Source organism: Magnolia sinica, chromosome 16 (genome assembly GCF_029962835.1).
Source record: "Magnolia sinica isolate HGM2019 chromosome 16, MsV1, whole genome shotgun sequence".
NCBI classification, from domain to species: domain Eukaryota; kingdom Viridiplantae; phylum Streptophyta; class Magnoliopsida; order Magnoliales; family Magnoliaceae; genus Magnolia; species Magnolia sinica.
This window is the reverse complement of record NC_080588.1, coordinates 17,516,417-17,588,505: the sequence shown is the minus strand read 5'-3', so window position 1 is coordinate 17,588,505 and position 72,089 is coordinate 17,516,417. Positions and strand designations below refer to the sequence as shown.

Below are 72,089 nucleotides of genomic sequence, written 5' to 3'. Positions count from 1 at the left end.
TGGTGCGGCTCACCTGCACTTAGCATGGTGTGGCCCACCTATTTTGATTTCAAGGTGCGAGCCAATTGAGGTTATCGTGGGGCCCACTGTCATATATGGTGGGGCCCACCAGAAGTTGCAATGGCCCAATAGGCCCGTTCTCAGTCTGGCTGAGAGCTGCGTCTGTGCAGCTTGCCTGATCGTGGCTAGCAACGGCATCCTGAGCTTCTGCACCTACTAGCAACAGTGACCCAGGCTTCTACTCGCACCAGTCCTGCCTGAGGTCCGATCCTGACCCTTGATCATGGCCCACCAGAGTTGGTTTCGGTCCATATCTTGGACCGACTCCCTGCTCACGAGCTGTCCCGGTTTGAGACCGAATCTGGCCCGATTTCAGCTCAAAACAGAGCTTCGGTTCTACCTGGTTTTGGCCTGACGCACGACCATTGTTTGGCTGGGTCCTAGCCTAAAATGGGTGCTGCAGTTGGGTCGGACTTCAACCCTAAGACACTGTTATCACATGGTCTGTCTTCAGCCCAAAACAGAGCCACTGATCGGCTCAGTTTTAGATTGAAACAGAGACCCAACTTACTGTTTCCTCAGTCCGTCTCACAGCCATTGATTGGCTGGGTCTCGGACTAAGACTGGGTTGTTTTCCAGCCTTGCTTTCAGTCTGATTTCAGCCATCACTTACCCGATCTCCGACCCGAACTACAACCACTATTTGGGTTCGTCTCAGAGTGATAGGTTGACCTTACTGTTGGACCGAGTCACAACCATTATCTGGGCTGGCTTTGGTCCAAGCAAGGGTCGCTTCATCCCATCTGAAAGGCTATAGGGAGATGAAAAGAAAAGAAAAATGGTCACCTGCTATTTCTCTCTCTCTCTCTCTCTCTCTCTCTCTCTCTCTCTCTCTCTCTCTCTCTCTCTCTCTCTCTCTTCTCGAGCTACAACGGGAGGAACCCGCCACTCTTCTCCCTCAATCGCGTTGTTACAACAGAGTGCCAAACCTCCCTGTTTCTGTCTCTCTCTTTTCACTCTCTTCCTTCTCCTTCTTGGTCTGAATCCTAAGACCTACAGGCTCTATATATAGCAAGGGAGGGGAGGCTTCAACGGTCGGGTTTTCATGTAGCCAATGGATGGCCGCGATCGCGCCAGCCCCTCCCTTTCCTAGAGGGGAAGGTCTTCTCTCCCACTCTCCATCCGCAGACCCTTGCCTGGCCATTTTTGGTAAAAGGAAGAGCACGCCTCCAATGGGAAAATGGACGGATGGGATTGTACGATTGGACCGATCGTGAGCCATCCAACAGATTTCATCATGGTCCCGCCCCTCGGATGCCTTCCACACGTAATGCCTTGGACGGCTATAACCCATCTCTGTCATCCATTTACCAGAGGTCGAATGGCTATAGGGTTTTGTTAAGTCGGGCCCCACAGAGAATTTGAAAAAGTGGCCATGGTGGGCCACTTTGAGGTTCAAAGATCCTCCGTTCAAATTAAAAAATGGCGGGAGAGAACCATTCCTCTCTTTTTTCGAATAAGGCTCGGTCAAAGGTCATTTGACCGAGCCAGTGGTTCCAGTGCACTTCGTGCACAAGCACTCTCCGTGCACGCGTGTTGTGTAGGGGCCCACTGCGATGATATTATTATAATCCACTCCGTCCATTTGCATTGGGGACACTACACAGGGATCCTGCCCATTTTGGGTCGATGGTGAGCCTTAGGTGGACCGTTACACACTTCTTTGGGCCATTATTGGCCCATATGATGTGATCCGTTGATCGGGCCAGCCTGATACTTATTTTCAACGATTAATATAAGGTACTGGTTATGATGAAGTCTTGATTTGTTACTAACCAATTCTCAAACGTTGGTGACAAGTGTGTTGTAGCAGTATCCATTGACATAAGGGTTTTAATTTAAAGTGTTCGGATAACCTCACCTTCTTGACTGTTGTAGGGCGTGTTCTGGCTCCTGGAGATCCCGTTGGATGGCCTTAATGTCGACCGGGGTTCCCATCCCGTATATGTTGAGTTCACGCTATTTGGTTAATCCAATCTGATTTAGGTTGATGTAGGTTTAAAATGTAACACTCGTGTACTAGAGGTACGGGGTGTTACAGGCATATATCTCAAAAGAAATTTATATCATAAAATTCATGAATGCATGATGAATGCATGCTGGAAATACCATCCTAGTGTAGTACTACTTACTAAAAAGTTCTACTTTACTTGAGCTTCCTAGGTACAATCCTCTTTGATTAGTCAACTGATTCTCAGTCTCCGTTTGTCTTGGGTTATCTTTTTAAGTATTATGCCAATGGGGTTATTTTCATACTTAATATCATGATTTAACCAGTTATTATTTGTTAACATATAAATTTGACCATTGATTTGATAATTAGATCATCAATCCATTGATCCATGCCTTTAGTTTAGCCATATCGCTGATTTGGTTCATGATTTACTAATTTTAACCGTTCATTTTGGGTTTACCCTCATAAAGGCCTAAGATCTTGTTGGTCTGACCATTAAACTTTGATTAGAACTGTTGATTTAGGGTATGGTCAATTAGATCTAGATTTCTATATACGTAATCTTCCATTTTGAACCTAATACGATCTCACTTTGATCTTGACAATAAGATCATGAACTAGTACGATCTAAACCTTAGAAAATGTGTAGAAACATATAATGAAATGATATAAACTCTTGGATTAACTATCCAATAAATCATAACCATCCGTCATGCACCAATTTGATTGAAATGGGAAATTAAGTATATAGAAACCTAGATCTAATCAACCATACCCAAAATCAATGGTTCTAATCAAGGTTTAATAGTCGGATAAGGAGTATCTTAGGCGCCTATATGAGGGTAAAATTAAAATGAATGGTTAAGATTACTAAATAATGAACCAAACGTGTGATATGGCTAAACCGAAGGTATAAATTGATGGATTGATGATTTAATTGTCAAATCAATGGTTAGATTTATATGTTAACAAATAATGGTTGATTAATTCATGAGATTAAGTATGAAAATAACCCTATTGGCATAATACTTAAAAGGGAAGCCAACACAAATGAAAATTGAGAATCGGTCGACTAATCAAAGAAGACGGTACCCAGGAAGCTCAAGCAGAATAGAACTTTTTGGTAAGTAACACTATACCAGGATAGTATTTTCATCATGCATTTAAGAATTTTATGATATAATCTACTTTTGAGATATATGCCATTATCGTAAATAGTATGTTGATGATGAATATCAGACAATTTAGGGATAAACGTCCGTTAAATTCTTAAGCAAAGTTCCCAACTAGAACTTGAGTTGGTACCAATAGGGCCTCCTCCCAAGGCCATGGCCCAGGGTTGGGGAAGGAGTCTAGTCAGTTTCAGATTGGACTACTCTTTACAAGATTCCATGTTCAACACTAAAGGCAAGAGAAACCAATCAAGTAGGAGCGGTATTCTTCTCCACATGTGAAACCTAGGAGAATCTAGGCTAAATGGGTGTTGGCAGGCCAGAAGATGTGCACAACCATGGCCCTGGTGATTCCTGAGTTTTTTTTTTTTTTTTTTTAAATAATAGTTGGCATATTTACTGATATTCTGATGAAGATGATATGTATTGAATCATGCGATTTTTTATTTACTTGCTAGGCTTTTAGCTCATGGTGTTGTTTATAGAAAACCATCCAAGGAAAGATATAGTGGAGGCGTATCCTTGAAGATGGCTTAGACAAACATCTGGCTGGAGAGCTAAAAGAGGACAAGATCATTTAGTCCTTCGTTATTAGTAGAGCTGGGTAGAATCCGAACCGATCTGACGGATCCGACCCGATCTAAACCGAACCGAAGGCTAGGATTGGGTCGGATCGAGTAGGCCCATTCAGATATAATCATACATCGGATCGAGTTCGGATCAGTGGTCAATCTGGACCAATCTGATCCGAGATCCGATTCGATTGGATCCGATCCAGACCGATCTGATCCAATCTAAATGGGTACCTATATATACTCATTTTTCATTTTCACTTTTACCCTTTTACTATCCTCACCCGAACCCGAACAAAACCCTAATCCCTCTCTTTCTCTTCCTGAATGAGCAGCGTCGCATGGATATATAGAGAGAGAGGAAGAAGGAGAACATACAGCCAGGAAACGGGTATCGAGCTTCTTCCTCATGGCGTCAGATACTGACCATCGAAAAATCTCAATCCTTTTCTCTCTTCTATCAATTGAAGGAAACCCAGTTCGAATCAAGTGCCGATTGCAATAGAAAATAACGGATTTTTCTTTTTGAGATTTTTGCTTACTCGCGACTTTCAACTAGTAAATTTGGGCCTCTTCACCTCAAATGGGACTTTCTAATCCTCGGCCTGAGGACATGTACAACATCCTATCCTCAAGGTCTGACTTCCTTGTTCTTATATGTGGATCAATCTTTGGGTGATCAAGACTGTTCGTTTGATGATCCCCTCGATGGATGGATAATTGATGAGGTTAGAAGATCCTTAACCAATTTCTATTTTTAATGCATAGAATCTTCCAACCTGGTGAATTCTAAGGGTCATGGATATGTTGTGGGCCCATAAACTTATGGTCTACATCACACTTAAGAATGCTATGCGATCATCATCGTTCATCTCGATTAGGTAGGTACCTAGAATTTTTTTTTTTAAATTTTTCAAAAAGAAAAGGACCGATCCGAACCATACCTAATTCGATCCGACTCGGTTTCCCTGACCAAGTCAGACTCGGATCGGATCAGGACAACAGTGTAGCAGATCAGATCAAGTCAAATGACCCAGAGTCAGTCCAGGATCAGATCAGGCCAGCAGTGTACCTGATTAGATTGAGTCAGATGACCCAGACTTGGTCCTGGATCGGATCGAGTTCGAGTCAATCTATGGAAATTTCAGACCGAGTTGAGTTGAGCCCAATCCGGTCCAACTCGACTCGATGCCCAGCTCTAGTTATTAGTTTATTTTATGCATGGAGATTGTGTGAATGAACTTAGGCCTTAGGGCCATTTGCTATTTATGAACAATTTTAATTCTATTTATCTGCTATGAATTTTTCATGAATGAAGGTAATGCGTTTTGATTCATGACCTAAAATAATAGTTAATACCTTAGACCTAATTCCTAAATTGATAAAATTCGAATATCCGAGGTTGGGGTGTTACAAGTGAGGAGTAGGGTGCAATTTCAGTGGATCCTTGACATGTGGCCTACCATGATGTATGTGCCTTACATCCATGCCCTTCATCCATTTTGATAGCTCATTTAAGGGCATGATATAAAAATGAGGCAAAACCAATTCTTAGGTGTACCACACTATAGGAAACAATGATGATTAACCATTAAAACCTTCTTATGGGCCACAAAAGTTTTGGATCATGTTGATATTTATGTGGTCTCTTTATCCAGATCTTTATGACCTTATTAACAAGTTGGATTGTAATGATTCGGAGTGTAGTGTGCATTCAGTACACGCATACATGTACATTTGCATCCATTCAAGCATACATGCATAGATCCATCCATCCACCCATGACTTCATGTATACATGCATCTATCAATCTTTGATTGTTGATATGTGTGATAGATTTGTTTAATATTTACCATTGATTTATATACTTAATAATTATATGATTTTGAGTGTGTGTGTGTGTGTGTGTGTGTGTGTGTGTGTGTGTGTGTTTAATATTTACCATTGATTTATAGGCTTAATAATTATATGATTTTGAGTGTGTATGTATGCACCTAAGTGTTATAGGTTATAGGTTCATGGAATTTATTTTTGTGTGTGTGTGTGTGTGTGTGTATCTATATCTATATATATATATATATGTATGTATGTATGTATGTATATGATCACTTTCACCACTCATATACTTAAAGTCACCCATTCATCCACCAAGTAGTTCAAATCTAATTGTTGAACATACACCAAACTTACATGATCATAGCCCTTGACCCGTATATCAAAATCACTCAATTATGACCTTTTAACTATATTAAAAACTACTCAAATAAGAATCCCCACTTGTACACCCAATTATCCAATTCTAAATCATCCAACCTTGAGCTAAATTGACCCAAAACAAACTTGCAAATTTTAATATCAATCCACTTTCATTTGATTAATGATTTCAACCATAGACCGCATTACTAATGACCATTGAATCTATGATTTACATAAGCCTTTTAGGCATGTGATAATGTAACCATGCCATCCAAAACAACCTAACCAAGATAATGGCCCAACCCTTCAATTCTTACCCTTAATTGATGTGTACAAATCCTTTAACTCCGACATTGATTTTAGGCCACTCATTCATCAACCTCCATATCTACTCATATACTCACTCATTCATCAAACTGATCGTAGAGATACTCAATTAGCCTTAGATCTAACAATAAGACCATCTTATCACCATCGACATGGGTGAGTACATGTGTAAATCCTTGTGTAGGCCACTGACATGGTTGTATACATGGGAAAGTCCTTGTGTATGCCACTGACATGAGTGTGTATGTGGTAAGTCCTCACATAGGCCACCGACATGGGTGAGTATATGGGTTAGTCCTTATGTAGGCCTCTGACAGGAGTGTATGCTAGTAAAGGTTAGAGGTGAACCTGATTTAAAACCTTCGATGGTGAAATCCAGTACACTCATGGGTTGAGTGCGTTTGCCAAGAGTCGAGTAGGAAAACTGAACCACTATACATACTTATGTTTGAGATTATTTTTTGAGCACTTATTTAATTATACTTATGTAATTGATTAGTGAATTATATGTATACATGATTAGATGAATGCTAGGAATTAATAGTTAGCACATCTTACACACATGTATACTATCTGTGGGATCTTGATCCATTGTAACACCGCTCGTGCGTACACAAGTCCCAACTCACACCATTGATAAACTATACACTAGAACATAATGCACTTAGAAACTCCACCCAAGTGATCTATACTAGATGACCTTGAAACCTCCGTCATGTGAGCCACATTATTGCTGCAGTCGCAAAGGTGAAAATTGTGTGTCAATCTGACAATCTGTTAGTGAGATACGACCCATTGAAATCATGTCTGAAATTGCGTATCTTGTAACACATGTAACCTTTATTGTGCTAGGCTCATTGGCCTTGGGCTCATGTGGGCTTAAAGTCTACTTTTTATAACAAAAAAATTATCATAATATAGGATAATCACTACATGACAAATGAAGAGCTAGCACATATAAGACAATATACTATAAGACAAAAATGGGTTCTACCCCAAAATCCATTATTAGCCTTCTCCCCATGCCTTAGAAACTAATCATAGCCCATGTCCACCTCATCCTACACATGCATCCATTGCATATCATGTTTTGTGACACACTACTTCAAACAACTAATTGAAATACTCCACTTCATCATCCACAATGCATCACTTACAACTCAGAATCCTTATCCATCCACTAGCTAATGAATGCCTAGATTTCTTCCACCTTGGCCAATGCATGCTTAGCACCATGCACCTTATCCATCCACTACCCATAATATAAATCACCTTTCACCTCAATTTTAGCACCAATAAGACCCCATAAATTTGCCACATCAACCCGTATTCTCTATAAAAGAGTAGGGGCTCTCTTACACTCATAATTTTTCTACACTTAGAAATTTCTGAAAATTTGAGAGTGTGTGAGAGAGAGTGGGGCCAAAGTGTGGCCCACTATCAAACCTAGAGGGAGTGGACCATTCATCATCATCCAACCGTCCATCCATTTGAGGTGAGTTTACGCCCCCTCATCCTTCATCCTCTTCCTCTTACTTCTTCATTTTATATTTTCTTAATGTGTGTGGAGCCCATTGGTGTGGAGATCATGTGTGCATGTACGAATGGCCATGGTGGTCAGTAAGATGGCCCACGTCGATATGGTCCACCAAGATGAACATTATATCCATACTTTTCACATATAATTCCGTTTTTTTTTGGATAGAAACTTGTAAAAATTGTATAAAATCAATCATATTAAGATCTGAACTAAAACTTAGTGATAATATGTATCACACTATGAGGTAACTCTAGACAAAATATTGAGGCTGTTTGACGGTCCAATTTCCCGTAGCATCAATTTTACATGGCTGGTGTCCAACAGTGCATAGATGGTCCCAATTTGCTAAAATTGAACCCATTTTTAATGCCTTTAATGAACCCATTAGAAATATATATTCCATTGAGTTCGTAGTAAATTGAAGTAGATTTCGAATAGTGTATAATACGTCTCAATCGGAGTTCAGACGACTAAGATCTTAGCCTTATATGAAAAATATATTTTGGAGCTTGTTGTGGCTACATATTATGTGGGCTATATTCATGATTCCAACGATCAAATCTATTTTATATTTTTCCTTTACTTACTTGAGTTAGATAATAATTATATGGACGGTCCCTATGGTCAGATTCGTTGTTTATAGAATTAAAAAATTTCTGGACCGACAGATGCTTCTGTAAATTGTTGTGTATGTTTTAAATGGATCGAAGACCCTGTATGGTTGGAAACTTATATATAATCTAAATGATGTATTCTCAAATCATCCATTGGGTCAGATTTTCAATATAGAATCTGATCATAGAGATTTGATCAACATATCTCATGTACTACTTATATGTTGTATGTAAGTTGTCCACAACATTCATCATCTTATTATGGACCCACTTAGTAGTGGGACCACTTGTAATATATGTGTTTTATTAATTCACTCAATCTATACAAAAATGTGCACTGATGTGTGTGTCTTATCATGCCTTTCCAGCATGTGGGCCCCACTTGCTATTTGATATATTTCCTTTCTCTTGCACTTTTTCTGTTTGTTGAAAAAAGTACCCAACTATGTTGCATGTAGGCCTCTTTGACACCTTGTGGTGGGCCTCATGCTCTGTAGTTAAGGGTCCCACTATGAGGGATGTTTAATCCACATATCAGTGGGTTAGAATGTCCCACCTTTTTTGAGAATGATCCCCAAGTGTTTGGAAAGAAGGCCTAAAGTTGTGTCAAACCCCATTGATAAGAGTTGTCTGATTTATTATTATTTTTTATTTTTTGTGTTTTATACCAACTTTGGGCCTCAATAGTGGACCCCATGCACAAGATATAAGTGGGCCACCACTTGAAACTTTTAACCTCTACCAATTAATAGAGAAATGATATTTTATTTAGGCCAAATCAAGCCCCACAGGATCGGGGAGTGGGTCCTAAAATGGGGCCAGGCATGGTTGTGCAGAAAATTAAAATACCTATGTTTGGCCCCACACCAAATATTATGTGTGGATAATCAGTTGGTCCCATATTATATTTTTTGAAGTCCATGTATAGGACTACCAAGGGCACTTGATGGAATACTAAAAGGTGGCCCCATGTGAGATCATAGGACATACTCAAAATCAGGCCAAAACTATTTCTACACTATATTTCCTGCATAGTTTTTCCAAGTGCCCATGTTTGGGCCATGACCGTAAATTGTACACAATCAACCAATGAGGCCCGCCCTATACTTTTTAAAGCCCATACATAGAGCTATCAGATAGATCCTTCCTTTCACCATATGTGGGCCCCACATGGTCATAAATTTGAATCGAAGATGGCTAGAAACCAACCTTGCACCAAAAATTTGTTTGACGTAAAATTTATGTAGGGCCACATCAATGAGGTTTACCACCTTCCCACGGCATTTAATGCAGCATCTAAACCATGGAAAAGAACTCCCAGGTTCTTATGGGCCCAAAAACTTAGGTGGGCAATCTAGTATGGGTTGTCTTGTATAGGCCTTATCATTCATCTAAATGAGGTCCACCCGACATATTTTGTAAATGAGTGTTATATAAATTGTGAAATGTGTAGTGGATGGATCTTGTTGCCCAGTTATTGTCTTAAGATATGGGTGGCCTTGGACCCATCTAAATGAGGCAACCCTATGGCCTAAGTGAGCCCAATACTAAGAGAAATTGTTAGGGAGTGAGAAGCCCAATACGGTAACCTTCCTTGAGCCCATTGGGTAGGCTCATTGTCTAGTGGTTTGTGTGTCTTGCAGACTACCTCTAGTCACGTGGACCACACTTAGCGAGGCCGATTTTAGAATGCATAAATTGGATAATTGGACCTTTTTATTGGTTTGCTAGTGCATGAGGTTTGTAGGCCCAACATGATGTGAAATATGTATAATGTTGGCATGTGGGTCTTATGTTTGGGATTGTAATTTTATCTCCTAGTTGATGTTGGAGTTGTGGGGTCCAGTTGTGTTATGGGATCCACCTTAGAGGTATGTATTCATGTATGCTTTTCTTGGTATGGGATCATTATCCACTACCAAACCAAACTTAAACCTAAGTGGGTTGTACCATAAGAATGTTAAATCAATGAAAAGCCTATTAATCATACTTGTTGAAAAGTATGAGGTATAATCGTGTGTTGAACGTGTAACTTCAACTCACGGGGCCCACTTAGTTATGGAATTAGATCCACATCATTGAAAAGACTAGTGGTTGGATGTTTGTCCCACGTAGAATTTGTTTAGTGGTCCACCAATGGGACTTACACTTGACCTATAGGACCGCATACCTTGCACGTAGTCTAAGGTCAATGTGAGAGTCACACTACGTGGGACACACCTAGTAATAGTTGAGATGATGATTCGTGTGTGGTAAAATGCTGATGATAGGTAGATTTTAAACGATGGTGATTGTAGTATTGTTAGCTTGATGGTGGCTAAGTGGTATTGATGATGAGCACGTTGTTGTTTATGTTTAACGTAGTGTGATTGTGGATGGACTAGTTGTGGTAGCATGCATACTAATAATGATATGATAATGAATGCATGTGGTGATGGTCATGGTAGTGACATACATACGATCACCATGCTCTTCTTGATACTGGTTACCTAGTAGATGATGTGATATCCAAGTGATAATAATGCAACTATTGATTATCGTGATGATGGCTTGGATAAGATAACCATGTATTAGTACTTGATGCCTAGATGATGGTAAATAAATGATGTTGATGAACGTAAGGATAACCTCATGCATGATAGACGCCTAATGCCTAGGACATGTATGATGCTAATGTTGGATGATGGCCATAATGCATGTGAATCCATGTATGCTATGTATTCCATGCACATGCTTGTATGATACATGTTATGACGATGAATTTGATGTTGAATAATGTATATGATAACGATGACACATGCGAAAACTTGTGTACCACCATAACCTATGCACCTTATGTCACGCCCTAAACCCGAAAATCGGATTCACAGGAATCCCGATCGCCGAATCCGGTGCCAACAGCCTCCGTAGTATCCCATTCTCGGCTCCTAGTGCCCATATGCCAGGTTCCGATCCTGGGATCCTACAAGAAGGATTTTCAACATGAATTTGTCTCATGAGAAGCATAACCACAAGTTTACCCAAGTCACAAAGGCAACATCATCATCACATTTCCAATAATATGAACATTTGAATACAGTGCTGAAAGAAAAATACATGCATATAATAAAATCTTCAGAAGCTCTACTGCACGCTCCTACCCCAGCTCGACTTCGTCCTATTGTCACCTGCACGCATCTATCGTGCATAAGCTTATAGAAAGCTTAGAGGGTGGTGTAAGTGTGTGCACAAGATAAGTCTCAAGTATTCAACATAATGCCTTAATCATACAATATCGGAATTACTGGCATGAATAATACGATATCAGAGTAAGTGAAAATAGTGCAAGTCCATAAAAATATCATCAACCTCATCCAGGATATGCGATGAAAAGACATAGCAAGCCAATGTCATATAAATGCAGAAATATAGTAATCCAAAATGCTAAATGCTACGGATGCAATGCAATATGCAGTGCGAATGAAATGACCAAGCTGGAGTGAAGTCGGAATGATAGTACGTAGTATCGCAGGCTACGGGGTCCATCACAAGAGACTTATATCCAAACTAGTCCCATACCTAAATTTGGATAGATAGACTCAATGTGGTAAAGTCCTGGTCTCAGGTTAGTCGCGCGCCCAACCAAAATCCTGACCATGCGAAGGTACACAACAATTATTTGCGCACCACCAGCTCGAGTGGATAGTGAATGAAATGAATGCATGAGTATGCAACTCATACTCAATAAGTCCACATATCAGTACGGTTCCTCTTTGAGAAATCACCTGAGTCTATTACACTTCAAACCAGATTGCCGCCCCATCGCGTGCAATAAGGTGAGTGGAAGAGACCTCACTATCCGCTTGCCAATATCGGGCCTGGCTCGTCGATAGCGGACCCATTCCTCGAGCTATTCAGGCTCAGCCTAGCATTGCCCCCTCCTCTCAGGCAGGTAAGGCCGTACCCCCTTCCAACCAACCATGACACAGTGGGAGATGCGGTCTAATGATATACGGCCCTCATGTGCTCATGCATCCACTCGGTCTAGACGTTGAAGTAACCTTTGGAACCAAGAGGGTTTAGAGACTTTCACTCAGAGATATCTATAACACCCCATGTAAAATAAATTTTCGGTGTCCCACTGGACATCCACGAAATACCTGTGGAGGCTATGACCCTGATGTCGCTAGGGCGTACAGTAATCACAACACACGATACAAGATGCATGGGTCATACAATCCAGTCATGCATCAATCCTGCGCATACCATATACTCATGTGAGATAATCCCCGCCTATCAGGGAGTCTCATAACAACATGCCCAATGACATATACAATGGTCAACCATATCTCATAACAAACATACGGATGATGCGTATGGGCATGTATCGTGATGTTATGCTGTCACATACTCATAATCAGTATCAATAACCGGCACCGACAATCAACATCGACAATCAACCTCGATAATGTGGACATTTAACCAACATTGCCCCCAAGGAGTGGCCCACATAGAGCCTAACGTATAGTGGACCCATGGCCTCATACAAGGGCCTGATACACATTACGATGGGCCTCAAATATGGGCTACATATACATCACATTGAGCCTCAAACACGGGTCACATATACATCATATAAGTCTCGACAATCGGCCTTGACAATCGGAATCAGCCTCGATGCTCGGAATCGGCAATCAGCCACGATAATTAGCCTCGATTGCTAATCGGTCAATCAGCCATGACAATCAAAATCGGCAATCGGCCACGACAATTAGAATCGATCGATAATCGGCCTCGATAATCGGAATTGGCAATCGGTCATAATAATCGGCCTCGATCGCTAATCGGTCAATCAGCCACGACAATTAGAATCGGTAATCGGCCATGACAATCAGAATTGGTAATCAGCCACAACAATCGAAATCAGCAATCGGCCACGACAATCGAAATCGATCGATAATCGGAATCGGCAATCGGTTACAATAATTGGCCTCGATCGCTAATTAGTCAATCGGCCACGATAATCAGAATCAATAATCGGCCAAGACAATCAGAATTGGTAATTGGCCATGACAATCGGAATCGGTAATCGGCCACGACAATCAGAATCAATAATCAGCCTCGATAATCAGGATCGGCAATTGGCCATGATAATAGGAATCGATCGATAATCGGAATCGGCCTATACAATCAGCCTCGACAAATCAAAATCGACCTCGATACTCGGCCTCGACAATCGAGATCAGCCTATATAATTAGCCTCGATACTCGACATTGATAATCGAGATCGGCCTATACAATCGGCCTCAACAAATCGGAATCGGCCTCGATACTCGGCCTTGACAATCGGAATCGGTATATATAATTGGCCTCGATAAATCAGAATCAGCCTCAATATTCGACATATAAACAAGGCGGGGTCCATAGATGAACAACCAATCAACCATAATATATAAAGATCGGCCCTCGGTCGTGGTTATATCAAATCCGATAGCACGGAGACACCCATCTATAGTGAATGGGGCCCACTAATTGGGGTTAACCCACTAAGAAAATGATGAGAATGGGCCTAACAAGGTCTAAGGGAAGGTCACAATGAGGACATCTAACCATCATTGCCCATTAATGTGGACATCTAACCAACATTACTCCCAAGGAGTGACCCACATAAGGGATTCATACACAACGTAGTGGCTACACATCCATCACATTGGGCCTCATTCATGGGCCTCACATACATCGCATCGGGCTTCATACAAGGGCCTCAAGTGTATCACAATGTGCCATGCCCACAAGCCTCAAATACATCATCCATGAATAATAAGCCTTCACGTGCTCGGATGGGTCACTAGACCAGAGTATTGAATGACGGGAGGTATCTGAAACCTCTGTGGCATCACCTCGTCCATGATTGTAGAGGTGAAAGGAGGCTTGGTCTCTTCCATCATTACTTGAACAGCCGTGGGAACTAACGATGGCAGTTGTTTCTTTTTCAGTGTCTGAATCTTGTTGCTGAGGTCCGCGAACTGTTCTTCCCAAGGATCTTTATTTTCAGCTACTATCTCTTGGGTGTTTTCTATTTCTGGAGTCCTCCTTCCCCTCCTCCGATCCAACTTGTGACAGAGATCCGTCGGCGCCAGGGCCGAGGTGACCAAGGTGTTCGTCGGAGCTCGAGTTGTTGTGTTCCGAGTTGAAGCTCGAATTTGAGTCGGGAGAGGATTTTGGATAGAAGCCGGCGCCCGAGGGGTTGATGCGAGGGCCCCTCAATTCTTGTACTCCTCGGCACGGAAAGAGCTTCCACAACTAGATCAATCGGCTCGGGACTACGGTTTTCCTGAGTAGGATGTGGTTGTGGCTCCTATCGTTGTTGCTTCATCTGGTTGATTTCGTCGCGTAAGGCTTGTATTTCATTTTGCATCGTGCGATACTTGCTTGCCTGATTGCGCGAATGCTGGGAAAGCCCTGGGGCTGATTCGGCGTGAAGTAATGAAGAAGAACTAGTCTGCTCTAGTTCTATAGCTACCATTTTCTTCTTTCCCCTCATCATTATGCTTAAGGATAGGAACCTGACTTTCATATCGGTTTCCCACAAACAGCACCAAAAATATTGAGGACAAAATCTGGACGGCTCTCTACTTCAACTCTCAAGGTTCAACCCGCTTCAATGTCTCGAGTCTGCACACAACAAGCAAAGGAGACCCTGGCTAAGCCAGGGGACCCTCTGATGCCTAAGTCAGGTCAAGAGAATCTGGGTCTAAGTTGAGGAGCTAAGGGAGAGTATAAGATGTTGCGTACCTGTAGCAATGGGGTTTCCGTTGTATTTATATCTAATCATTGGATGGACGGGGTCCGTCAATCTTGGCACGATTTGTTCCATCAACGGGGTTTTCCGAATCATGGAAATATTGCCCACAGTCCTGGTATCGCATAGCATATCGTGCATATGTGTAAGCGAAGAAATCGGTCATATCTGCTTAAGGTAGTTTCCTATTTTAGCGCATGAGGCGCCCACATTCTACCCCGGCCTTGGCTTGGGACATCATTTGTTGGACGAAGATGAGGATAAGGACGAGGACGAGGCCCCGGCTCGGATGGATGTCTTTCTTCGATGGAAGCCCACCTTGCCATTGATTTATGAGTCTGAGACGAGCTTTTAATCCGCTCGGAGTGTGACTTAGCTTCATTTATCTGTTAAGCATTCTGGAGGTCCTCCTTTCGAGCTCTAAATTAAGCGGCGGACCTGCCCTGTCGAGTTGAGTTTTCCCGCAACTTATATTGTTCGTATCTGGTCGGTCAGTAGAGGATCGACTTGGAGTATTCGGTCTGAACGCTACACTATTTGTTCCGGTTTCAGATCAGTCTGAGCCGATCGTAACCTTGGAATAGGAGTGCCGCTGCAACTTAACATTGAATCCTTCAGCTGTGCTTATCACCTCGGATGTTCATGTGCCCGATTGGATTAGTATGATGTTGATCCTCAGGATTATAAGGGGCTTGGATCTTCCCATAACAATTGGCATTAAAGGGCTTGAAAAGAAGACCAGGAGAAGTTCCCAAATGATTTATATTGAGGTTTGAGAAGGGAAATGAAGGCTCTTTTTTTTTCTTTTTTTTTTTTCAATTTTCGAAAATAATTCCATGACATATTGTGCATATGAAGCTCCTATGCTATAGCTGCGGTAAAGCTGAGTAGATTATCGGTATATCTTACTTTGGGTGGCTCATTTATGGTGACTTAGTGCAAGTATTATTGCTCAATTAGGTCCTTAAAGTTCGCTATCCGCCTGCCCTAGCCCAGCCCTGACGTTGTGGCCCTAGTAAGGTTGGAAAGGCCTTGGCCGTGACTTAACCCTATAAAGAAAGGCTGGGGGAAAAGAGTGACATGATGAAAGGTTTGAAGTAGTCTAAAACTAGAAGCTTTTTGCAATATCCTTCCATCCATGATGAATCTCATCATATAAATGGCTTTTATAATAAAAACATGTTTGACTAACTTTGCCAGGATACTTCATGCAGATTGATTGCTGCTTCCTTAATCGTGCGTTTGATTCCACTAAAAAGAAAAAAAAAAGCAAAATCCTGTTATATGTGGTTTCTGTTTTCCATACCACACAAAATGGACACCTCATGGCTTGGTTCAGTTTTTGGAACCAATCCTGATTTAGATGTGCTTCTGCAAATTTTGGATGGAAAAGACATGAAAACTGAATCCTGAAAAATGCATCCACAACCCCCAATTTGAAAGCAGATGTCTTATGCATTCAGATCACCCTTGTTCACTTCTGTTGTCATTTCGCTTCTTTTCTTCTTGGTGTCTTGATCTTGATTTGGCTCTTGGCATTACATGTATATTTCTTAAATGCTCTTGATTGCAATTGACGAACACCATCGGGGGACTTAATGCTCTCGATTGCAATTGATGAACACCATCGGGGGACTTAAATTTCATTCATTTGCAGATCGATTTTAAGGTGAGTAACCTTTTATTATTGTGACCTCTGTTTACTGTCATTGCTGAGATTTCCTCTATACTGTTTCACCGACTCTGTTTATGGATTCTGGTCTCTTTTTTATTCTGTTGAACAAACACAATGCCGGTTATGCCTTTATCAACATGACCAATCCTATGAGGATTGTTCCTTCCTTTCAAGTTTGGTCTATTCAGTACATGCTTCAAGGTTTTGTCTATGTAAATACGGTTTAGAGTCCAACTCTCCCCATATGCCAATTTTGCAGGCGTCTGAAAGATCTGTGCCATTCATTAGGTGAATCCACATTATTATTTTTTCAGTACTGAAAAAAATCCAATATTTATTAGGGGAGGCAGTTCTCACTCCGGCGCAAGAAGTCTTGGCTGATCTTGAATGGCTAGTGTGGGGCAGCATATTCAGAAGTCTTCTGTTGCCAGCCCTAATGTTTGTGTTATGGGCCAAAAATCAGTATGTTCCAGTCACCAGGTGGTCCCCACATTGATTGTTACAACCATAGAGCAATGGTTTTTGTGATTGGTCCATGTATGAAGCAACCCATCACTTAAACAGCCAGGATTGACTTAACATTGGACAGCCTGGATTGATTTAACATGGCAAGTCATGGTCAGGAAATGGCTAAAAACGCATGTAGTAGTCCGGCTCATGTGTATTGTGGGTAGGGCTGTCAATGGGCATCTGACCCGCGGACACCCCAGCGATCCAATCCAGTTTTAAAATCCACGAGCACGATTAATGCACCCATTTTAAAGGCGAGCACGATTTATTTCCCTTGATTTGCATCCCTTTGCTATGGCACATCAGAATTTTAGATCAGGGTGAAAATGTCCTTGGGTATTCATGGGAACTTCTCATGAGGTTGAGCTGTGTGGCCCCACCGTGATGCGTGTCAAACATCAACACCATGCATTTGATGGGTCCCCTTTAAATTATGGGATATCCCAAAAATCAACTGGAACTAAGGTGGGCCATACCATTTAAAATCATGTGAAGACATACCTAAAAACATATAAAAGCACTTCGTGGGGCCGTTCTAAAATTTGAATGCATCTGAAACTTGGTCCGACCCCTCATCCAAGTGGGACAAACATAATGGATGGGCTGGATTTGAGAACCACATCTCGGTGGCCCAACAAATAATTATGAAATTTTTAATGGGAGGTTAACCCCTCTCAACTTTTATCTGTGGTGTGGCCAATACAATTTATGGATTGACTTGATTTTTAATCCTGAGGTCCACCATGGAACGATGCATCTGACTGATGGGGTAGATGTTCGACACACATCGTGGTGGGTCCACATAACTTCACCTCATGGGAAGTTTCTACAAGGTCGAGCGCATGCAACCTCAACATAAGGTCGTCGTGTCTTCCGCTTGAGCCATGATAAAAATAAAAAAAATGCGCATGTGACAGGAAGATATGATGTAAGTATTATATCCACACCGTCCATCTATTTGGCAAAATCATTTTTGGGCATCGGTACAAAAATTAAGCAATCCAAAGCTTAAGTGGACCATAACACATAAAGTAATAAGGATTAAACGCCTACCATTGAAAACTTCCTAGGGCCACAAAAGCTTTGGATCAAGATGATATTTGTTTGGTCCCTTCATCCAGTTCTGTGTGACATTACGAACAGTTTGGATGGAAAATAAACATCATGATGGGTCATGGAAAGGTTTCAATGGTTTCTGCTTTGTGGTCCACTTGAACTTCGTATCTGCCTCCGTTTTTCCCTCATGCCCTAAAATGATCTCTCAAAATGGATAGAAGGTGTGGATATAACAAATATATCATGGAGGGTCCCTATTTAAAATGGATAGACGGTGTAGATATAACAACACACTCTCAAGATTGTAAAGTGCCGATTTAGCCGGTTCTGCCTTTTTTACAGGACAGCATCTCCACGAGAAATTTAAAAAATTTGTCATCCAACTGCTCAAGCGAAGACACGACCTCATGTTAAGGTTCATGCGCTCGTAAGGGTGGATGCACTTTCCAGGCAAAAAATGAGTCAGATCGAAAACTAAAATTGGTCATACCCAAGAAAACAGTGGATATTGACGTCTACCATTGGAAGATCCTTGGGCCGCAGTGATGTTTGTTTTCCTTCGATGCAAGGGCTGTGGGACCCATCGTATACTCCCACCACTGTGCACATGTCCTACGTAGGTGGCCCACCCAATCCGGACAGTGGAGTGGACCAAGGGCCCTTGTGGGCCATCCATAAAAAATAATAAAAACCCAATCTTATCTCTGTTGGACCGTTTTGCTAGACAGTAAGTGTTGTCCAGCGTGTTCACACACCTGTGGGGCCCCTATGGGGTCCCACTTGTGTATTTATTGTATCCACAAAGCCCATCCATTTAGTAGATTATTATAGGGAGTGGGGCCTGATTTATATGGACCACACCATGCAAAACAGTGGTATTTGATCATCTGAATGCCTTCCATTAAAAAAATATTCACAGGCCTACTGTGATGTGTAGTTTGTCATCCAACCTATCGTGGGACCCGCTGGCGACCCACTATGATGTATGTGACTTAGCCAAGGTGCCATATGATAGTGGGGCCACCATAGAAAATGGTGGTAATTGTATGCCTACTGCTGAAACTTCCTAAAGCCTACAGTAATGGTTATTTATGCTATCCAACCTATAGGCAAGGCCGTCGTGGACCTCACCTTGGCGTATATGTTCTATCCGGGCTGTCCCATGTGGATAAGGCAAAATGGATCAAGGTTTATTAATCCTGGTAGATAAGGCAAAATGCTATAGTCACCATAATCATGATCTAGGTTCTACCCATTAAAAAATAGCAACCCATATATCGCACACTACAGGAAAAAGATCCACACACAAAAAAAGAGTGAAAAGAGTACTAGATAACAAATACATTAATAAGCCATGATCCATGAGATACTCATATGTTAGTTTATTACTAATTAAAAATGATACTGACCCTCCAACGGTAAAAATGGCATATTTGTACGAGAATCCATATATAGCACCAATCGTTGATCCAATTGTGTAGAACATAACCCAGAAATTACACCAAAAGATAATGGTAACTATAAAGTTTTTCCTTTCAAATTTGGACCACTTAAAATCTTTCTTCTAACAATCCGTTTGATAGCCATCAATTGGATGGTTAAGATTTCTTGATTAGGGTTATTTTCACGATATCTTCCATCAACTATTTGACCCACAAATTAGATGGTTTAGATAGTTATACATCATTGCCACATTTGAGGAGGATGAGTCGCCACCACTTTAAAATGTTGCTACACAAAGATAGGAGTCTAGCCCATGGTATGTTATTGCTGCTACTGCAAATTTGTCTTCCAATATCTCAATATACTTAGAAGAACTACTGCACCATTTATGTTAAGAAGAGCTATTTTCTTTTCTTTTTTTCCTTGAACAAGCAACAAAGAGACTTCCATCAGAAACCTGGAAATGCAAAATATAAAACTTGGGGCAGGCTGCCCCGCCACCGACAAATCACAAGCCACCGCATTCACTTCCCTCTTGCATAAGTAAACGAAGTGTTTAACCTAGATGAAATGGATCGAGTTATGTCAAAAATACTTCACCCGATGGTTCAATCCCATGCAAAGCCCATCTAATAACTTTGCTGGATTGGCCCTCCACCCAAACCTGTCCTTACTGATCACCTCACTCAAATACAAGAAGCTCATGTCTAGCTAAAAGCCAACACAAAGCTATCCTTGGTACTTGATAAAAGTTCTTTCTTCTTTTAATGGATTTGCCATGTTTAGAAGCTGATGAGTGATCCTTCATGAACCTTTAGAGAAAGAGTCCCACGAGGAGGAAGAACCCTGACATTGATGCAGGAGAAGATTTGTATTAGAACAAGCATCTATAAATATAATTTAAGTTAACGAGCAATGCTTGATGCCTAAGAATAAGTGAAAATGCTCTTAATATTTTCTAACTTTCATAGAAAAATTCTAAGGCTATTCTATCACGTGAAAGGTCTATTGGACTTGTTAATGATGTTGGGAAAGATGCTATCATGGTCATTTTAATAAAGGATATATTGCCTATGCTTATATCATTGAAATGGAGACCTACCTATTGTATGCATGGCATGGATCGTATTTATGTAGGTTATGGAGGAGAGACTATATAGAAAAAGCATTATTTGATTCAACAGTTGGAATTTTTGCCTTGAAATCGAAATGCTTTACAAATATTAATGGAGCTGGTATACTTGGACTAAAGACTTGATGACTTGGACTGACTCGTTCAATTATGAGTTGAGTCATGACATGGCTGAGTCAGAAGTTGAGTCAGCCGAGTCGAGCATACTTTGGATGCTGACTCATAGTGTCAAAGCAGATCAAACTCGACCAAGTCGATATGCAAATGGTGGGAGACTCGACCAAGTCGTATTCAGCTGCATGTGCAATGCATGGGCTATCCAATAATTTTTCACCCCCATTTTAAAAATGGAGATGATACTCCTACCATTCACATGACATAGTTTTAGAATAATCCAAACCATCCAAAATCACTAAACAATATGGATGGAGAACAACAACCTAAAAGTTGCATTGAGAAAATGTATTTACCATTTGATCTTGCCTTTGAAATTTGGACAACTAACTATTCTACTTCCAACCATCCATTTGGATGGTTAGAACTGTTTGACTGTTGTGAATTGTTGTGGGATTCTAGCTCTCTTTTTGTGAACAGAGACCTAAATATTTTTAGGACATTAATATACCTTCTACTACCCTAATAAATGGGCTGTAAGTGGATTTAAAACCCTTTGGATGTCCTTTTACAAGGGAAAAGTTTTAACAAATCCAAAGACTAATTGCAGGGAAAATTTTGCCATGGCTACTCGCATTATGTATAGAGGGAATACTAACATTTAATTTAGACAATTTATTTTTCCTTAATGGTCTAATGGAATTAGTAAATGTACATGAATTTATAATTGGGTAGTCAGATTCTACTCAAAATTGAGGATGGTTGAGTCCCAAGGAATAATGTATGAAGTCAGGAACCATAAGACCTCATTTCGATGGCTCATTATAGAAGTAATAATAGATTAAGAATAGATTTTATTATAGAGTAATATATTATGCCAAAAAATAGTTGTTTGGAACTTCGATTCTAACTGTAATTAGAATGTGCTTTAAGTTGTCATATTGATTCTAGTTATAATTAGAACTTTCATTCTAATTGTTGGTTAAAGACATTACACTGGAGGAGACTCTGCACAAGAATCCAAGGTGCAATGGAAGTAATTTTTGAGAGAGATGAACATTAAAGGTGAAATGCACATCCTGTAAGGTTCAAATCGATGATCATCTCTAGTATGGCAGTCCTTTTTCCAAGCCATTACTCAAATCGATGAGTGTCCATTTTCATAAACATTGATTGGTTGGTTAGATGGAGCAAAATTTTCAGAGGGATGGACAAGCAAAGATGGGCCCTCCTTGATGGATGGTCCATGATCATTTCAATGATCAGACGTTCCCTTTCAAAATAAATATAAAAGTATTCATTTTCCTAGCCATTGATCACTTGATGAAAGTCACTTTTGAGAGATGCACATCTGATAGTGGGAAAAATGATGGACGGTCTAAGTCAATGATTAATTATATAATATGATCAATTGAGACCAAAACATTTTTGGCAGTGAGATGGAAACTAGGTTTTCTTTTTAGTTGGTATGGTTTCTATAAGTCGGCCTCACTATTTGGTGATCGAGATCATCAATTTGGTAGGTCCTACCATGGATAGAAGACGATGACTGGAAATCTCTGTCTAATGGGCCACAACATCGTGGGACAATGTAAATAAAGATATCCTATAGAGAAGAATTTGGGCCATAGTTCATCCATCATAATCTCCTGAAGTAGAAGATTGTAACTATGGATCCTAGCAATATGTGGTGATTTCACTATAATTACTTTTATACATATTTAATAATTAAAAAAAACAAAAAACAAAAAAATGTGTTAATTCAAACGTTAATCAAGACAACCATACAAACTATAGCCCATTTATAATTGAATAACTACAGGTACATTTTAATAATGTTTTAATGGATTCTAAATGTAATAATTCAAATATTAATATTCACCGGCATAAGCAAAGGAAGGTGCTTCAATATTGAGATCAACGGATACTTAGTGTGTTTGGGAGAGTGTATTTGTTGTGGATTGGAATCAAATTCACACAAAATACCCCAAAGCCTGTTGTTTTGAACAAAAAAAAAAAAGCACCATGATTCTAATTCACATCAATTCCAATTCCAGTAGAATCCAATGCATATCAAATACACACACACACACACACACACTCTCTCTCTCTCTCTCTCTCTCTCTCTCTCTCTCTCTCTCTCTCCCAAATGCAACCATAAAATCCCATAGGATTTCTCTCAATCATGCCCATAGGATTTCTCTCAATCATGTTAGTGGTTATTTTGTAGTGGTTTCTCTGGACTACTTGAATCACTGCCAAGATCATGATAGTGTACAGAAAGTATATACACATAGAAGGTACAGTTAAGTATATCTATCTACAGCTAAACATACCGCATGCAATTAACACTAACAACCCTTTCAACACAAGGATTTGCCCCTCCAATTGATTCTCTCTTTGCTTCTTCTCATATGTTTTGTTAGGATAGATACATATATATGTTAGGATAGATACATATCTATATGGGCAGTTTACAGGGTTCTACCTGCTTAAGAGACTTCATATTTGTTAAGATATGCTCAACCACTAATATTCCTTGTATATATGGCCAGTAGTCTAGTGCAATAGAATGTACACAACTTTCCACAATATGGTATCTTTAGCATGTACAACTATGTCTAGTTAACTTATATTGCTTACGAAAGTACATCAAAGAAAGAAAACAGAAAAAAGTGATGGGTAAGGATGTGAGGCATCCTAGCCTTACAAGTATCTCAAGATTTTGTTATTAGTTCTACTTTTATCTTCAACCTTCTACAAGTGAAAACTTCAAGTTATGTGGTTGTCTAATTTTAATGATTTTGTGGACCATGTTGTCAAGTCCCATATTCTGTCAAACAGAGCTTCTGCTTTGACACTTTTTTTAAACCAAACCTTCAATGGTATCCAAACCATCTAAAGGGCCATCTTTTGTAAATTTAATATGGAATTATCCCTTGTCACCGTCATCATCAATATGATCTAAGCCTTCTCCTAAGTAATTGAGGTCAGTTCAGTAAATCTTATTTTGCCATTTGTAAGATTCATGATAAAAGTTGTGACGGAAGTTTCATGCAGGTAAGCTAATCAAATAAAGCATCCCTCCTTTATCCTAGCTTAGGAACAAAAATGATAAAACAAAACTCCCATAAGCACTATGCATAATCTATTACATATGTTGAGTAAAATCAAGAATAGAGAATTGTTCTCCATTTATGTTTTTTATTTACTGATTTTTGTTGGGTTAAGATTATCTTTCATCTACTAATTAGGGTTTAATTATTGTTCATTGATTAATTTGTGTGGCATGACTAGCATTGTTCTTCGATAATTATGAGCGAGAATCCTGGTGAGTGAATGAGATTTGTATAAGATTATGGATCTTGGATTGCCGTCTTGTTGAGTTGACCTGGACTCGGTCAACTCTGATCCATTACAGTACCATAAACATTAAAAATATGCTCGACTGATGAATCAGAGACACCAAATCTCATTCAATGTAAAGTGAAAGATGTGATGGATAATACATGTGATGGATCAACTACCTTATGCAAAGTGAAAGAGTTCGTGAGAGTTGGATTGGCTTGTCTTTCCCATGGGAGTTTCTAAATGAAGTGTTCTCATTGATTCATCGATCTAGATCATCGAGTTGATAATGACCTTGATGGAAAACTTAGATGGATGCCATGTGATTGAAGTGACTTCTACGTTTTACAAATGATGTTTGTTTTTATGATAGATTCAGTTGATTACAACAAAAAAAAAGAGGTCAATAAGGTTCTTGGTCACACCATCCAAATCAATGGATGCTAGATGGTCTGACTTAGCTAATACATGGCCCACCAAATTAACACATTGGAATTTTTTTTTTTTTTTGATAGGTGAATTTTATGGAGAGGCCATGGTTACATGGCTTAAATACTGACGGGATTGGCATTTTAGCTGGAAATATGGGGTTGAATGTAATGCAAATGGTTGTAAGTGAGCAAGTCGATATGTTGTATAATTTGGTTGATAATGATAAAAATTACATGTGGTAAGCATTAATGCAAGTTAAACCATCCAGACTATCCATGTTAGAGTTATTCCCTAGAAAACCAATGTGAATCTTATCCATAAATGACCATGAATGGTATCTAGTGATGTTGATGACCAGATATCATGATGACCAAGGGTGTCTTAGATAAGAATGTGATAGTGTTATAGTTAATATATAAGAATATTCCAAATGAAGATACAAATGGGTTAAAAGAGAGTGATTCCACACATTGTCCTTGGGAACTTGAGAGTGGACACAACAGTGGGCTATGGATCTCAATATCCTGTTATATCATGACCACCTTGTAGGTTGTAGGGAAAATTTGTGATTATTACTTTATGTGTGGTCATTTTGTATGATGGGAGTGATGATGAGTCAAGATGGAAGGTCTCCACCATTGATCATGATGACAAGTCAATGTGCCTTTTCCTTGCTCCACATAAGAATGTGAGGGTGTTATAGATATAAAATCCTAGTTTTAGACCTATTGGGTGTGTGTATTGGTGGATTAATGTTAAGTCTCTAAATTGGGAGGCCTATCATGCCTGGACTATGATCGGCCTGAAGATGTACAAAATTTGATTAAACTTTAGACTTGAGGACACGTGAGAAGTCATGGTCTTAATTATATATTCTATGTCTAGCTTTATGAGGTCATAATGTGGCCAATAAGAGTGGGTGTAGATGAGCACATCCATCAAGTTCTATTGATACTCACATAGGCTAACAAGGGATCCATTGGTTTCTTAGAAACTCACATATAGCCTAGAACTCAAAATATTTTACAAATATTTTCAACCATTAAACTATTATTTTAACTGTTAAAATGTTTTCATTGCACTGATCTTACGGTTTAAACATGGGGACCCATCACTTGATCTGTATGGTCATTGGCTCTATGGTGGATGGCCATGATAATGGAGTGATTGAATCATATAAATATATGGTTGCATATAATAAATGTAGGATCACAAACTTCTAATGGAGTAGGGTATATGGAAGATTGTAGAGTGGTAAAGTTCTGGAATTTGTGTCTCCTTGAACCCCTGATTTCTCCTTATATAAATCATAATATAAAGTGAGTTGTGACAAAGAAGAGATTGAGCCTTGGACATCCCTACTCCCTGGGCGTCACCTATAGAGTGTGCAAAGAGAGGGGAGAAGAGAAGAAGAAGAGGAGGAGGAGGAGGAGGAGAGAGAGAGAGAGAGAGAGAGAGATTCTTATCTCTACTTGTTCCATCAGATCATATGTTTCACATGTGGGTCCCTATATGGACGGTTCTATTGCCCCTACTCTAATGACTCATGTGTTGCACTCAGCCTCTCCTTTATTTGGGATAAATCATGGAGAGGCCTTCAAGTATGAAGGAACGGCATCGACAAAATCAACAATTTAATGACCACACTAATTAGGTAAATCTTAGCCATATGATTTGAGATTTTCATTCATTTTTTCTTATTGTTTAGAACTTGAGAATACCTAAACTAGGATCCATAAGGCTATAAAATAAAAAAAATGGTTCTGTTTTTAAAAATTTTATTTTTTGCTACATTTCAAAATTGTCAATAATTCAACTCCTTATGGGTATTTTATTTTATTTTATTTTCTAATAACATGATTCATGAATGATCCTAGCCCTTAGTTGCTTGACATTTATTATTTTGAATTTGGTTAATTGACTATAAAAATAAGATGAAACTATGTCAAAGCAGAGGATCATATTAGGCATCAAATTAAAACTATCAATCAAGCAAAATTAGAAAATGAACTGATACGGCTATTCAATGACTATGATCGAGAAATTCAGTAAATGAACTGACGAACTCTATTCCAATTAATTAAAGGATTTTGAAAATTATCTCAAACTATATATTTGTACACAAATAAATTGAATTGTAATATAACTATAATCAAATAAATTGAAGCTAATGACAATTGAAATTTATTTACCAAGCTAGCTTAAGTATACACAACACATATAAATAGAAAGAAGAAGAAAGACTGAGAGGAAGGCTCAACAGTCCTCTAGCCTTAATGATAGAGATTATAAATCCCCTACCATCTTTCGCTATAAGAAGAAAATTCTCAGCAATTCGTTTTAAAGAAAAAAAATATCATAAAAGGTCCTTTATATGTATGGCCATAAGAGTATATTTATAAGTCATTGAAGATTATTGTTTTTAATATACTACAATTGGACTTTCTAAAAGAAAAAAACACCTAAGAAACTTAAACAAAAGAGGAAATTGTGGAAACTACGAGACTTCTTCCACGTATGCATGAGGAGGTCCCCATCTAGTCCTCATATGCACATGCGTGGAGCGTACACGTGGGATGAGCTGTGATTGCATCAATTCTCCTATGTTTGGAAGAACTTGGCTCTGTCAACTTCAAGGACAAATTACTCTTCATAGAGCTCTAGGTTGATGCACTTGAAATCGTCCACTGAGATTTAAATGCAATCAGATCTCGGTTGATCACTCCCCTTGATGTGAAACTTCTAGTATCATTCTTGCCATGTGTAAACTATTTAGTTGTCCAAACACATCTTCAATAATTTCCTTGAACTAGCATGGTACTTCAGTTATATAGATTGCTTGCTCTTCTATATTTATGTTTTCATGATGCCCAAGACAAACTGATGTTCTCCAAGTGTTCCTAAATCCATCACATCCAATCATGACATGAAGTTCCTCAATCACTTTTGGAGAACTTTGTGGAAGTGATTTGACACCTGGCTTCAGTTCAGCAATTCGTAACACTCATAGACAAATGTGTAAACTAAAGTGGTGAACCGTACGCTTGGAAACCTCATTCGGTGCATTTTTGGAGATAAACTGAAGCATTGGGATTTGGCCTTGACTTAGGTAGAATTCGCATTCAACAACATGTTGAATCGTTCCATTGGTAAGTCTCCGTTTGAAGTTGTGTGCGGATGAGTGCCCCGCCATAGTCTTGATTTAGTTCCTTTGCCCAAGCTCTCAAGCATGAGCGTTGCTACTGTTGAGGGTCAAATATTACATATTAGACCTCAATTATTACCTGATTTTATGAACATGATACTGTTTAACTCCTTATTTTAATCATGTTTGTAATGCAGGGTGTATTTAAGAGCTTGGATTGGAAAAGGGTACTAAAAGCATGGAATTAATGCTCCAAAGTCACCAAGGTAAGGGAACAACCCTAGGGGACTGAGATCGAAGAATTTACATTCCAGAGATCCGAGAAAATCACACCACTTATGTTAAACAGGCCCGAAAATCATTCAGAATGCAAGATCACAGAGTTTCTACTATCTGTTTAGCTCGAAACTTTATGTCTGGCCTGAAGACCATACATGAACCGTACACGTCAAATTTCATCCGTTGGATCCCTGCGAAAGTGTCCCAACGGATAGATCATCCCATAAACCATTGATTTTGGACCCACCTACTATCTGGATATGCTTCAAAATTGGTCTCAATAGTTTAAATGAGATGGGAAAAAGGATGTACGGATCAGATCTCTCACAAGAAGCACAGTGGACTCCACCTTGTGTGGGATGTGCATAGTACACATGTGCACTAGCGGTGCACTGTATCGTGAATGAGAGTCAAACTCTCTTGACCGACTCAAATTCAAGAAACGGCAATTGCCATTTCCTGTTGTTGAACAGAGCCATCGGTTGGGTCTTGTGGGCCACCATCGTGCATCAAAGGTCCGATCCGGACCGTCCATGAGACTCGCATAGCCCCTCTAACTCAGGACTAGGTGGCCGTATTTCGAAATATAGCAGATAATGGATCTCAACTGTCCCAACGTAAGATGAACGGCGGAGAAAAAGATCCTGTAGGCCGCATCGAAAGAAGGCAAAAAATATACCTTCCTAATTGAAATTCTGAGAGGAATTCAATGGACTGGTCGGATCTTGCTTATAGCATCAATCATGGCCCCACCAACATCGCAGTGCGATCAGTGCGTAATCCCTGTTTTCGCGCTGGACACTGGGCGTTTCTTTTTTTGCCATTGCATGATCATGGCATTAATCAGATGGCCGATCTAAATTGTCCATCATGTAGGCCACACAGAAACGTCCCAGGGGACGTTATTTCTTTAGAAAGAAAGGAAGGAAAGTGGAGAAGATCTTCTCATTCTTTGCTGCGTAAAACAGGGGGCGCAAGCTGTTTGCTGCGAAAGGAGTGCAGCTGGCTGTCTTTTACGCACGTAGTTCCTTTCAACGAATTCATCTCTCCACGCTCCCAGCCGACCGACCTTGGTGGTCTTATAAAAGAAAGACGTGAGAGAGAGAGGAGATATCCAGTGCTTGAACGGAGAGACGTCTGAGAAGAGAGAGAGAGAGAGTTTTTGTTTTATTTATTTATTTTATTCTTTTTCTTATGAATATTTGGAGACTAGCCTAATCATGTCAGGCTAAACCTCTAAGCTAGGGCTAAGAGGTGAAGCTTGTGGCGTGATGGGAATGATTCTACGGTTTTGATTCATATTAGACTGAATTTATGTTGATTATTAGGAATACTTTCAGTTTTTAATGGTTTGTTGTGACTAAAATTACAATAGATCTGCGATAGCTTTGAGCATGTTCTTAGCATTATAGGGTTTGTGAATTTGCGAATCCTGTTGTTCACCATTCTCCTGGGCATGGTTGGATGACGGAACCATTCCTAATGTTCATAAATTTCTTAGATTGGACGTGGATTGGTTAGAATTCTGTTGTTTGCTTTGTCTCATGGGGATGGTTTTGTGATGGAATCATATCTAATTCATATACCTTTCATCTCTTTAAAAACTAGATTAAAGGAAGTTGAGATTGAGCTTTAGTGATGTATCTTCCAACTGGATGAAGATAGGAATTGAAGTCCAGTTGTGTTCGTGAATCAAGCATAGACCTCCCTAATCTCTACAAGTGGATCTTTGGCACCCTAGTTTCCCAGCTTTAATTGCATTAGTTTTACTCACTTTAATCACAATTATTTCCTCAATTATTCAAGATTTAGATTTCATCTTTTTCCAGTTCTAGTTCTAGTTACTTTCAAAATACGTACAAGGTTCAATCCCTATGGATTCGACCTCGGTCTTACTGAGATTATTACTACATCACGACCCTATACTTGGAGTGTGAACAGCTACAAAACATATGGCGAACCGAATAAAAGGCATTCACGCTAATGTTTAGGCCAAGTTGCAAGCTTGCAATGACAAATACAAGGAGCTGGTTGACAAACATCGGTGTCCGAAGGTGTTTGAGGTGGGTGACAACGTGATGGTTCATTTGGACAAATAAAGATTTTCGACTGGAATGTAAATTAAGCTAAAGAACAAGAAGATTGGACTAATACATATCCTCTGTAAGATCAATGACAATGCTTATGTTGTTGATCTTCCTGAAGACATGGCAATCTCACGCACATTCAACATATCGAATTTGTATGAATATCATAAATTGACGCTGGAGATAACTCGAAGATGAGTTCTTTTGAAGTGTAGGGGACTGATATAGAATAGGTATCAAATTCTTTCATGGCTATGATGTACCGAAGAACATAAACCAAGAAGGATAGATAACATTCAACATAGTTCAATCGGTCAACCAATTAAGTCAACGGGTCAAAATTCCACCAGAAATTCCAGAATTGTTACTGAAAATTTTTTGCCAGTTTTACAAGTCAATAGTTGTTAATAGTTTGAAATATTGTTTAACAGGTCAACAAATTGGATAGACAGGTTGAAATTCAAAGAATTTCTAGTTTTCATCTCTGGATATTTTTGGGTCATTTCAACCGATCGACTCAAACGTTTGACGACATGTCGACAAGCATGGGAATTTGTACATTTTTTCAGAATTTATTTCTTTATTATATTATGAGTCTTTGATTATATTCTAGGGTTTGTTTAGGCTTATTTAAGGATGTTAAACTCATTATTTTTTATTAATATATCAATAAAAATTTCCAAAAATTAGTTCATTTCTCTCGTGGATTCAAAAAATCTCTCTTATGGATTAAAGAGGGTCTTGTGGATTCAAGGCATTTATCGATCAAGGAAGATCACAGTGGTCGACCTCATCATGTCCTTCCCTACGTCAAGTCACCATCATTTGTAGTAGCTCGCTCTTTATCTTCCATTGTTGTTTGATCAACATATGATAACTCTTATTGTTTTATGCACAAATAATGAGGAGAATGTCTGTTACGTTGTCCTAGCATTGAGGAAACAATCAGATACTTTATTCTATCCCATAATGATCATTGATGCTGTAAGTGTCACTCTTCGGTTAGAACAGCAAGCTGTCAAAGGTAGGAATGATGATTTCTTCTTCAACACCATGTTATTCAATAGTTTGAATCACCAAGAATAGCATTTCCTCCTTTGTGATGCGATTATTAAGAAAAAGGTGAACTACCTCCCGTTGACATTCCTACAAAGCTGATGCGGTTAGCTAGAGTTAAGCTAAATGTTATCATCAATGCAATCTCTGAAGAAGAAGAGATCGATGAGTCTTTACCTATTAATGTTAACGTACAACAGGAGAATCGATCAATGGATGGGGTAGCTGTCATTTCCACAGTCTCTAAAAACAATGGTAGTCATTTCTCTATTATGATTACTCCTTATTTCAACCTCTACACCTAATGGAAACAATGTAAGACAAACTCATCAGATGTCGGTAGAGACTATTCTAGCTCCTCCAATCACCAGGAATTTTTTCAAAGCCAGGTCGACAAACTTAACTCGAAGATTTGTCCTATTTCTCCCTCAGTTGATGATGCAAAAGCTTTTCCGACACTGCTTTCCTTATGATTGGACACTTTCTCGCAAATAACTACTAAATGTTGCATATTTATTCTTAATTTTGCTTCGCTTCGCCTTATATTTAAATGGTAAATTGACCTGAGTAGATGTTTTTTTAAAATATGTAGAAGAATTTTTAAAGCCCAAGAGAATCCTAACTATTCATGAAGATTTAAAGCCCAAAAGAGAGATGAAGATGGGATATGAAGTGTTGAGAAAGTGAATATTAAAGATCATAAAGAATCAAACTTTTCAATGAAAGAAGATCGACGATTAGGAGCTGACAAGTCAAGTGAAGAGTCAAAGAAATTTTGATTAATTAACTGAGATGTTCGATCGATCGAGTGACCTTTCATTAAACTCGATCGAAAGTCGATTAATTGGAATAATTTAGGAAAATTTAAATACTTGCTGGACACTTGTTAAAACTTTCGATCAATCGAAGGTGAGAAAACTCCTGAATTTTGGATTACTTCTCTGGACAGTTTTGGACATGTTCAATTTGAAAACAAGGAAGTTTCGATTGATCAAAGGTTTAATTGACAATGTGTGTAAAATTACAGATTTTCAAAGTTGGTATAAGCAAAGTTATATAAGGAGAGCTCTTAAAAACGATTAGAGCATAATCTAGGGCTCAAAAGGGGAGAGAGAGAGAGAGAGAGAGAGAGAGAGAGAGAGAGCCTTCTTCGAAATGTTGTTTTTCTTCTTCAACCTTCAGTTGTAGTTTATTTTCTCTGTTTTTCTTTCTTTGATATTAGTTTAATCTTCATGTTTGACTAATCTCTTAGCTAAGGCTAAAGTGTGAAACTTTTAATGAATTCTTATTGTTAATTCATTTCTAATTCAAAAATTATAATTTGATTGATGACTTATAGTTGGTTTGATTGAATTCTTAGTATTGGTGAAAGTTTTGATATGTAAAAATTTCTTGATTTATTGTTAAATCTAGATATAATAGATGCTTGAAATTCTCTATAACCAATTATTTAGTTCTTCATGTGAAATCAATCAATTGAGATTCATATCATTATTTGGGAATTATTAATTATTTTAATTGTTTTATTTTCCGATTGGAAGGAATCCTTATTCGATTAGAATTGAGTTATTAATGTTGAAGTGACAAACTAGTATTAAGGATTTATTAAAAGTGGATCCCTAGCGCCTTAGTTGTTGTTTATTGATTGTTTTCTTCGCAATTTCCAATTCATCCCAATGAAAATTCTAGATTTTTATTAACTTTTTAGTAACGTTTTTACATATTCCTTGTGGATCAACCTCAGTCTTACCGAGTACTATACTACTTTGCTATTTGCACTTGGGTGTGCAATCTTAGGATCATAGTACTCGTCGGTGCAAACTTGATCGCAAATGCTCTCTAGCTGAAAACGAGCCGTGTGACTAAAGAATTTTCGTCCACATCCCACACAGGTACCCATGCTCCAACAATTGTCGAAATTTCGACCGTTGACGGAAACAAGGATTCTCCAACGTCATTTCCCTTTCAAATTTTGGGCCTGTTAATGGGCCGACTGTTGGGCTTTATGTGGGTGGGCCCCAGGCTATTAGATCTAGTATTGCTAGGCCATCTAATTAGGGGTTACACTGGTCCTCACCAACTTGTCGCTTAAAATGCTGAGACAACAATCGATGGTTCCTCCCATTATGGGTCATTGATGGTTGGATCTCTCCATTTTGGAATACAAGATGGGGTGGTGATCGTTGGACCCCTTTAAGCACAATAACTAATTACTGGACCTGCAATCCTGTTTCTGGCTCTCCACCTATAACTCAATCCAACCAAAGCAGTGCATAGGGGGCCCAGTAATTCTTAAATTGGGCCACAATTTGATCAATATGGAATTCTCCCTGGCCCATTGTTTAGACCTAAACAATAACATCTATTAGACTCCTTAGTCTTCTTGAACCCCCTATGCACGTGTATTCAACTCAAATTAATCTTCCTAATCAAGTGGTTGTTATTGCCGCTAGGATTGTGCTGACTGGTCCATCTCAATTGAGAAGCCCAATACACCCCCCTCCCCAGATATCTCGCGATTAGTCTTATGATTCAAATGTTGAATCATAACTTTTAAAATGATATTTTCCAACTTACCCCTCGGTTGCTTGGTCCTTGGATTCTTGCAAAAGATTTCGACTACATCAGTTTCATCTACGAAAAGTAAGGGAGTATTGACCCCAACCTTAAGCACATTGAAGATTTTAATAATTGAATTACTACCGTCGGTCTTAAAGACCTTATGCTATCAAGTAATATCTATTCTTAGTTTGATAGTAGTGTGGCTCAAAAAATGAAATATAGGTTGGATATGCTTCTTGCCAACCCGACCTTCACCACGTCCTTTGAATTCTATAAGACCTCTTATTTAGTTCATATGCTCTTAGATCTTAATTCCCCTTATTATCACTTGCAAATCGCCATTTCATTTCTTCAATCATTGGGTGTAAGATGGATGAGTTTTTCTAAGATGTTCACGTTGTGGGCACTCGCATGTATATTATTACAACTAAACTTAAGAAGCTAAAATTAGCCTTGAAGAGCTAGATTGCTGGTAAACCAAAATTAAGTGATTATTTCTTTAAATCTATGGATAACCTTTAGCTATCCAAACTATTATCTAAGCTGATTCTTCTCCTACCAATGTATAAATTGAGCGTATTACCAAAGAGAAGTTTAATCATCTTTAATTTATGAAACTCTCTATGTTAAGGCAAAAGGCTAGGTAAATTAAGAAGAATCTCGATGATACCAATTAAATTTTTTATGCATTTATCAGGAGAAAGTAAGCTTCGTCTAAGATTTGAAATTTTAAAGATAGAGACAAGACTTATACTAAAATCCAATATGAGATAAAGGCCATAATTGTTGACCACTTCAAATGTACCCTTAGCTCTAATTAAAGGGATTGGTTGCAAGTCAATTATGACTCATTAACAATATTTCCAAGCTGTCCCAAGATCAAGAGAATCAATTCATTAGGCCTATTCATGTTCCTAAAATTGAGGCTGTATTAAAATCAGCTAGGCCAAATAAGGTCTGCTGACTTGATGGTTTTAATGCCCATTTTTATAAAGTCTGTTGGTCAATTATTGAGAAGGATATTTGTAATGTTGTGATCAGTTTCTTTAATTCAACTAAAATGATTTTGCAACTCAATAACACCTTAATTGTGTTGATACCTAAATCTGACAGTCCTGAAACAATGACTTTCACTTAATCGCTTTGCTCAATAAGATATGCAAAATAATATCTAGAATCATGGTCAATAGAATGAAAGTGATTATGTATTCCATTGTTAGTCACACTTAATCGATTTTCATCCATGCATGCAATGTCTCTAACAATATTTTACATAGACATGATCTTATTTGTATAACTTACCTCGACGGAGATTTACCTAGGTTATATGTTAAAATTGATCTTAAGAAGGCTTTTAATTCCGTCAGTTGAGATTTCATTATTGAGGTCCTCCATGTCTGTAATTTTCCTAGTACTTGGATTAATTGGATCTATGCCGCTATTTCCAGCCCCTTTTTCTTGATTATTATTAACAGGGAGGATTACATTTTTTTCCAAAGTAATAGAGTCCTTAAGCAAGGAGACCCTCTATTTCCTTTCCTCTTTACGATTGTTATGGAGGTGTTCTCGACTTTGCTGGAAAAATGATATAAAAGTAGATTAATTGGTACTTCTTTCAGAGTTTGGTGTTTATCTATATCCTATCTCTTTTTTGCTAATGACCTGATGATTTTCTCAAGTATTGTCCTGCATTCTTCTTATAATCTAAGGAACTTCATTCACAACTTTACAAAAAACACGAGTCTTCAAGTTAATATTTAAAAGGGTGTTTTAATTATGTTTGTCCCATGCCCTTGCAAAGATTAAAAGCATCATTGGCATAGGTGAGAGAAATTTACTTATAAGATATTTGAGTCTATCTTTTCTCCACCAGGCTCTTTATTACAGATTTTCAACCATGGATTGATAGTCTTAATAGGAAACTTGGTGGATGGAAAGCACAATGCCTCGTACTTTGCAGCACTTCGGTGTTGCCATGAAAATTTGGATTTAGTACATATGTAAGTGGAAAACACACACAACATACATTATAATCATCGGTTACTAATTCATATCCGCACTTCTCAACCATCTGAATTTGGGCCAAGACAACATACATCATTTCTGTAAGGTTTGAAATCAATCCACCTTAAATTAATCCTTAATTTCTCATAGTAAGTTTGTGTCACTAATGACCTTCCAACCCACGATCTAAACTAGTTGTCGATACATGTGTACATTTTAAATCGGTTCGACTACTAACATGAATTAATCTCTCAAATTTTGCTCGGAAACGATATGAATAATTTAATAAATCATGAGATCAACTATATACCCAATCATGCATCAATTTAACCATTAAAAAAATCTTCACAAGCAATCCATCTTTTGATTCTTAAGATGGACTACTTGATTTACAAATTTAAGGCGATCTGGTCATAAAATCATAAAATAGATTGTTCAACCCTAAGATCAATCATACACGTTATTAAGAATGAAATCCAATGATTGAAACCCTCTATTAATTCATGGGCACATATTACATCATCTTTCTGGGATTTGATGTCACAATTAATCGCTCCATGTACAAATCGTCTTATGCAATTCTTCTAATCCATATGTTTTATGTCTTGAGGTGTTATATAAATCCAAGGTAGTATTAGACACGTCGACGAATCTCCGTAGTTATGGGATGTGTAGTAAGTCAGATTTTTATAAATTATATTCCACAATATAGTGGTCACTATGTTTGATGAGCCACATACACTATGTCATGAATGCATTCATGTAAATTTGAATCATATACCAACAACCCTCATAATGTTGGAATACGAGGTGTATTAGAACTTTTATATTGTTCCTATGATGAATTACTTAAATTATTATTAATCTTAAAGGACAACCATCACTATGAGTAGGGCATTTACCCTCTCCAACCATACAACGATGTAGGGGATGTACAAGTTGAAGATACGGGTGATGACCTCCCTACGGAGGATTATTCCAAGTAATGAGGGATAATGATGATAATGTTTAAATTTTAGTTTAGTTTTAATTACGTTTCATGTAAGAAATATAGACTTTTACAATAAGCTCCCACATGTGCAAGCATTTGACATTCAGTTAAAATTTTGTGTTTAAATGGAATAAGATTTAAGGTGTGGTTGATTTGATTCTTGTAAATAATTATCTTTGTGAATGTAAATGCACGTGATAAATGTAATGTATGAGGGGTTATACCTTGAGCATAATGTCTAACACCACGGAACTCGGATCCCGTGCAAGGTACACAAGAATTAATTTTCAGGGTGTTACAAAGTCTTTCACTAAGTTGAGTTAAATCGGGTTAATAATCAAGGTGAGTTGACCTCTTAACCTTCTATTAGAGTGTTAATTGAAATTGAGGTAGGACTGCTATTGTTGAAGTATGGAAATGTGTTCAACTGTCTTAGAGGAGGGTGAATAGGACTTTTCAAAAATATTTACTTGTTAAAACATACAATGCCTTAAATTAGTATATCAATCAAGTAAAGTAGGGCAAAGTAACTCTAAGACTTCCAAGTCAATAGTAGGTCCATTCACATAAACTACACATGATTTGTATGTAAAGAAACTAACCTATAGAGATAGTGTATGTATGTGTGTGGGATGTGACTCCTATCAATACTTAGACATTCATTTAATTATGCATCATAAATAATCATTTAAAAAACATAAGCATAACTAGATCAATGCACAAATAGCAATCCCAAACACAATCATATATAGTAGTTCAGCTATGTGCCTACTCCACTCCCGGCTAACGCACTTCATCCTAGATTGTGTCAGTTTCACTATCAACGGTTTTAAATTAAGTTAACCATAAACCTTTATAACATACACAAGATTAACTAAAGAGCCTAGACAAGGCAACCTTAGATGCCTACGCAAGGACACAACTAGGAGCCTACACAATGCAATGAGTCTTACATAAGGACATTACTAGGAACCTACACAACGTAACCTATGTCTACGCAATGACAACAAGTCCTACACAAGGACACACAACGTATTCTCCCATTGGAGGCCTACGAAAGGTCTTAACAAGTTTGTCAACTCAAACTTTGAATCATAATCCTATACAAGGAAAGGACTTCAGACTCAATGGACTCTATATACTTACAAATAAGTGAGTGAGCCCCGTTTAGCACATGTTGTTGAAAATCTTCCTGGTAGTGAAGAGTCTTCAGCTCCCTTGAACCACAACCGCCTGATGATGCTTTATTCAATGCCCTAAGGTTGTTGGTTTAGGGTTTGATCTGATCTTTTCTATTGAATGATATGAAATGAATACCTAGAGAAGATTCCCATCAGCCAAGCATTCAAGTATTCCAGCATAATGATATACCATTAAAGAGTATTGGTGGAAACTTAATGAATGCCAAAGTTCATGATTCAATCTAAGCAATAAAGATAGGAGTAAATGCTTGTGCAAGGATTGAATGATAGACTCTTATGAGAAAGAGAGCTAGAGGATGAGGGTATTAACTATTACAATAACTCTCTCTAGCACTCTTCAAGTCTTGCTCATTTTCAAAAGCAGCAACCAAAGAGCTTATATAAAGATGAATCTCAACGGTAAAAAAAAAGAAAAAAATCTAACATTGTCGATGCCATCGAAGGGTATTCGAACTTTTTTCGATTGCATTGACTACCTGCACTAAGATATTCAGTTGGGTGTAGGATAGATTCTGTCCGATCTCATTGAGCACTCTTCGATGTCATTGACGTGTACTTCGATGTCTTCGAGGGATGTTTCGATGCCATCGGGATTCCTTTGAAGAATATACTTTGGTTGCTGGACAGTTTTGTCCCTTTTTCGATACAATCGATCAGACCTTCGATTCCATCAAAATTTGAAATTCGATATCATCGAATTGTCTTCGATGCAATTGAAAAATATCAGATTTTCTTATAAAACTTACTGGACAAACTGGTCCTTATATCGATGTAATCGAACAGTCTTTGATGCCATTGATAACTTACTCTCGATGTTATCGAAGAAGCTTCGATTACACCAAAGAAAACTTAAGAGTATTTCAATTGTGAAGGGAATAAGCTCATGGTCGATTTAATCGAAGTTGGATCGATAACATTAAAATTTGAATTTTAATGTCATCGAACTTAATTCGATGCAATCGACAATACCCAACTTTTATTCAGTTTGTTGTTGGACTATATGGACTAGTTTTTCGATGCAATCCAATCTAGAAGAGGATCCTCATTCTAAGGTGAGGATCACCCTTCAAACTTTCCTACATTATGATTATTAGTTTAGTTAATTTATTTCTATTACTTACTCAATATAGTATTCAGTTGAATTAATAATCAATGTTAGTTCCTATTTAAATACTTATTTATCTATGATTGATGCTTAGATTTCAATTCGAATATTCTAATATGTTATGTATCTAAAACTTCTCTATTATAGTTTAAGATGAGTATTTTATAAATATATTTGTTATTGATGATGTATGTTAAATCAGTTGTGACTTGTTGTGCCACTTGGAGATTATTAGATGGTGTTATTGGATGTTCCTCGAATTAGTGGCCATTTATGAAATGAATTGAATAAAAACTGAGTTGTAGACTTATCATCTCATAGATCATTTATGTCTATGTAGCTTTTGGGTTGACCCCTTCTTGTCATGTCCTGGAATTGACTTTTTGCCTAATATGGCTTTTGATGGACAATTATTTTATAAACTTTTAATGGTAAGTTTTACGTATTGCAATATGATAGACCACTAGTTATAAAAGGTTATATAAATGGAATAATGTCAATCGATTGTATTACAATCACTATCTAGAATCATTATAGTATATTAAAATTCTACTTGCTGAAGCTTCATGAGCCAGGGATGGTGGTACGACACACTATGCTCGAGTTGTCGGTCTATACTAGATGACAACCCCCCTCCCCCATAGTGACCTTTGAGATTTCTTTAAATGGTTGTTTGTAATTGGACTATTAACGGTTGAGCTAATCATGCATTTTGTGGTATATGAGAACTATCAGGTGGCTAATCCAGATGTTGTGGTAGCATGTACCCTTTCTTGAGATATTTTCCCCGACTCACAAACCATTGTCGATCGACCCAATTTATGTGATCTAATCACTTGAATCTGTACTTATTGTATTTTCACTGATGATTAACCACTTTGAAATTACATGTGAGTTTTTCCCCACTTGGTGGGGTTTTGCCTTAATTGCTAGCTGGATGAGCATCCCTAAACTGATGTGCATGTGCATGCATTCACGCTTTTAAACGAGAGCGTCAATGTATATTATTTAAATGATGTTTGTCTGCCTTATGAAATTGTCTTATTATTATAATGGTCATTTAAATTAGTTGTTATAGACTTTTTCTGAAAAATTATTCTTAATTATTTTGATGATACGGTAAATCTTAGGGGTAGACCTCACTGGGATAGCCATTGACATTATTGAACCATATTCAGCTGGAGTAGGAGACATAAATTATATGCAGGTCGGTGCTTATCTAGAGCATGAGGAGTTAAATAACCTTGTGGCTCTAGATTCTAGATTTCATTTATATTAATTTTCTACTCATGTATTTGTATGACTTGAGTCATTGGTTTGTATAAGCCTATGGGCAGCCACTTCTATATCTTGAGTATTTAAATGTATATTCAAACTCTTCTTTTATGCTTGATTTGTTTCTCTTCCACTACAATACTCATTTAAAAAAAAAAAAATACATTATGAAATGTGAGCTATTTTTAAAGGTTAATGCTCGAAATTTTGAAAAACGAGTATTAAACTCAGGTTAAGAAATCAGGGGTATTACAAAAAACCTACATCATTTCCTTTGTTGTTAGGTTACAATTAATTAAATCCATTATTTCTAATCTTTATATTTTTTGGTCATATGCCTTCTTACTCCCTAAAGCTTGTTACAATATTATTGAAAGGCACATAATAATAGCTTCTCTACTTTCATACCATTAGGTGGGGGAAGATCTACAGGCCTTAAGATGAGGGCGACTTAGGCATTATTGCATTGCACATTATTGCCAGAGCTTGTATCCTCAAATAATTTTAGAAATTTATTTGTAAAGATGGCAACCTTTGGGTAAAATGGGTCCATGAAAAGTATATTGGCACCAATTTGGACCATTAACATGCCCTCTAATGATTCATGGGCTTGGTAAAGTATTCTCAACGTTTGATATATTACTAAATGCCACACCAAATTCCTTGTGGGTAGTAGGCAATCTATAGACTTTAGTATGATCCCTAGCTAAGAGATAGAAGCCTATTTGATCCCATGGGAATTTAGGTCATTCAAGATCTTGGCTTAGGAACTAACATCCCTGTTAGTACTCTAATCCAAGACACTGAATGGTAATTCCATTATCTTACTTCTCTTACTCTAGGTCAGCTCTTCAAGAAAATTAGAACGTGCCAAATTATTCCTGTTGATGATGAGATCGTCTAAACTCTTTTCGCGAATGGGTGCTCTTACTTTTGTCTTTGCTATGAAGGCCTGTAAAACTGCTCAACCTATCTTACCTTGGAGTGAATTCCTTTGGTTCAATTGTTTTATTCCCCAACACTCCATTACGGCCTAGATGGTATTTCTTGGAAGCCTGAAAATGAAAGACATGCTCTTTTACCTTAGTATTGTGGATGAAATTGCTCGTGTATTTTTTCAACATGTTGTTGAGTATATTAATAAGTTGTTCTTCTCTTATGGGTTCATCTGCTAGATCTAGAACAATATGTACTCTTCACTTTTTATTCCTCTTGTTCCTCAGTCAATTATTCTCTAATCAATTTCTTATATTATAGCAAATACTAATGATCAAATCTTTGTTGTCTTAGCAGGCTTTCCTTTCCTGCCCTTGCGTGGCATATTTGGAGAGAGAGAGAGAGAGAGAGAACCATATTTTTAATGCTATATATACTTTAAAGGAATCCATCTTTAGAAACATTGTTCGGATATGAGAGCTAGGATTATATTCTTATTTGGGCCCTCTATTACAGCTAAGGCTATCTATAATTTGGGACCTCCCTACTACCTATTCTATTCTACATTCTCATACTCAATAAACCACTCAGTTGCACAGAATCATCTCATATTGGACTCTTGCTTGTGCTAAGATATCTAATATTAAAGTCAGTTTCCTTCGTTTTTCCCCTTTTGCTCACCCAATTTGGGGGATAATCTCCAATTCTGACATGCAATGGACTCTAGATGAATGTCATCAAACTTTGTTTCAAGGCATATCTGAATTTAACTTTACTAATATTGTAGATGCTACAATCTTGGTGGACAATGTTACTGACAGATGTCTTAAATTTGTATACGCTGGTTCGATGACATCGAAGCAAATTCGATGAAATCAAAATTTTCCACGTTTTTTAGCCCTGGTCGCTAGACAGTTTTGGTCATTCTTCGATAATATCAAAGTAGGTTCGATGTCTTCGAAGGTTTATGCAGATTTGTTTGCGGAAACGTAGATTCTGCGAATTTTATTTTCGATTTTGCTTAGGTTTCTTTCTAAAATACAGGACTAGGAGCTATTCTAAGAGGTTCTAAGGTTTCTAAAAGGGTGTTAGGGTTTCTAAAAGGGCTCTAAGGTTTCAAGAAGTAGAGAAAGGTGAGGTTTGAGGATTGCTTAAGCCAGGTAAGTCCTCTATCTTTGTAATCTGTACTTTTATAGTGAAATTTTCTATCACTTTGTGCCGTGGTTTTTTCCTAAAAGGGTTTTCCATGTAAAATCGTTGTGTGCTCTTGTGTGTACTTGTTTCTCTTTGATTGCTTTCCTAGATCTAGATCTGTGTGATTTCATAGGCCAAAATCCCAACAAGTGGTATCAGAGCAATCGTTGGGGCACATATCTGAATCTGCAGGATTAACAATAATGAGAAGCACTAGGTATGATATTGGGAAGTACTCAAGAAAAAATAACTTTGAGTTATAAAAGATCAAGATGATCAGTTCCTTAATCAAGCAAGGTGAAGATGGTGCTGAGTGAAAGTCTACTATGACTGATGATGATTGGAATACCCTTGATAAGAAGGCCTTATCCTCGATTTGTTTATGTCTCACGGATGAGGTTCTCTATAATGTCATGAAGGAGAAAACTGCGACTAAGTTATGGGCTAAGTTAGAGGATGCCTATGCGAAAAAATCCTCTGAAAATCGCCTACACTTGAAGCGTCAGTGGTATAATTTCAAGATGACTGAGGGTAGAGATCTGGAGGCCCACATCAACAACTTTAATAAATTAGTTTGTAAATTGCTAGATATGGAGGAAGTGATGAAAAATGAGGAACAAGTGCGTATGCTGCTGAATTCTATTCCAGAATCATATAAGTCATTAAAGGACACGATATGTACCACAAATAAAACCTTAAGTGTCGACACTGTTATCTCATTCCTTCAAGGGAAGGCTATGAGAAAGCTAAATGGTGACATGGGGATACCTTCTGATGCACTATATACGAAGGGCAGGAATTCTGAACAAGGTACAGGATCTTCAAGTTCTAGATCCAAATCCAAAGGCAAGGGCAAATGTAAGTTAAAGTGTTGGAACTGTGGGATGGAAGGACACATGAAGAAGGATTGTAAAAATCACAAATCTAAGAAAGAAGAATCTGAGGCTTCTTATAGGGAGGCCAATGCTACGACATCGGATGAATGCAGTGGATGTGATGGTGATATCTTGTCTGTGTCAATGATCAGATGCCCATACGATGATCGCAAGGGTGAATGGATTCTAGACACAGAGGCATCTTTTCACATGACTCCTCATTGGAGTTGGTTCACCAGCTACAGGGAGTGTGATAGTGGATAGGTGTTTATGGACAATGACATTGCCTGTAATGTTGTGGCTGTTGGTATGGTACACATCAAGATGTTTGATGGGACAAAGCGTACCCTGACTAACGTGAGGCATGTTCCTGACATGAAGAAAAATCTAATTTTTCTTGGTGTAGTTGAGGCAATGGACTGCAAGTTCACTGATATTGATGGTGCTCTTAAAGTATCTAAGAGGGCACGGGTAATCATGAAAGTGCAGCGACTCGGTAATTTTTACAGGTTGATCGGGAGCACTTTAAAAGGTGGAACCACAGTGGCTAGAAGGATTCCACCTTTACATGTGTGTGACATGCTAGGCATGTCCACATGAGTAGGCAGGGCATGAAGGCAAAGATGCGCGAACAGAGATACGGAGTAGGTGGATTAGCCACCTGTGAGAAGAATCACACCGCATAATCGCAAGGTATCAGCAAGGTACATGGTCGACTCTAATATCGCATATGCTCTTGTTACAGATGAGAGGGATCCGTCTTCTATTCAGATGGCTCTAGGTGAGCCTGGTGCTGAGAAGTGGAAGGTATCTATGGATGATATGATGGACTCATTGTACCGGATCGACACGTGGGAGCTAGTGGAGCTTCTAGTGGGCCAGAAAGTAGTTGGATGTAGGTAGAAATTCAACAGGATACAACATAGATACAAAGCGAGGTTAGTAGCGAAGGGTTATGCTCAGAGAGAAGGGATCGACTTCTCAGCGATATTCGCGTCAACGGTACAATAGGTGTCTATGATATTCATATTGGCGCTAGTTGGCTAATGTGATCTCAAGCTGGAAAGGATTGATGTGGAGTCTGCACTTCTGCATGGAAAATCGGAATGGTAGATCTATATGAAGCAACCAAAGAGCAGTTCGAAGTTCAAAGTGGCTAAGAAAAAAGTTTGTAGGAGGTCGTGTTACGACCTGTCGCCTAGGCAAGTATAAAATTTGATTCATTTATGGTGAGTCAGGTATTGTATGTTGATGACATGTAGATCGCCAATAATGTCATGTCTGATATCAACATACTAAAGACTCGGTTAAGTGGGACATTCGAGATGAAGGATCGGGGGCTGTAAAAATAGTTCTTGGCATTGATATTCATAGAGACTGGAAGAGGAGTAAGTTTTAGTAATCACAGGTAGAATACCTTGATTAGGTATGTGATGGACTGGACAAAGCCGGTGAGCATTCACTACGCGGCTCACTTCAAGTTTTCCTCAAAACATGTCCCAAAACAGTTGAGGAAAAACAGGATATGTCTCATGGGCCCTATTCGAATGCGGTTAGCAGTGCATATCATGATCTGTATTAGACCGGTTATTTCATAAGCAATCGGTGTTGCAAACAAATACCCCGGTAAGCAACATTGGATGATGGTGAGATGATTACTTCGATACATTTGAGGTATAGAAGATTACGTCTTAATTTTGAGAAGACAAGAGCAAAGGTGGTTGGGCATGTGGATCTAGGTCTAATAGACATGCTTACTAAGATCATTCCTTCAGAGAAGTTCAAGTTCTGTGCAACGTCTTTGAGCTTGGCGATGGCGTAAAAGAAAGACGGAGTGTGCAAAAGAAACAGTAATTGAAAGTTATGATGCGAGGCAGAGTTAAGAAAATGAGTCAAAAAGCTATACGTTTGAAGATTGAAGGCATGGTGGAGATTGTTACTGACAGATGTCTTAAACTTGTATATGCTGGTTTAATGACATCTAAGCTGGTTCGATGTCATCGAAGCCAGCTTGATGAAATCGATTTTTTTCTGTGTTTTTCAGCTCCGGTCACTAGACGGTTTTGGTCCTTCTTCGATGACATCGAAGTAGGTTCGATGTCATCAAAGGTTTACGCAGATTCATTTGCGGAAATGCATATTCTGTGAATTTTGTTTTCGATTTTACTTAGGTTTCTTTCTAAACCTATAAATAGGCATGTATACGGGATTAAGAGCTATTTTAAGAGGTTCTAAGGTTTTTAAAAGGATGCTAGGGTTTCTAAAATGGCTCTAGGGTTTCAAGGATTAGAGAAAAGGTGAGGTTTGATGATTACTCAAGCTGGGTAAGTGTTCTATCTTTGTAATTTGTGCTTTCATAGTGGAATTTTTTGTCGCTTTGTGCCGTGGTTTTTTTTTTCCGAAAGGGTTTTCCATGTAAAATCGTTGTGTGCTCTTGTGTGTTCTTGTTTCTCTTGGATTGTTTTCCTAGATCTAGATCTGTGTGATTTCGCAGGCCAAAATCCCAATAGACAATTGTTAGAGTCTAGCAACCACCATGGATCCTTCCTCCTCTTAGGAGATGTGTCTTTTCGCCCAGGGAGTGCACTCTTTTATTATTTCACCCAATGGTCGTATTGATATTGTTTCAGGACACATTCGCATACGACTCTCTCTAAGCTTGCCACTACCTCCATGCCCTCATGTTACCGTTTTATCACCAAGATCAAGATTGATGGTTTGCTTTGATGCTTGGCCCAGACTGTTGGGTTCTCTTTATCCCTAGTGGTTCCCCTCCTTTAGTCTTCTTTTCTTCTTCTTCTTGTTTTTTTTTATTTTTTTCCTAAGGGTTTGTCTTGCTGCTTGTATATTTTTGGGCTTTGCTGGATAAGCAACACGAGAGTATTCCCCCTCCCCAAAAAAGACAAGGTTGAAACATAATTTGTGTAGTTGACTCCTATTAGCCCATATAAGGCTTAGATGATGATAATAATGTAGTGGTGGTCGTATTAATCTGTCAACTTGAATATTAGTACGTACCATCTCAGTATGCCTAATACACTATACATGAGGCCCACTTTGACATATCTGAACTGTTCAAATGAGTGGCATTATTATGGATGACCCACTTTAAAAAAAAAAAAAAGTGACTGGACAATACAATGTGTCGCACCATCGCTTGTAGATGGACGGTCCACGCTAAAATTGTCAACTGTTCACATTTAGTATGCAAAAATCTATTAATCTGATGGTTAGGAATCATTCGAATTCATGCAGTTTTACACAATGGAATACCCACATTGGGGCCACCGACAAAGAGCTTGGGGCACAAGGTCCATCCAGATTACGAAGACTACAATTTTGTGCAGGACCATGCGCTTCGAAGGACCTTCACCTTTGCAAAAGGTACTTTTGGTGAAGAAAAAAAAAAGCCCTTTTACCTTTGAAAAAAACAAAGACAGCTCAGAGAGGATTGAATTGGCGTACCTAGGATACCCATTATTGTGTCCCACTTTTGCTTACATGTCCCGCTCCATGCATACCCTACGATAGCCATAGGCATGCACACATCAATATTCAGGAAAAAACAAATAAGAAATGGGCGCGTTTGGCTGCACTAAATATCAAGATATATTGCACCAAGTGCTTTCATTATCATACAAGCGGGTGCAATAAAGCTCATGTACACACCACACATGTGCCGCCAAAGATCCAATTCATCTGTTAGAACGGCAGATACCCCATCTAAAGAATCACGTTGGTCCACTTGTCAGATGTGGGACAGTTTGCAAAATAAGTGTAGGGTATACGAAAAAACTTGGTTGAAATTTTCTAATTCATTCACCAGTTTCCAATGTTGTAGTTGAAATGCTGAGTAGACCATATATATATATATATACATACACGCACACACACACACACACAACCTGATGGATGGATTGGATCTTGTAACAATGTGCCAAGCTAGCGTGTAAATGAGCTTTACTACACAGGTATGGGCACTTAGCCCGTCTACTTTACCAAATTAGACTGATTAATTTTAAAATAGCACAATTTTTATTATATTTGGCGCAACCAAACACGTCCAAAAGCAATTTTTTTATTTTTATTTTTATTTTTATTTTTTTAAAGTGTAGTAAAGAAAACATTCCAGCATGTAGGCCTATGACCAAGCCCAGACCACAAATGCTGAGCCAGATCTTGTTGAATAAGATGAGCTGGGTCTGGCTCTCTTGTTGGGCCTTCAGTAGCCACACCCAAGCTCAAGCCCAGATATTAATCAACAAGAAACATGGCCTGGCCTACCCCCTCAGGCCTCTAGTAAGGTTATCAACGGCCGGGGTTGACTGTGCTGAGGTTAGGTTGATCACAGCCCAACTAAATTTTCGGCCTATATAGGCCTATGCCAGCCCACAGGCATGAGAGTTAGCCCCAATCTCAGCCGGATCTATGTGGGGCCCACCTCGATGTAAGTATTTTATCCACACCGTTCATAGCTTTTCTCAGATCATTTTAAGTATTGATCCTAAAATTGAAGCAGGTCCACAGCTACCGTGGACCACACCAAAGGAAGCTGTAGTGATAATGACACCCACCATTGAAACCAAATGGCCACCGTGATGTTGTTTTACCATCCAACCTATTCATAAGGTCATGTAGACGTGGATGAAGTGAAAACACAAATATCAGCTTGATCGGAAACTTTTCCAGCTCCCAAGAAGTTTTTAACGGTGGACGTTCAATCTTCACTTTGTGGTTCACATAAGACATAGACCTGTCTCATTTTTTGGATGACATATTAAAATGATCTTAGGAAAACGATGAACGGCGTGGATAAAACACTTACATCATAGTGGGCCCCACAGAGCCCCGCCCGGACGGATTAGTAGGACGCAATCCGCGTCCATCTCAGCCTAGGCAGATGTAAATGGACCTAGATCAGAACATGTATCGGCTCAGATGCTAACCTTGTCCATAGCAATTCGTGGTCGTGTTCACCCCATTACGGCACACGCAAACGAACGACCGATCCAAGTCCCTGAATCCACACACACCAGCGCTCGTCTCACACTCATTACATGCGTCCGTTAGATAAGACCCATTAAATTGCAACGATATCCCATAATTCCACCGTGTTGGATCTCCCTCATTCCCACCGAACCCATACAAGCACGTATACGACGAGCATTGTAGCTTCGGAAGATCCAACTGATACCCTGAGCTGACCCCACTCTGCGGCTTGTAAACACAACAAGTAGAAATAGGCCCATTAGGCACCAGCCCAATCCCCGTTACACCTCTACATGAATATATCCCTCTGCAGAGATTCGAAGACCCGGTATCGCACAGCTCCTCATCAGAGTCGAAAACCGGCGATGACGTCGAACAGCCCAACAGCACGAACACATCTTCCGACGTTAACTGGAACGGTGCGGCACGACCTAAGCCAAAGCTACCGGAATTTTGCATCGAATCGCATGTTGACATGAGGGGATCAGTGACGATGAGTGTTGAAGCCGTGTAGTCGATGGAGGATATGGTGTAGAAGCCAGTGTCCGTCGAGAATTGAAGTGTCCTATCGATGCATTTCACGTATGTGGCGAAATCGGGGTGGCCGCAACCGAAGCCGGTGCCGAACGGGTACTTAATCGGGACCGAGCCACATACGTCGCGGCATGTGGTGGTGCCGGGGAGCACGTGCGGGCCATCGGAGGGCTCGTGTGATAGTGTGAATAAAGGGAGAGATAGGAGTAGTAGTGAAAGGGTGGAAGCCATGGTTGGTGAGTGAGAACTAGTTCTTTTAGCTGTTGAAAGATTTGAACATGTACAATCATTTTTCTTCCACGTTAGCTGTTTTCACATGCACCAATGTCTGCATGTTTGCCAGATCCAAGACATCCATCAGGTGGGTTCCACCATTTGGGTGCCCACCTGTCCATTGATTGTGTTTACCACAATGTTAGAAGCAAATAAACGGCTTTAAAAAATTGGCCATGTGCGGCAATTGGTACATGTATCTGCCATCAGCTAGGTGGCTAGTGGTCAGTGCTATGTGGACCCCACCATGATGTATGTGTTTTATCCAAGCCGTCCATACATTTTGAAATATAAATTTAGGGCTTGATCTCAAAAATGTGGTAGATATATATCTCAGGTGGACCACACCATGGGAAAACAGTTGTGATTGAATGTTCACCATTAAAAACCTCCTAGGGCCACTGTAATGGTTATTTGACATCTAACCTGTTGATTAGGTCATACAGACTTGGATGAAGGGAAAAAATATATATCAGCTTGATCCAAAACTTTTGTGGCCCCTAAGAAGTTTTTAATTGTGGTCGTTCAATCAACACTTTGTGGTCCAATTGAGATTTGGATCAACCTCATTTTTGGGCCCATATCCGAAAATGATCTGTAAGAATGAGTGGACGGCATGGATTAAACAAAAACATCATGGTGGGTCCCATGGCTAGTGGCAGGGTGAGTAGCGGATCCGTTTCCACATCTAAGATATCCATCATGTGGGTCCCTTCTATCACGTGAACCACAGTGCTAGAAGGGTTTTGATAGGAAACGGTGCCACCGTACCACAGTATCATACGGCGGCAGGTTTCCACCCTCGGTTTGAATTTTTTGAAAGATCTGAACCGTTCATGTTGTCTTTACTACCACATAGAAGGTGTGAACTTAGAATCACGCTTCGTCATTGATCCTCATCTTTGAATGTTAGATCTAAATGTAAATGTCATTGAATATTCATCTTCATTGGAATCATCTGTTCAACGAATGCTTCTTATGACGGCCTGGGTAGCACAAGAGTCCAGAACATGAACGGTTCAGATCATCAGTTAAGATGCAATCCCGCAGTGCCATGTTGTGGTCAGGTGCACCACACCATATCAAAAGCCACGTCAGATGCGAATAGAGGGCTTAAACAACGGTTTTACAAATTGTGGCCCACCTGATCAGTGGACGGACATGACTTTGGGAAACGGATTGGCTGCTCCCCCTGCCATCAGCCCCGTGGCTGGTGGTCGGTGCTCTGTGGGCCCCACTATGATGTATCTGTTTCATCCATTCCATTCATCCATTTTTACAGATTATTTTAGACTTTTATACCAAAAATGGGAGGGATATAAATCTCAAGTGGACCACACCACAGGAAAACAATGGTGATTGGATATCCACCATTAAAATCCTCCTAAGGTCCACTGTACTGTTTATTTGACATCCAATCTTTTGATTAGGTTATAAAGGACCAGATGAAGGGAAATACCAAAGATAAGCTTGATCCAAAACTTTTATGGCCCCCAAAAGGTTTTTAATGGTCCACACTTATTCAACACTGTTTCCTGTAATGTGGTCCAATTGAGATTGGGATATAACTCATTTTTTGTCTTATACCATAAAATTATCTAGAAAAATAGATGGACGGCATGGATGAAACACGTACATCATGGTGGGGCCCACAGAGCACCGACCATCAGCCATTGGCTGGTGGCAGGGGGAGTAGCCAATCCGTTTCCCATGGGCCCACCTGATGTCCAATTTGAAATGGGAGCAGGGAAATGTTCTTTCGGCGCTCGTGCTTACTTGACTTTTCTCCGTCATTTTCTTCTTCCTTGAAACTCGGGCCTTGTTCATGATTTCTAGCTAGAAAGCACTTCGATATGAAAGTAAGCTATGTTTTCAATTTTCATCGATGCTTAAATGGTGGTGACTCTTCCTTGATATACGAGCCATGCGTGTGCATAAATCTAGACCGTCGAAATTATAGCCTCTGTTATTTAAGAGTATAGATGCGAAAGTTACACCGATTGGACATTATTAGAGCTACCATATTTGCCAATAAATTTGGACTATTGACTTGATACAATTCAACGGTCGATTTCATAGAGAACAGTTGGATGGTTAGATTGTCACTCTCAGGATTTTGTCATCTAAAAATTGGGCTCATGATTTGGACAGTACAGATTTACATCTATTTGTGCCATATGTGTGGTGGATGAATCACCACCGAAGTACTCGACTACAGAGATATTTCATCACCAGTTTTTATGTCGGGCGTCCCATCCACCGCATGCGGGGAGCGGATTACGTGTGGCCCCCAGTCTCAGCCTAAGCGCGCGCATTAGGTACTATCCCCGCCCGGCCTGTTCAGAGCTCGGGACAGGCGGAGGCTCCGAGGGCCACTGAGGGGGGAAACGGATTGGCTACTCCCCCTGACACCAGCCCCGTGGCTGGTGGTCGGTGCTCTGTGGGCCCCATCATGATGTATGTGTTTCATCTATTCCGTTCATCCATTTTTACAGATCATTTTATGGTTTGATCCCAAAAATGAGTAGTATATAAATCTCAGAGGCACCACACCACATGAAAACAATAGTGATTGGATATCTATCATTAAAATCCTCCCAAGGCCCACTGTATTGTTTATTTGATATCCAATATGTTGATTACGTCATACAGGCCCAGATGAAGGGAAGAAACGAAAATCAGCTTGATCCAAAACTTTTATGGCCCCAAAATTCTTTTTAATGGTCGACGCTCATTCAACACTGTTTCCTGTAGTGTGGTTCACTTAAGATTGGGATATAATTCTTTTTTGGTCTCATACCGTAAAATGATCTCTAAAAGTAGATGGACGGCATGGATGAAACATATACATCATGGTGGGGCCCACGGAGCACCGACCATCGGCCATTGGCTGGTGTCAGGGGGAGTAGCCAATCCGTTTCCACTGAGGGGTCATCAAGTGACGTATGAATTTTATCCCCACCGTCCGTACATTTTTTAATGTCATTTTAGTATTTTATTCTAAAAATATAGAATATCCAAGGCTCAAATTGACCACACGGTGGGGATTGAATTACAACCGTTGAAAACTTTCAGGGACCACAAAGGTTTTGGATCAAGATGATATTTATTTTTTCACTTCATCTGGATGTATATGACCATATCAATAGGTTGATGGAAAATAAATAACACGGTGGACCCTAAGAAGGTTTCAACGGTGAACATCCTTGGCACCGCTGCTTCCTGTGGTGTGGTCCACTTGAGGATTTATATGACTTATTTTTGGACCAGCTAAAATGATATTTAAAAATGGATGGATGGTGTGGATAAAATTAATACAACACAGTGGCACTCCCGAGCTCCGAACAGGCGGGGTTAGTACCTAATCCGCGCCCTTAGCCTGGACAGTGTAGCCGGACGCGGTTTGGCCAGTGACGCTGCCATCAGCCTAGTGTCGGTGCTATGTGGACCCCACCATGATATATATATTTTATCCACGCGGTCCATCCATTTTGAAAGATAATTTTAGGTCTTGATCAGAAAAATGAGGTAGATCTAAATCTCAGGTGGACCACATCATGGGAAAACAGTAGTGATTAAATGTCCACCATTAAAAACCTCCTAGGACCCACTGTAATGGTTATTTGACATCTAACCTATTGATTAGGTCATTAGGACTTCGATGAAGGGAAAAAATATATATCAGCTTGATCTAAAACTTTTGTGCCCCCTTGACGTTTTTAATGGTGGGCGTTCAATCAACACTGTGCGGTCCACTTGAGATTTGGATCAACCTCATTTTTGGGATCATACCATAAAATGATATGGAAGAATGGGTGGAAGGCATGGATGAAACACATATATTATGGTGGGCCCGCAGAGCAGCGACCACTAGCCATTGGATAGTGGCAGGGTCAGTAGCCAATCCGTTTCTGGTGTAGCCCTTGCCGTGGGGCCTACCTTGATGTATGTGCTGTAAATCTTCGCCGTCCATCCGTTCTTCCAAATCATTTTACGGCATGGGCGCGGAAATGAATCAGATTTAAATCTCAGGTGGAACAGTGGTGATTAACTATTAAAAGCTTTTTTCTAAGCCGCGTAAGTTTTGAATCAAGTTGATCTTTGCTTCTTTCCCTTCTCCCAGGTTTCCATGACCTTATGGACAGGTTGGATGGAAAACAAACATCACGTGAACATTACTTTAGAAGTTTGTAACGATGGGACTGTTTTCATTAATGTCTCACCTGGTATGAGTAGAAATTTGCCTCGGCGGATCTTACTTTTGACCTATTAGTCTAACTAAATCTCCAAAACTTTATTTTACATTTCTACCATACTGATTGACTTTCATAGACAAAACTACTGTTATTTTTTGGGCTATATTTGTTTCATTCAATCATACCCAAAATCATAAAAATCCATCTTTTTTTATTAATTTTCGGTTGAAATCTCCGGTTATTGTCATTTTACATTTGTAATCTTTCTTAAGGATCTACTCATTACTTCGAACCGGTTGCATTGATAAAATTGAAATCTTTCGGGTTTTGTCCATAAGAGTTTTCTACAATCTTTCTCAGGTTTCTATTTTGAAATCGTGTTTCACTTCATCGCAGTCTTCTTCTTCTTCTTGAACTCATGTTTCACTGGAATGGCGGCCGTGGGAGGTAAGAATGAAAAATGAATGTGTGTGTGTGTGTGTGTTTTTTTTTTTACAGTGAAATTGACCGGTAAAAACTCACTAAGTACATGTCTAAATTCATCGAGTACTTGGTCAAATTCACCGAGTATAAGTGATTAACCAAGTACAGGTGAATATTGACCAAGTATAGGTGAAAATTCATCTTAGTGAGGGTAACCGAGTTCATAGGATCGTAAGCCGCACATGGGAGTGCAAGGAACCGTTTAGGTGATGCGTTAAAAGCGAGAGGAAGGAAGGAGGAACAATAAACCTTTGAAAAATGTCCAAAGAAATGGAAATAAAAAATAAAAATTGAAGTTGGTGCAAAAAGGGGGGTGAGGGTCGACCCTCAGATATTTCCAGTGAGCTAAGGTCGACCCTCAAAATCGAGGGTCAACCCCTGAATACTAGACAGAAAGTCAGGATCAATCCTCGAAAACGATGCGCAAAGGTCCAGGGTTGACCCTCAAAATCGAGGGTCAAGCCCCGACTGTCCAGAGATCAAGGGTCGACCGTTGAAATTGAGGTTCAACCTTCGATGATTTTACGATGGTTGAAAATCATCTTAACACCTATACTCGGTGAATTTTCACGTACTTGGTGAATTTACAATGGTTAAAAACTGTTTCAACACCTGTACTCGATGAATTTACAACGGTTGAAAACCGTCTCAATACTTGTACTTGATGAATTTATGGCGATTGAAAACCATCTCAACACTTGTACTTGGTGAATTTACGATGGTTGATAACCTTCTCAACACTTATACTCAGTGAATTTTCATGTACCAGGTGAAATTTCACCTGTACTCGATGAATTTACGATGGTTGAAAACCGTCTCAACACTTGTACTCAATCAATTTTTCCTTGTACTTGGTCAATTTTCCCTAATACTAGGTGAATTTGACTGAGTACGGGGAAAATTTGACCAAGTACAGGTGAAAATTCTCAAAGAATGTGAAATTTACTAAGTATAGGTGAAAATTGACCTAGGTGAAAATTCACCAAGTATAGGTGAAATTTGACCGAGTGTAGATTAAAATTGGAGTATAGGTGAAAATTCACCGAGTATAGGAAATTTGACTAAGTTGGGACCGAAGAGGTCTTCGATGGGATAGAAGGCTACTGAATTTGAGCAGTTATTTTAACAACTCAACACTTCTAAATATATATCCCAATAAGATAGATTTTACTAAAATAAATATACGCAAAGGAGTAAATATATGCTATTCTCATCCACAAAAAAAAAAAAAAAAAGACGTATCCTAAGGCATGGAAATTGACCAAGTACTGGGTGAAAAATCACCGAGTATAGAGTGAAAATTCACCAAGTACTTGTGGAAATTGACTGAGAACTGGGTGAAAATTGACCGAGTACTTGTAATCATAGTTTTGGGTTTTAGGGTTTATGGTTTAGGGTTTACAAAGGGAAATTTCTCCAATTATACCTGCGGTGCATGGCTTCTTAAACGAAGGCACTATTTTCTTCCTCTTCTATCTCTCAAATCCCTCTTCAATGTAACACGTTTCAAGTAATGAAGAAAATGAAGTGGAGATTTCAAAAAGAAAAAGGAGGAGAATATTTGAGGAAGAAATACGAAGAGAGGAGATGATTTCAGGACGATTTGAAGAAGATGGGTTTTGGTATAGCAAGGATATTTTTGTCCAAAAAAAAACTCTAAAGTTTAGAAATGGAAAGTAAAGTGTTGAAGATTTAGAAATGTTGCTCAGTTAAAAGTGCAATTTACAGAGGAAAATTTCTCTTATATGAAAATGACATGTTACATTACACCAGAGGTAAGAGGTGTATGAAAATATTTTTTGATATATTTGGTGTGCTTTTTATAAAATCATAACTAGCATCGATTTAATGTTGCACGCCATCAGGTGACGAATAAAGTAATGCGAACAATGCATCTAAAAGCAGAGCACAATTGAAGAGTAAACCATGAGAGAAGAATATAGCTTGGCCGAGATAAGAGAAACAATCAAAATGAGAAACGTAATAAGAGAAGGATCTAAATGGTGACGCCTCAGTTGCCATAACTGTCGAAATAATTTTTTTTTAAAAAAAACATTTGAAGAATAACTACACAAGAAACCTATAAATAGCAGGAAAATTAGTGGAGCAAAACAACCGCACACCGATCAAACCAAATCAAATCTATCAATTTACTTTTATCTCGAGTTATCTTAGAAGTAGTGATAATCTAGTAGCAGTAATTATTAGCGATAATCCTTAGTTGTAATCCAGGTTTACACTTATATGTTGAATTTAATCCTTATCCAATATCAATAGCTTTTTTATGAGATACATTCTTGCATTCGCTCTTAGTGATCGATTGTGAGTTTTTCCTTTTGTTTGATTACAATGTCTACTAAAAAACTCATTTCTAGTGAAAGGCAAAGTGTAATTTATATTCGAAGGAAGAACCCCACCCTCCGAAAATCGCCTGATTATCATAGATATTCTTCAAGTAGATGAGTAGGCAACCAATCTTCTCATATTCGGTTTTATACTGTTAAGTTGGACGTATCTGCTTATTTTGGCACCTGGGTCAAAGTTGATCGATTTGAATCGAGCCACCATATCGATTCTAGAACACACCGTATGACAGAAAACAAACCGAGTGCCATAAATTTTTGGCATGCCCATGGGACTTTAATTATACCTACCTGTATAAAAGTTTTCTGGAATCATGAACAAAAGAGGCGATCGAAATGCTTTTTTAGCTACTAATGATGCAACTAATGAACGTCCTATCCATGTGGAAGAATTGTAGGTCTAGTAAGTACCCAAGCAAGTGAATCCATTATCCAATCTGATGTTTGCTCTACAAAATTTAGATTGAGTATCGACATCTTGTGTTGAACCCCTTGAGATTTTGTTAGCCGAAATGGTCAATATGCAAAGCGAAATTCAACACATTGCGGAATTATCACGTGTTCAAGCTGAACAGTCATGTACTCAGAATGAAACCTTTAATAGATGGATGGTTAACCACCCCGAGAGCATGAACTGATTGATGGTTATTTTTGTTAAAAGGGCACCTGTTACACCTTAACAACATATTAATATTAATTCAATTGGAAATCTGGTATCGGTACCTCTGGTATAGCCAGTACCATAGGACCCCCCTCTATGAGAAAATATATTTCTTTCCCCTGTTCCAGTTCAAGATATATAAAATTCACTACCACTTATAGATTTCAGGTAGCCTTAATTTGAGAATAGGAATTTTGTCCCTTAAGCTAGGAATCACGGGATACGTGGGAACTGCTTTTGCCCAGAAACCATCTTTATAATGAGGAGCAATACCCAACTAGTCCAGAGGCACCTCTAATGGGTGGGCAACAACATTGAGACCATAATCAAATTGTGCAACTAGTCCAAAGAGATAGCAGGCTAATTTCTTGGCCAAATTACTAGTCTAGTATATCATAGGCCTTATCCTAATTGGGTCAACCGGCAATATCCATTGCCAAGGAATTATTGACCTCATTTTACATTATTAACAGGTGATATATGTCAATTGAACATAAAACTTATCGATCAATTTACCATACAATGTGGGGAATTGGCCAATAATGATTATTATAAAATGCAATTATTCAGTCATTCACTAACTGGAGTAGCCTTTACTTTGTATTCTAATCTTTCCCCAATTCCATAGAAACATGGCAGGAAATGGAACAAAAGTTTTATTCCCAATTCTTTTATAAGGACAAAGAAATTTTTATATTTGATCTTACATATTTTCATCAATTTTCAAGAGAATTGGTCAAAAATTATATTGCTAGATTTAAAAGAATAAAAAGCCGATGTAGTCATGACTGAAGCAGAATTTGTACAATTAGCCTAAGATGCTATAGAATTTTAACTTTGAAAGAAGTTCATAGGGATAGAATTCACAAATATTTATGGTCTATCTAAAAAATTATCTCGATATGAGTCTATACTTTAAGAGTTAATACAACAAAAGGATTCTTCAATGGGAATATGAAATTACGTGGTAGGGTATAGTTTTACCACGACTACGCATGCAGAAGCTTGACAAAGCTATAGAATGAATAGCTATGTCTTAGAGGTGGTGAATAGGACCACTTAAAAATTTACCAAAAACATAATTCCCTACTTAAACTAAAATTTCAATTTAAACTAAGAAGGAAAATCCAATCCAAGCATTCATATAATTTTCTAATTAAACACAAGCATGGATAGAAAGTACGCAATTCACAATCGCAAACACAAGCATGTATAGTTGTTCGGTTTCCCTACTCCAGTCCTGGGATACGCACTCTCCTCGAGTGTACCGGTATTCACTATCAGAAGTTTTAAATTAGGTTCACTTCTAACTTTTTGATAACGTCTAAATATTGCATATTTATCCTTTTAATTACATCAATTTTTTTGAAAGTTAGGTGTTAATTCAATATAATTATATATGTTTTCGTCATGCGATGTGATTTTGGACCTAAAAGATGAGGATGTGCTTCAAGGATGAAATTAGAGCTCAAAAGAAGATAATGAAGATTTGGAGGTGATCAATGAAGAATTCATATGTCAAAGATCCAAGAAAACTAAAGAGAATGGATGGAGAAAAAGCATGCTAAATCACAAATCCGATAATAGAAATAAGAGACTGTTCGGTCCCAACTGAGGTTGCTTCAGTCCGCCCGAAAGTGTATAAAATAGTTCAGGAAAAAACGGTGATTTTCAAAGTTATTTTGGCTTGACATTTGGTGCGACCGAAGCCATGTTTGGTGCAACAAATGAGAGTTTGCTGCGACTTAATGGAGACTGAGACTTCATATATATTTTAAAGAAATTTGGCTGTAATCGAGAGAAAATTCAGTGCGACCGAAGTGATGTTCGGTGCGACCAAAGGCTACAGTCAGTTACAGCTGAAGTGTAATAAAAGTGCAAAAATTAAAGTCGATTTCAAGTCAGTGCAAATTTTTTCTATTTAAAGGGATATTCTAAGCTTTCTCAAGAAAAATTAGGGCTTGAGAGAAAGACCTAGGGGTGGTGGAGCTTCTACAGAGTTGTCCGTCTTCTTCACCTCAAATCTAATTTATCTTTTGTTTTTCTTCTAAGATGTTAGATATGTTAGGCTAATCTCTTAGTTAAGGCTAAGGGATGAAACTTGTAGTTCAATTACAATATTTAGTTTATTTAATTCAATAACATTGGTTTGAATGATGATAGTAGATTAATTAGATTTAGATTTACTTTAAAGTCTTTGATTTGTTTATTTATGAATTTGTTGTGCGCTTTGGGTACAATGAATGCTCGGATTTAACAATTGTTTAGCTTGAATTAGAGAATGAATCAATATGTATAATTGATTAATTTAGTATCGCTTCTGGGTGCATTGGACGCTTTTGATACACTGCGATTGAGATCCGAATGCTTCATAAGTGAATCAATCAATTGAAATCATATTCTTATTAATGTTTATGAATGGTTTAACCGAATTATCTTCCAATTAGATAGGATGAGACTTTGATTCCAATTGAGATATACATTGAATAAGTTAATTTGATATTGTAATGCCCCAGTTTTTGTAACCCAAGTTTAGTATTCATTTTTTGAAAACTCGAGTGTTAACTTTTAAAGATGGCCTGAATTTCACATATAGCTTTTTTTTCCTTTCTTTTTCAAGATTGAGCAGTTCAACAAAAGAGAAACAAATGAAATATTAAGGAAACTCTAAATACACATTCAAAATATAGAAGTACCAGTCCATAGGCTTATACAAACTAATATGTCAAATTTTAAAAATATAGGGAAGTATAAAACCGATACAAATGAAATCTATATTCTATAGCCGCAAGATCATTCAACTCCTCAAGGTCCCTATGAGCACCAACCTGCACATCATTTATGTCTCATACAATAATTAGATATGGTTTAATAACGTCAATGGCTATCCTAGTGAGGTATACCCCTCAAGATTTTTCATGCCATCATAATAGTTAAACATAATGTTATCAAGATGTTTCTACACTAAACCATTTATAATGATCATAACAAACGATATTGTAATCCATCACACTAATCAATGATAGTTCTAAAATAAGAATCAAATGAAATAATTCATGATACAATCTTATTTAAATGCGTGGATGCATGAATGCATATCAGCCGATGGATGATCATCTAGCTATGTTTTGGGCAAAACCATGAGTGGGGCAATACCCACATACAATCTCAAAGTGGTTAGTCACCAGCGAAAGTACAACAAGTACGTGCTCAAGTGACAAGCTCATATAAATTTGATCAAATGTTGGTGGTCTAGGAGCTAGCGAAACATACCACGACAAATGATACGTGCTACAACATTCAGAATTAGTTACCCATCATCTTCAGTGGTAGTCACTAGTGAAAGTACACCAAGTACGTGCTTAAGTAACAACTCACACAAACTTGTTAAGTACTCATGAGTGGGGTGAAACTCACATGCAACCTCAAAGTGGCTAGTCACATCGAAATTACAACAATTATATGCTCAAGTGACAAGCTCACACAAATTTTCACATTCGTATAATGCACTAGTCTTTCCAAACGGTCAACCAGGCACCCGATAACATTTACATGCCATGAAATGCATGATTAGCTCAACTGTTATTAGTCCAATTACAAATAACCATTTTAATAAAGATCAAGGGTCACTATGGGGGGCTCGTCACCGAACATAGGCCAACAGCTCGGTCATAATGTCCTATACCATCATCTCCTACTCATAAGACTACAACACTAGGATGTTTAATGGTAACCTCTTCAACTAGTGGGCAATCATAGTTCAACAGTGTGGAACTTACCATCGCAATGTTATACAAAAATAGTCCATTATAACCATATATGGCAAATATTTCATCAAAGTCACATAGGCCAAAAAGTCCATTCAAGGATACAATAAGAAGGGATTATTTTCAGAAACTACATAGGCACAAATGATCCACAAGATGGAAGTCCACAAAAAAATTTCATTTAATCCATTACACAAATGACCACTAGTTCGAGGACTTCCAAAAATACCATCTAGTAATCATAAGTGGCAAAACATGCCATATACCATATCGATAGCAATTATACATGTAAAGCACTCATTTTAAACCAGAATAGAGATATTTGATATCCATAGCATATTCAAATACTTAACTTTAAATTCAATTATCAATCGTTTATGAAGAATTACTCAAATAGAAATTAACATTTATCGTCATTTTCACTGAATACTATATTAAGCAATCAATAAAATAAATGAACTAAGCTAACAATCATGATTTAGAAAAGCTTGAAGGGTGATCCTCACCTTTTAACAGTCAGAACCTACTCTTAAGTCATTAAAGTGCGTGCACATGCTGTAGGGTTGAGTCCTTAATTAACTCGTATTCACTCGATTGAACAACTATGATAGAAAATGTTTAAATTAAAACTAAATTCATTCCAGAAATCACTAGAAGATATTCATTGAGTCAACTTACTTAGAACAGTTCAACCGAGGGTGAATCAAGTTTATCTACAAACTCATTCAAATACTAAATAGGATGGACAGGTCAAAATTCAAAGAATTTCTAATTTTCATCCCTGGATATTTTTGGGCCATTTCAACCGATCGACTTGAACGTTCGACGACATGTTGACAGGCATGGGAATAACTAAATAGGATGATGACAAATGATCATACCCTTGTTAATTCAAACCAGCAATTACTGAGGTAACTTAGTTACCTAGATTCAAATAGGCTTTAACTTAAATTCGGTCGAAGGTCAAGCGAACCAGATGCGAGCTTGAACTCTAGAGAAATTATGTGTCACTGTTGTATCTAAAACACACTTTGATGTAACAGGGGCGGATCACGACCGTACACTTGATTTGTTAAAATAAAGAGATCAAAGATGAGATTAGCTTTAGCCAAAACTCAATGGAGAACAACCGAGTCATCTTGGTTGGCACTGCAGATGATGGAAATGAACAACAACTAGGCTCACATCCACCCTCAACTACCTTGCTTTCTCACTCTCTCCCTCTTTGAACTTTTACCGGATCTAAACTCATCCAGAATCGTGAATCAGCTAACTTGACAGCAAGCCAAGTTTCAAAAGTTGTAACATAACTCGACAATCAAACTTAAAGAGTAGCCGATGCTTAGCTTCCTCTACTCCTCCCTCTCATTCTCTCCTCTTCTAATACGTCTATGAAGATCTAGAATAAATCTAGACTCGTCCTAAACACATACAATGGCTCGACAGGAGTTAAGTTAGTCCGACTCGTCAACAACCCGCGTGCAGGTCCAAGCTCCATCCTCCAATTCTTCTTCTTTCTTCTCTACCTTTCTCTTCTCACAGAAAGGCCAGAAACATTTGGACTCACCATACACAACCTGAAAACCTGAACGAACTCAGTGAGTTGACCCGTGCGGCATTGATACAACGTACATTCTATGTTGCAATGATTTAGTTCGTGGATGTTACACACAATGCAGATTTTGGAGTAATCTTTGGTGGTGAGATTTTGGTTGTGTGGCCTACCTAATGAATGTCATGAATGTGAAATCGGTGGTTAAATTAAGCTCAGTGGCTACAACATCTTACCAGGAAAGATGACCGAGCTCATATGACAACTTTCGAATGGTGGCATTGCTCTTCAATCCGATCTTCATGGATGATCCAGACAAACTCTATCAAGTTTCCTGATGTAGGTTTTCAAATCTTGGAGGACATTTACCTGATGCTTTTAAGCTTGAAAGAGTTTCGACTTGGTTTTGAAAAAATAAGAAGAAACAGTTGTGGCTGCAGTTTCTTGCCACTTAGCTAGGATTTTGGGATTATCTGGGATGAAATATCCTCTCCTAGATGATCTAGATTGATTTGGGGTAGCTTTTAGAACTCTATAGATGGCTAAGATCATGCCAATGCATAAAACAAACAGATTCCTTCCGCCTTCTTTTAAGTTGCAAAACCCTAACGTCAAGGAGGGATACACGACTAAGATTTCTTGAAAATAAAGGGTTAAGATTAAAGGATCCCCACATACATAGATTGTCAATGTGGTAGCCCATAGTATTTTCATTTTTTAAAAAAATTAGCCACTCAAACCTAATTGAGCCAAAAATCGTGTGCATACACGTGTGTTGCAACACATAAGGGCCTGTTTGGATTGCCAGTTACGAGTGTATAGTATCATATTATGGTCTTTGATGTGACATGTCCTTTGTTTGTTTTCAAACGGGAGGGCGACGCATTTCACGTGCGCGAATACTGCGTAGAACTAATTTTGAAACTCGATTGTAAAGTACTCGGCGACGGCGTCGCAGTGTCCTGTCATGTCTCTTCACTATATTGTATTGAAGAGGGATAGACTTCGAAAACTTTCCATTTCAAGATAGATGTTGGGAGAACGGGCGATGCTATACTCCTTCTTCTCCGTAGATCATCTCCTTTAGCCTGCATGTCGGAGATGAACTGAATTATTCCCTCTTAGACAGACTTCATCATATAGTGGCTCGAGTACCTCACTGCCACCTTTCTCTTTGCAAACCGGCTGTCCGTGCTTCTCAGTCCAACTGCGGAGAGCACTTGCTTCAGGTATGATCCTCCCTCCTCTAGAAATCGGTTTGGCTATATCCAACGACCTTTACCAATATCAGATTCTATCTTTATACGATTAGAGATATACACCCTGACCGTATACACCCTATTTCTCATCTCTATCCGTATATGGGCGATGGTGGGGCAATTTTCTTTTGTCGAATCCAATATCGATTTTGATAAAAGATTTCACTGAACAGTGAAAGTCTGGAAAAGATGGGTGCATGACACCCATCTATTTGTGGAAGGCCATATACAGGTAGTGTCTATACCGACGAATCTTTTGATCAGGTGGATATGTCCTGGATTACATAAAACCCTTCTCTAAGATTTCAAAACCATTCCTTCATTTGTTGTCTTTGAACGTTTCTGTTTTATGGAGTAAGCATTATCTTATAAGGAACTGCATAGTCTGGGTTGATCTCAAATAGAAGTATTACTTTATCAACAAATTCTCTCCTAAAATTTGAAATACCTGATTGAGGAAGCAAGTGGTGATTGAGGTGCTTTTTTTTTTTCCTTTAGAAAATATTCTTAATGTCATATGAACAGGTATGATGTATGAAACTGTTCAATAGTAAGTAAAAATTTGATGTTCGCAAAAAGCAATTGATTGAAGAAATAAGTGTTTTCTCTGTTATTTTTAACTCTCTCTACATTTTCTAATTTTGCTCTTTACATGTTTGATGTATCAATCTTAGGTTAAAGGTTAACAAAACCTTTCCCGTAATTCTGTTGTGAACTCTGTTGTTACATCTTCTAATTCTGATGTTTCAATGTTATTAAAAAATTCATGTTTAAAATCTTGAATAACATATTGAATAACCAACTGTTTTATTACATACTCTTTTTACATACTGTATATGTTCTTAATGTCATGTGAACAGGTATGAAGTATCAATCTGTTTAACAGTAAGTAAATAAGGAATACTAATTAACAAACTAACTCCCTATACACCTCCTATTTCTGCCATTTACATGTTTGATGTATAAATCTGAGGTGAGGGATTAAAAAATTCTGCTGTTGATTCTGCTCTTAATTCTGCTGTACATGTTGTACTTCTGTGGTTATCTGAGCTTTAAAAATTCTCTATTAAAATCTTCATTAGCTGATTGAAGAAGCAAGTGATTTATTTATTCTTTGTAACTTTTTTTACATCTTGTGAATGTGATGTTAACAGTTTTGATGTATCAATCTGTTCAGCAGCAAGTAAAAATTTGTAAGATGATTAAAAAATAATTGATAAGCCTGAAACATGTGGTTTAGGCGTTACTATGAAATCTGTGTACATCTTTTTTTGATGCTGTTTACATGTTTCACGTATTAATCTGAGTTAGAATGATAAAAAAATTTTGCTATGTGATCTGTTGTTAACTCTGCTGTACATTTTATAATTCTGTTGTTATCTGTTGTTAAAAAATTCTATTCTAATATCTCTATTAACTGATTGAAGAACCAAGTGATTCATGTACTCTTTGTAACTTTGTGTACATCTTGTTAATTTGATGTTAACAATTTTGATGTATCAATCTGTTCAGCAGAAAGTAAAAAATTGTTGGAGGATAAAAAAATAACTAATAAGCCTAAAACGTGTGGTTTATCAATTATTATGAATTCTGTGTACATCTATTTTTTCTACTGTTTACATACTACACGTATCAATCTAAGTTAGAACGATAAAAAAAATTCGGCTGTATGATTTGTTGTTAGTTCGGGTGTACATCTTATAATTCTGTCGTTATCTGATGTTATAAAATTCTATTCCAATATCTTCATTAACTAATTAAAGAATCAAGTGGATCATGTATTCTTTGTAACTTTGTGTACATCTTGTCAAATTGATGTTAACTGATTTGATGTATCAATCTGTTCAGCGGCAAGTAAAAAAATTCTCCTAAAAAAATAATTGATATAAGAAAGAAGTGTTTAATCTGTTATTTGTAATTGGGTGTACATCTTCTAATTTTGTTGTAGTATAATATGAGATGTTGAAGGAACTAGTGTTTTCATACCTTTAATGCTTGTTAGAAGTAGAATACATTTCCAAAAATATTGTCAGAAACTTGAACATTTTACTTGATACCCCAAGGCATGAAGGTTATCAATCTCAATAACTGTAACTGTTTGCTGTAGTATGTATACATGTTTATATACAAGTCAAATTTACATTTTCTTCTAATTGTCATTCAGATCATTTTTTGAGTTCCCTTTAAATTGCAATGGCTTCCGAAAGTGTGAAAAATTTCGATGATAGATCATCTGGCAGTGATTGGAATGAGAGTGAAATAGCTGCAGCCATAACAGTCATTGCAGCTTCAGTAAGTGTAATGGGAGCGGCTGAATATTATCGTTGTTATTGTATAAAGGCTAAACCCAATGAAAGGCACATTGAGAGGAATAGATTCATAAGCCGAATTATACGTAAGAGCGCTACTAAGTGTCTTGCACAGCTGAGGATGGGTAGGGACAATTTTTTTGAATTATGTTCGCTGTTGAGGGATCGGAAATTATTTTCCGATAGCAGGAGATACAATATGGAGGAACGGGTTGTAATGTTTCTTCATACTGTCGGACATTACGTACATAATCGTGTGATTGATCATCGTTTTACATGATTTGGTGAGACTGTGAGCAAACACTTTAGTAGAGTGCCGGATGCTATAATCGGTCTATATCCTGAGTACGTGAGGTTTTTTGGATTATACACACCCAAGGAAATTTCTGACAACCCTTTGTAGGGTTCATATTTTCAGGTAAAGTTGAAGATATGTTGGAGAAATTCCTAAATTATAAGTTGATAATTAATGGATAAACTGATCATAAGTCACCCTTCTAATTGTAGGACTGCATTGGGGCCCTAGATGGTACCCATATCCCGGCTTATTTGTTAAAAGAAAGAAGCTCAACTTTCAAAAATAAGAAAGGATTTCTATCATAGAATGTTTTGACCGCATGTACTTTTGATGTGAAATTTATATATGTACTTGTTGGTTGGGATGGATCCGCATCTGATACTCGTATGCTACAAAATGCACTAACCCGTTGCCCTAATTGTTTTCTTATTCCGCATAGTAATTGCGTAAAAGAGGTGATTGTTTTTTCTATAGGTATTTATGTGTGATAGATATCTAAAACATATTTTGCAATTGTGTAGGAAAATATTACGTTGTTGATGCTAGATATGTACATTCGTCTGGATTTATGGCACCCTATCGGTAAGACCCATATCCTATTTTGTTCCGTTCTCTATACTCTTACGGTCCTCTCGGTTGAATTCCGGCAACCCGCGACCTGTAACCGACGTTTGCGCGCTAGCCTAAGTTAAGTCCTACATATCTGAGTCGACTCGACCCGAGACTTATACCAATGCGACCGCGCTGTTGCCACGGTTCTGGCGTTGCGTCTCACGCGCTGAGGCGATACCCGGGCCAGGAGATATGGGCCTGCGTTCAGTTCGAGGAAAATACCGTGTGTTGAAATTCTGAGAGAATCTCTACGAAACATCACATTAATCCATCAATCAATGTTAAATACACAACCTTATCTAGCCCATCCCTCTCTCATTCCCCAAGTTAACTCTCTCATACACAACCCATACCCATCCTATTCATTTCTTACCCTAAGTCAACTAGCACCATGCCATCTCATCGCATCACTCCACCTCACCACTTCTCTCTCTCTCTCTCTCTCTCTCTCTCTCTCTCTCTCTCTCTCTCATTTTCTCTCATTCCAAGTAACTCCCATGGGAGCAACCGTCCAAGCTTCTCATGAGAGAGCTAAGAGTGTGGCCCACCTTCCTATCCCAAGATCTCTCATCCCCACTATCAAAACTTCATCATCCTCTATCAAGATCGAAGCCAAGGTGTTTAGGAGTCTAAGGAGCTAAAGAAGAAGGCCGAAAGGTGGGTGATCTACCGTTGATTTTCAATTCGATGGCCCACTTGTGATCGGACCCAATTTGATGTATGTGTTGCAATCATATAAGGGGGGTTCCTCCATCTACACCGCCTCTCTCTCTCTCTCTCTCTCTCTCTCTCTCTCTCCCCTTTTGTGGCCCACCATGATGTATGTATTTTATCTATGCCGGCCACACGTGGGGCCCTCCTTTGTCGATTTCCAGTAGGTGGCTGGATGGTCTAGCCCTGCTGGTACCGTCCGGCGGATCTGGATTAAGAGAAAACACAAATATCAGTTTCATTGAAAGCTTGGTGGGCCACATGTGTGGACCCACCTTGATGTATCTGCTTCATCCCCACCGTCCAGCACTTTTGGATGGTGGGTCATTAGACCGTTTTGATCAGGGTCCCGCCTTGATATATCTGTTTACCCGAACGTGTGGGGCCTGCTTTGATTTGGTGCATTGCACCTGCACCGTCCATTGGCTGGACGAGGCCCCACAATGATGTATATGTTGTAATTCCACACGTCCAGCAGCTGGACGTGTGGGGACCACTGACGTATGTGTTTCATTCATGTCGTCCATCTGTTTGATGGTGGCCAGCAGCAGCTGCTGCACGTGCAGCACATAGGGGCCACCATGAGGTATCTGTTGATCCCAGTCGTCCAGTGGACTGGACAGTGGGACCCACCTGTAATATATGTGTTTTACCCCTGCTGTGGGACCCATGTGATGTAAGGGTTTTATCCAGCCGTTCCTCCATCTGGACATGGTACCCACCATGATTTTTATGTTTATCCACACCGTTTTGGACGGTGGAAACTGGTGGGACCCACTGCTATACTGACGTCAGCAAGTTCTGTGGGTCCCACTAGCAGTCTAGCTGCTGTATAGACATCAGATAGCTTTGTGGGCCTGATCTGTTGCATGTGTTTAATCCATACCGTCCAAACATCTGCAGGGTTTGTTCCTATGCATTTCAAAGAGAATGATATATATCTAAATTTCAAGTGGGACCCACCCTCTGCACGTGCGTCCTAACGGTGGGATCCACCTTGGTGTATGAATTCCGTCTACACTGTCCATCCAGGCCTTGGCGACGGTGGGAGATCCAAATCTCTGGTGAGCCACACCCACGTGGACCCACTCCAATGTATCTGTATATCCTCACCGTCCATGTGGACGGTGAGGCCTACCATGATGTATTGTCCAGGCCGTCCAGGGCCTGGACGTTCCTGCTAATAATAATAATAATAATAATAATAAATAATATAGTAAGATTATTATATAATATTTTATGGTGGACCCTACGTGGGACCCACCTTTCCTGATCGCTGGACGTTGTGGATCTCATCACTGTCCATCCGTTTCTGTATGGGTGGGGCCCACCTCGCTGACGTGTTGTATATCCTAACCGTCCATTCATCTGGACGTGTGCTCCACCGTTGATGTATGTATTGTATGTCCACGCTATCCATTGGGACCCACCTGCTATGAGTGGATTGGCTGGAGTACTATACATCAGCTAGTTAGCTGGTGTCACGACGTTAGCAAGATCTGATGGTCCTACCATCAGGTGTGTTTCATCCCAACCGTTCATTTGATGGGGACCACCTCCTACCCATCTGACTGGACAGACGTCAACAAGTGCTGTGGTCCAGCACGAGCTACGTGTTATAACTATGCTGCTATCCATTTGGCTGGTGTGCGGGGCCCACCCCACACTTGCTACACGTGTGGGATGGGACCCACCTTGATGTACGTTGGCTATATTCCACACCGTCCATTGGCCAGGATGGTAGGACCCCACCTAATGTGTAGGTTGTATTCACACCGTCCAGATATCTGGACAACGGAAATCCACCGTGATGCACGTGTCTCATCAGTGCTATCCAATTGATGAACGTCGGACCACACCTGGTGTGTGATGCCCACACACGGGATGTGGACCGCACCTCAGTACGCATGTGTTATATACACACCATCCATCCATTTTTCTATGGAAAGGGGCACACCATGATATGCGTGCTGTGCAGCCACGCTGTCCATCTGCTAGATGTGTGGACCCCACCGTGATTTATGTATTTTATTCCTACCGCAGTGATGTGTTTATTATATCTAAACTGTCCGTCCAATTTGCTGATGGTAGGGCCCACCTTGATGGTGTTTGTATCTGCACCATCCATTGGTGCTGTGTAGGGCCTGCTATGATGTAATGTTTTATTTGCACCGTCCAAGGTGCTGGACGGTGCTGTGGACCCCCACCCTGATGTATGTTCCATATGCACTGTCCATTTGCTAAGGACGGTGGCCCCTGGTGCACGTGTTCTATCATCCAGGCCATCCCCAGATGGGACCCACCTTAAGGACGTGGGTCTGATCTTGAGGTTGTGTTATATCTAACCGTCCGTCTGTTTGAGGACGTGGGCCATTCCAAGATGTATGCGTTTCATCCTACCGTTCATCTGTGGCCCACCATGATATGTGTTATATCCTAACCGTCCATCTATATTACTGGAGTGGTGGGCCATACGTGGGACCCACCTTAGGAAGCAAATTGGTTGGGGTAGCTCATACCAACTATATAGCTATTGTAGTGATGTCACCAAGTTTTGTGGGACCCATCATATTGTACATATTTCATCTATGCCATCCACTTATGCGGCCCACCTTGATGTGCGTATAGCAGGCACATTGTCCATCTATTGGGGCCCATTTGATATGTGCAGGGCTCACCTCGATGTGATGTATGTGAGGCCCATATGTGAGGCTCGATGTGATGTAGGTGCGGCCCATGTGATGCCACCCATTGAGATGTGTATTTGGCCCATGTCATGCGGCCCATTGTGATGTGTATTAGGCCCATGTCATGCGGCCTATTGTGATGCATATAAGGCCCATTGGTGCGGCCCAATGATGCGGCCCATTATGATGTATTTCTGGCCTATATGACGTGGCCCATTGTGATGTATTTCTGGCCTATATGGCAAGGCCCGATGTGATGTATATAAGAGGCCCATGGTGATGTATATTGGGCCATTATGTGAGGCTATGAGCCCACTTTATGTTTGGCTCTATGTGGGCCATTGCTTGGGAGCGATGTTGGTTAAATGTCCACATTGATGGGCAATGATGGTTGGATGCCCACATTGTGACCTTCCCTTCGGCCTCATTAGGCTCATTCTTACCGATTCCGATTGTCCAGGCCAATTTCAATTGTCGAGGCCGATTCTGATTGTCGAAGTCAATTCTGATTGTCGAGGCAGATTACGATTGCTGAGGTTGGTTGTTGAGACCCATATAATGTATATGCGACCCGTAGTAAGATCCATTGTGATGCGTATTTAGCCCATGTTTAAAGCCCTAATGTGATGTATATAAGGCCTATATGAGCTCATTATGGTGCATTTGAGGGCCAGGCGATGGAGCCCATTGTAATATATATTAGGCCCAAGAGAGGCCTATCGTGATGCGTATTAAGCTCTCGAGTGAGGCTCATGGTGTTGTATATTAGGCTCTTGTGTGAGGCTATGAGTCCACTATATGTTAGGCTCTATGTGGGTCATTCCTTGGGGGCAATGTTGGTTAAATGTCCACATTGTCGAGGTCGATTGTTGATGTTGATTATTGATATTGATTATGAGTATGTGATGGTAGAGCATCATGATACATGCCCATACGCTTCATCTGCATGTTTATTATGAGATGTGATTGACCATTGCATATGCCATAGTACTGATGGTTTTTGGGACTCTTTGATAGGCAGAGTTATCCCACATGAGCATACGGAATGCGTAGGATTGATGCATGATTGGACTACATGACTCGTGCCTATTACATTATGTGTTATGATTACTGTACGCCCTAGTGACATCAGGGCCGTAGCCTCCACAGTCATGTCGTGGATGACTAGATGGACACCAAAAATTTGTTACTAGCATCGGGCTACTATAGATGGCCCTATGTGAAAATCTCTAAACCCTCTTGGTACCAGAGTACGCCTCAACGTCGAGACCGAGTGGATATATATGAGTGTATGAGGGCCGTATACCAGTAGACCACGTCTTCCACTGTGTCGTGGTCGGTTGGGAGAGGGTGTGGCCTTTCCCACCAGAGGGAGTAGGCATAGCTAGGATGAGTTTGACTAGCTCGTGAATGGTTAGATATTGGCTGACTACTGGCCAGACAGATAGTGGGTCTCTTCTACTTACCCAGTTGTGTGCTTGATGGGGCGGTAAGCTGGTGTAAAGTGTATTAGACCCTGGTGATGATCCCAGAGATGAACAGTACTGATATGTGGACTTATTGGGCAGGAGTTGCATACTCATTCATTCACTATCCACTCGGGCTGGTGGTGCGCAACTATTCGTTATGTGTACCTTTGCAATGGTCAGGATTTCGGTTGGGGTGCACGACTAACCTGAGATCAGGAGTTTACCACATTGTGTCTGACTATCCAAATTTAGGTATGAGACTGGTTTGAATAGAATTCCCTTGTGATAG

General features: G+C 39.0%; 1 protein-coding gene across 1 annotated transcript; it reads right to left on the bottom strand.

Moving 5' to 3' along the window:
- Nucleotides 1-20,189: 20,189 nt before the first annotated feature.
- Nucleotides 20,190-49,484, bottom strand: LOC131229617 (uncharacterized). The gene is made up of 3 exons (XM_058225610.1): nucleotides 48,584-49,484; nucleotides 47,103-47,159; nucleotides 20,190-20,746 (listed from the first exon to the last, which is right to left on the bottom strand). Exons 1-3 carry the CDS (start codon nucleotides 49,389-49,391, stop codon nucleotides 20,715-20,717), a joined length of 897 nt encoding a protein of 298 aa, XP_058081593.1. The 5' UTR covers nucleotides 49,392-49,484; the 3' UTR covers nucleotides 20,190-20,714.
- Nucleotides 49,485-72,089: the final 22,605 nt, after the last annotated feature.

Bases quoted from the DNA above. Each gene is read 5' to 3' on its own strand.
- LOC131229617 (XM_058225610.1), bottom strand. From the start codon at position 49,391: ATGGCTTCCACCCTTTCACTACTACTCCTATCTCTCCCTTTATTCACA. The intron at 47,160-48,583 runs GTTAGCATCTGA...TGGCTATCGTAG, and splicing joins CACGAATTGCTATGGACAAG to GGTATGCATGGAGCGGGACA. The intron at 20,747-47,102 runs GTACGCCAATTC...CATCAATGTCAG, and splicing joins CACAATAATGGGTATCCTAG to GGTTCTTCCTCCTCGTGGGA.